Here is a 71,458-nt window from a genome sequence, read left to right on the forward strand (position 1 = left end):
ATTTGGAGATTGAGTTCCTCAATGCGATGTCACAACACGCACTACAGACGACAATGTCTGACCCTAATCTTTTAGGCCATCGCCCTTAAGGTGGGGATGCTCGTCAGCATTCAAGCGTGGCGGATCAGGGGAGGCCCACGCGTGCGAGGTGCGCAGGCTCCCAAGAGCATGCACGCACACACCAAGCGCCGTGCGCGTATGCAGGATGTGCAGATTGTGCGACATTGTCGAGGCGCTGAGCGCGAAGTCGTGCGGGTGAGCCGCGCGACCTCGTGTGTGCAGGGCACGGGACGTGAGGCATTACGCCGAGACAGTGCATGTGCATGGCACCCCAATGGGTAGCACTATGCATGCATCTCGCAACTTGAGGCACCAAACACGGCAGCGTCCAAGTAGACTGCACGATAGGTGTCAACGCGGGTGCTAATGGTGTGTGTGATCGCTAAGGCTGGGATGGTGTGTGTGATCACCGGCCCATGGGTGCATAGCGCCTAGCCCGGGGGCATGCGTGTAGTGGCGGGGCCAACGGGCGCGCACACGTAGAGTGACGGGCCTCAAGGCACAAGAGCAACACTACCAAGGCGTGATGTGCCTCGTCTCATTACTTAAGGGATAATAGGATTTGGAGTTTAAAATTACATCTACATATCTGAATCCTATTATCCCATATGGAAGAAAATAAAACTTTTGAAGCCTATATATAGATTGAAGTATTATTATAAATAAAAATTTTGGGTGTTGTTTACGTTTAAGATCTAAAGTCATATTCATTGTTGACTTTTTCTCCTGATACCGGATATCGATATATGTATATCGGAACCGATATCCGGATATCGACATATCCAAATACTTTTATCCCATATGGAAGAAAACAAAACTTTTGAAACGCATATATAATAAGAAGTATTACTATATTTAAAAAATTTAGGCGCTGTATACATTTAACGTCTAAATCAATGTTCACTTTGGCTTTTTTCTCTTGATACCAGATATTGATATCTGGATATCAGTTTCGATATCCGGATATCAGATTCCGGTATCCAGTATCCAAGATCCGTCGCGTCCCTAGCCCACTCGATATCTGTCCCGATATCTGTTTTAGATAGGAATATCGATATCCGTTCGATATCCGATATCCAGTATCAGAAACTGCCTTGCCATTTACCGGATATCAGATATCGCTTGTCCGATATCGGATATCAGACGGATATTGGACGGCCGATCACTACTCTATGTTGAAGTGTTTTCTGGTCCATTTGATCAAAAAATTGAGCTAGGCATTCTATTCCAATGAAATATAATTTAATCTAAAATGATTTTTATATATTTGTCAAGGTATACTTATGTTTGATTATGCATTTTTAAAAAGTACAGGTTTTTACAAATATTTTTAGGGATGATCTTATTCTCATGTTTGATAAAACTTTTTGATTTATATATATTTTTCGCAACTGGTTGTAATAGGTCTTCATCGAGAATGATTTCTTGGTTGTGGTGATGCTCAAGGTCCTACGGAAATAATACAATTCTGAGGGATTGTAAGTACAAAATTCTGTAATCCATTTAAAAATATCATGAGGACGTGTCATTAATAACATTTTTCTATGATTTGCATTTTTTATGAAATCCGGAAAAAAATAAAATGGAAAATTGAAAAGACCACCAAGAAAAGCAAAAGTAATTAATAAAAAAGGTAAGTTTGTGCTAATCATATATGTTGAAGCTTTTCGAAGATCTCCGAATTTATATCGGTGATTTTCATTTAAAATTTGCCCTGTTCTTGGATGAATATATTCAAAATAAGCTTTTCGAGTTTCAAAAATCAGAAATTTCTTGATATCGGGAGACATTTTAGATTAGATTAAAGTCTGTTGTTAATTTTGCATAATGGATCGAAGACTAGGCCATTTTTTAACCATTTGAAGATACATTGCTGATCCGTTGCGTTATACGATGGATTTAATAGCCGTATTCAATATTTTCTCTACTTCTAATTTTTTATTTGGCAGCAATGGCAGATTCATTTTCTTGTGCCGTGTTAGCACAATCTTAGATACCCAGGGTCAATGTTGTGACATCATATCACCAAAATACCATGAATTTAGGATTCCCTGACTCAACACAAAGAAAATCTTGGCCTGAAGAGAAAAACCTCCCCACTTCTGAGGATAGATGACCGAAACGTCATCCAAAAATTTCATAGTTATCGCCATTCTTATTCAGTTCAAAAGAGAGATGACAATGACTGGGACTTCTTCCCCAAGATTGACATCGTCATTGTGATCGTCAATCTAGAACTCCTACAGTCTTCTAGAAGAAGTCGCCGATTACACTAACTCAAAAGCAAACTAATGGCACACGTATAGCCACTAAATATGTGGCCCTAACGTGCCTAATGTGTTGACCTTCGTGCCCCTGCCGTCCAAGATTTTTCAAGGTACCAGTTATCGCCACATCTTCAAGCCACTAATTAAAATACTGCATGGAAGTGTCGCCTTTACACGAGACGCCAAACGTTGCGGCCGACGATAGGGGCGGCCAGAGTTGCGGTGGAGTCAACTTCAACTTTTCCTAGATTCATTCATTCAGATACCTCCCCAATAATCGTCCAGCGAGACCTTTTGCCTATCCTCTGGCCTTTCTCTGTTGAAAGATAGAAGGCAGCTGGATGGAGATCTTCTAGGAGATTTCTCTCAAGAGCGTTTCCTCCGAGAAGGCGGTGGCTATGGAGGAGAAAGATGCGTGCAAGTCGAATGGAAGCTCTAGTTGGAGAAATAATAGCTCAAGCAAGGTCTTCTCGCGATCCTCTACATCCATGGAAGATGAAGAGGCTCTCAAGTGGGCCGCCATTGAGAAGCTGCCAACCTTCAGCCGCGTCCGAAGAGGGATCGTTGCTGTGGAGGGAGGGAAGACGAAGGAGGTGGACCTCCATGTCATGACCGCGGAGGAGAGGCGGCTCGTTCTGAAGAGGCTCAGCGATCTCGCGGAGGACAACGAGAAGTTCTTATGGAAGCTCAAGAACCGTATGGACAGGTTAGATCCTCTCTCTTCTCTTTCTCAAACAGTCTCGAAGAATTGTCGAAGGCCGTCGAAACAGTTGAGCCCAAGTAATCCTTGCGCAGGGACCACGGTAATTTTCTCCGTTTTGTTCAAATTTTATTAGATGCTCTAAAGGGACATCCTCCCGTAAGTTATCCTTACAGGGGACATCCTATACTCCGCTGTATCGTTCCAATTTTATCAGATGTCCTCTTAGGGACCTCCTCTCCTTAGTGGCCCTTTCCCAGAGATCATTCTTACCTTCTGTGTGGTTACAATTTTATAGATGTCCTCTTAGGTTTGTTCTATCCTTAGTTATCCTTGCCCAGATATCATGTTTTTCTCTGTATCGTTCCAAAATTATCTGGAGTAGCTTCCATGATTTCCGCTATAGCTTTTAACGTATTGGTAGGCGCTCAAAACATTAGATAAAATTGAAGATCACCGCTCTTCTCTTTCTCAAGCACTGTCTGCCAATTGTTAAACGCAGCTGGAGTGATAAGTGATTGGCCAAAGCAGATAAGTTGCCCCCTTGCAATCAGCTATAGCTTTTAACACAATCTTAGGCACGCAAATATTGACAGAAGTCTGTGATCTCAATCTTGAATTCACCTTTGTTCTTGGTGAATGAAGGGTCGGGATCGAGAGCCCGACAATTGAAGTCCGCTATGAGAATTTGAGCGTTAGCTCGGAGGCCCGCGTTGGAGACAGCGGAGTGCCTACGGCCATCAACTTCTTCACCAACAAGATTGAGGTAAGACTCATGATACTCTTGTTTGAGGACCGGTATCAAACGAAACAGGACAGAAAAAAACAGAGATCCCCCGGCCTCTGATAGGAAAACGTATCAGAACCATTTTCCGCTTCCCATTTCATCATCAAAACCTCTCCCCGTTAGTCTATTTTCAGTTCGTCCCTTCGTCCGTTCCTCCAAGCCCATGGACAGGAACCGACGACTGTATAAAACACTACTCAAGAGTTGACTTAATTTGGTGTATGGGTTTCAGGGATTCTTGAACTTTCTCAGGATTGTGCCCAGCAGGAAACGGTCTGTGACGATCTTGCATGATCTCTGTGGGATAATTAAGCCGTCCAGGTGGGTTTCAAAAATCTGATAGGCCAGGCCCAAATAATGAACCCTGACAGCCTTTTCTTCATGCTGTATACAGGCTGACCTTGCTTCTTGGGCCCCCTGGCTCAGGTAAGACAACGCTTCTGCGCGCCTTTGCAGGAAAGCTGGATCCTAATCTCCAGGTCAATTTCAGCGCAACCTTTTTCTCTGGCAAGAAAAGACGGGAATTTTGATGGACGTCGTCCCTTATGAATTAGCAGGTTTCCGGAGAGGTCACCTACAACGGGCATAGTCTGAAAGAGTTTGTTCCCCAGAGAACTTCAGCTTACATAGGCCAGACCGATGTCCACATCGGCCAAATGACTGTGAGGGAGACGCTTCAGTTCTCCGCCAGATGTCAAGGATCCGGAAGCCGATATGGTCATCTCTCTCTCTCTCTCTCTCTCTCTCTCTCTCTCTCTCTCTCTCTCTCTCTCTCTCTCTCTCTCTCTCTCTCTCTCTCTCTATCTATCTATCTATCTATCTATCTATCTATCGATCTATTTATATATCTATCTATCCATCCATGCGTCCATCATCCATCTTAAGTCTACCGCCAATTCACAACAGACATGCTGATGGAGCTGTCGAGGAGAGAAAAGCAGCAGAATATCAAGCCAGACCCAGACATTGACCTGTTCATGAAGGTAGGATTTCCAACTCCTGAAGTACGTTTACGCTACGATTTGGGATATTCTAAGTGTTGGTGCTTCTCAGGCCTCGGCGCTAAAAGGACAACACGAGGTGGTCACCGATTACATTCTGAAGGTTCAACACCACACCTACTAAACCAGCAATTATTATGAAACGAAGGATCGCCAATTTTAGGCAGTTGTCTCATTGTTTCATCTTCTTCATCATGTTAGGTTTTAGGGCTGGAAACGTGCGCTGATACCTTGGTAGGGGATCAGATGATGAGAGGAATCTCCGGTGGAGAAAGAAAACGTGTGACCACTGGTGAGATACATCTGCCTCTATATATATACACTTTCTTTCTCTTTTTTGTTTCTCCTTTCTCTTTCCACGTCTGCCTCTCTTTCTCCCAATCCTCTCTCCCTTTTTCTTCTGTATGTCCGTCTCTCTCTCCTCCTCTTTCTTTCTCTCTTCATCTTTCTCTATCCGTCTCTCTATCTTGGCCTCTCTCTCTGCCTGCCTCTCTCTCCTCGCTCTCACTCGCTTAATCCTTTCTCATTTTCTAACTGCGTCTCTGTCTTGCTCTCTTTCTCTGCCTTCTTCACTCTCTCTCTCCCCCTCAGTTTATCCTTTTCTCTCGCCCTCTATATTTCTCTCTTTCTCTTTTTCTGTCTCTCTTTCTGCCTCCCTCTCTCTCTCTCTCTCTCTCTCTCTCTCTCTCTCTCTCTCTCTCTCTCTCTCTCTCTCTCTCTCTCTCTCTCTCTCTCTCTCTCTCTCTCTCTCTCTCTCTCTCTCTCTCTCTCTCTCTCTCTTTTTCTGGCTCACTCTCTCTCTCTCTTTCTGCCTCACTCTCTCTCCCTCTATCTCTCTTTCTGGCTCTCTCACCCTCTCCTTCTGCGATGGTGGGCCATTGAAATGGGTTTCTTCCATCAGGGGAGATGATCGTAGGACCGGCAAAGGCGCTGTTCATGGACGAGATATCAACAGGACTGGACAGCTCAACAACTTTTCAGATAGTGAACGCTCTACGACAGTCTGTCCAAATCCTCAACAGCACGGCTCTAATTGCTCTCCTCCAGCCAGCCCCGGAGACGTACGCTCTCTTCGACGAGATCATCCTTCTCTCCGAAGGTCAAATCGTTTACCAGGGCCCCTGCGACAACGTTGTCGAGTTTTTCGAGTCCATGGGCTTCAAATGCCCTGAAAGGAAAGGCGTTGCCGACTTCCTCCAAGAGGTGATAACTAAATATCCAAGAAGAAAAATGAAAATCACAAAAGAATGAAAATTCCATCGAGATTTACATTTTCTCTTGTTTAACGAAAATTTTGGCACAGGTGATGTCAAGAAAAGACCAGGAGCAGTACTGGGCGAGGCAAGACGAGCCTTACCACTTTGTATCAGTGAGAGAATTTGCGGAGGCATTTGAGGGGTTTCACGTTGGTCGTCGACTTAGGGAAGACCTACGGATTCCCTTTGACAGAGAAAGAAGTCATCCCGCTGCTCTCTCTACCTCGGACTATGGCATCGGCAAGAGGGAACTGTTGAAAGCTTGTTTGTCCAGGGAACTGCTGCTGATGCGGCGAAACTCGTTTGTTTACGTCTTCAAACTCATGCAGGTCTGGCCAACCTATACTCTCTCTCTCTCTCTCTCTCTCTCTCTCTCTCTCTCTCTCTCTCTCTCTCTCTCTCTCTCCCTCTCTCTCTCTCTCTCTCTCTCTCTCTCTCTCTCTCTCTCTCTCTCTCTCTCTCTCTCTCTCTCTCTCTCTCTCTCTCTCTTTCTCTCTCTCTCTCTCTCTCTCTTTCTCTCTCTCTCTCTCTCTCTCTCTCTCTCTCTATATATATATATATATATATATATATATATATATATATTATCTATCTCTCTCTATACATATATCTTTATCTTTGTTTATCTATCTACCTATCTATCTCTCTCTCTCTCTGTCTCATGTATATAATGTATACATGCATCATGATGTCTTCTGGACAGACATAATCATCATAAAATGTGATTTTACTCTCTCTCTCTATCTATCTTTATCTCCGTCTATCTATCTATCTCCCTCTATCTACATGTATATAACATATACATGCATCATGATGACTTCTGGACAGAAATAATCATCATAAAATATCATTTTACTCTTTCTCTCTCTCTTCATATCTATCTGTCTTTATCTTCGAATATCTATCCATCTCTCTCAGTCTACATGTGTATAACGCACACATGCATCATGAAGCCTTCAGGAAAGAAATAATCATCATTAAATGACATTTTACTCTTTCTCTCTTTGCTCACACGCACATATATACATATATGACCAAATATCTCAGATCATGCAGGTCAGCTGATAATCCCTAATACTGTTTTCTCGTTCTCTCTATATGTACATGTTTAAATATGATGTCATCTGGAAATAGAACTGTACATACACACTCACTCGCACACAGACATTGATTCTCATTTCACCTAACCTGTTCTTTTACTCTCACTTTTTCACTACTATATAACGTCATAGTGACTAAGAAAATCCTATGTATCTCATTATACACATACACTACTTATATGTGATGTCATACAGGTCAGTAAACATATCTTTCAAATCCCCCTCGCTCTCTGCCTTCATCGACATGATTAAGTCTCTCTTAATATGTACATATATAGCGTATGTGTGCGTGTGAAAACATATACGATGCCATTCAGGTTTGCAAACATACCCTTTTACTCCTCTCTATCCCATCTCATCTCATACATATATGTATACACACATATGTATATGATGAGATTTGGGCAGAGAAAATTGTTCATAAATGACGTAAGTTTACTCTCTATGTGAAGATATATGTATATGCATAATGTTATGTAGGTCAGCAAACGTAGCCTTTTATTCTCTCTATATCTATCTATCTATCAATACATCTCTATCTCTATCTCTCTATCTGCATATCAATCTATCTCTATCTCTATCTCTCTATCTATAAATCAATTTATCTCTATCTCTCTATCTCTCGATCAATCTATCTCTATCTTCTATCTATCTATCAATCTATCTTTATATATCTATCAATATATCTCTATCTCTATCTCTCTATCTATCTATCTTTCAATCTATCTCTATCTCTATCTCTCTATATACCTATCTATCTCTATCTCTATCAATCTATCTCTATCTCTATCTCTCTATCAATCTATCTGTCTATCTATATATCTATCTCTATCTCTGTCTTTATATATCTATCAATATATCTCTATCTCTATCTCTCTATATATATATCTTTCAATCTATCTCTATCTCTATCTCTTTATCTATCAATCTATCTTTATCTCTCTATCTATCTATCAATCTATCTCTATCTCTATCTCTCTATATATCTATCTTTCAATCTATCGCTATCTCTCTATCTATCTATCAATCTATCTCTATCGCTATCTCTATCTATCTATCAATCTATCTCTATCTCTCTATCTATCTTTATCTCTCTATCTATCTATCAATCTATCTCTATCGCTATCTCTATCTATCTATCAATCTATCTCTATCTCTATCTCTATCTCTATCTCTCTATCTATCTTTATCTCTCTATCTATCTATCAATCTATCTCTCTCTCTATCTCTATCTCTCTATCAAACTATCTCTGTCTCTATCTATCTCTATCTCTCTATTTTTCTATCTCTATCTATCAATCTATCTATTTATCAATAGATCTATCTGTCTCAATCTCTATCTCGATCTCTATCTCTATCTCTATCTCTATCTCTATTTGTATCTCTATCTCTATCTCTATCTCTATTTGTATCTCTATCTCTATCTCTATCTATCTATCTCTATCTATCTATCGATCTATCTCTCTATGTCTCTCTATCTCTCTCTATATCTATCTATGTATCGATATATATATATATATACATATATATATATATGTATTTCGCACACACATATATACATATATGATGCCATTTCAGTTGAATCCCTAATGATGTATTCCATTGTGACAGTTAACACTGATTGGAGTGGTGACCATGACGATGTTCTTGCGCACGAACATGCGAAAGAATGATGTCGAGGACGGAGGAATCTTCCTTGGGGCGCTCTACATTGGGCTTATGATCCATCTGTTTAACGGCTATGCAGAGCTTGCCATGAGCATTGCGAGGCTGCCCATCTTCTACAAGCAAAGAGATTTCCGTTTCTATCCGTCTTGGGCTTACGCTCTCCCAGCGTGGATCTTGAAGATCCCCATCTCAATTATCGAGTGTGCTCTTTGGACTTCACTCACTTACTACGTCATCGGCTACGACCCAAATATCCAGAGGAAAAAAATCCGTTTCTTTATTTTTAAGTTTCCTCCTATGAATAAATGCATTTTTTTTAGGATAATGAACTTGGGTTTGTTTTTTTTTTCCTTCAGGATGTTGAGACACTACGTACTTCTAGTTTTGCTAAGTCAGATGGCGTTTGCGCTGTTCCGATTCATTGCTGCTCTGGGCAGGAACATGGTCGTCGCCAGCACGTTTGGATCTTTTGCCCAGCTCATTCTTATAGTTCTGGGAGGGTTCGTCCTCTCCAGAGGCAAGTTCTTTCCGTTGAAACATGATAAAATGGTTAAAACCTTGGCTGAAGTTTATTGACATGATAAAATGGTTAAAACCTTGGCTGAAGTTTATTGACATGATAAAATGGCTAAAACCCTAACTGAAGTTTATTCACATGATAAAAGGGCTAAAACCCTAACTGAAGTTTATTCACATGATAAAATGGCCAAAGTCTTTGATTCTTTCGTTGCAGTGGATGTGAGGAAGTGGTGGATTTGGGCGTACTGGTCATCCCCTCTGATGTACGTCCAGAATGCTATCGCCGTCAATGAGTTCCTAGGGCACAGCTGGAGCCGAGTAAAACCCTAAACTCGTTTCCCCAAGTGTTACATTTTACCGCCCTACTTTACTCTTTAATATTAATTATTTCGTTTTCTTACATTCTTTTTTCATTTTCTTCTCTTTCTTACTTCTATTTAATGTATTTTTTTATTTGTTTCTCTCTTTATGTCAATTATATTACTCGCATTTCTACTTTTAATGATTTCTTATTTGTTTTTGTTTTCCTTTCTTCTCTTCTTGTTTTTTATGTATTTCTATTCTTTTATCTTATTTTATTTATATTTTTGGTATTATCCTTTCTTTTTTTCTTATTTTTCATTGAATTTTATTTTTAATTTTTCGCTGTTAATTTATTTATCTTAATATTAAAAAAAAACATTCCTCTTATTAATTCTCTATTTTCCTTTTGAGCTTTATTTTTATTTTCAATATTGTAATATTTATTATAATAGAGTTCTTGATATTATTTTTTATTTCTTAGATTCACATTTAAAAAAAAACTTATTTTCATCTCTTGTGTACAAATATATTTCTTTACACTTATTTTCGCTTTTTTTCTATTTTTTTCGTCATTAGTTTTTATTCCCCACCTTGAAGTCCGCTCGATTAAGTTTGTTTGCTTTACCTCTCTTTGTGGTTCCCAGGTTGTCAGCTTAGGAAACAATACAGATACTATTGGCGTTCAGATACTCAAGACACGAGGCCTCTTTTCGGACGCCTCCTGGTTTTGGATCGGTGTGCTGGCTCTGCTTGGTTATATAATCCTTCTCAACGGCATGTTTGCACTCGCTCTAGCCTACCTGAACCGTAAGTATGAACGAACACACGATTGCGATTCAGATTATCTTTTCAAAGAAGAGAAAAGAGCTTTCAATTCACCAACACTTGATGCAGCATTTGGGAAAGGGCAAGTCCTATCGGAAGAGACACTACGCGAGAAGGAGCTCAACAGAACGGGCGTCGTAAATGAGCTAAAAACAGTCTCACAAGGTAAGTTTTTCTTCAAAAAAAAAACACCTGACTATCCAAACGAATGCTTAACGTCGCGTGATTTTCAGAAACGCAGAGAAGAACGCGCGAGAAGGAGAAGAAGGGGATGGTTCTCCCGTTCACTCCCTACTCCATCGTCTTCGAGAACATCAAGTACTCCGTAGACATGCCGCCAGTGAGTTTCTGTTGATATTTGACGCCGTTTACAATTCAGAAAAGCTTGAAAGAAGGAGATATGATTTGTAGGAGATGAAGGCCGAAGGGGTGATAGAAGACAGGCTTCTCTTGCTCAACGATCTGAATGGCGCGTTCAGGCCGGGCGTTCTCACGGCGCTGATGGGCGTTAGCGGAGCGGGGAAGACGACGCTGTTGGACGTCCTTGCTGGGAGAAAGACGGGGGGATACATCGAAGGAAACATCAGAATCTCCGGTTTTCCTAAAAAACAGGAGACTTTTGCCAGAATTTCTGGCTACTGCGAGCAGAACGATATACACTCGCCTCATGTCACGGTCTACGAGTCTCTCCTCTTTTCTGCGTGGCTTAGGCTCCCATCTGACGTTAACGCAGAAACTAGAAAGGTTAGCCGACTGAGTACTTTTATGATATGAAAATTTCCCAAACTAATGTCTCAGTCTAAGAATTGTTATCGTTTTTTTTAACTTTCTTACTGGCAGATGTTTATAGAGGAGGTGATGGAGCTGGTGGAGTTGACCTTCCTAAGAGGGGCCATAGTGGGGCTGCCAGGGGTGAATGGGCTGTCCACGGAGCAGAGGAAGAGGCTGACCATTGCTGTTGAGCTTGTGGCCAACCCTTCTATTATCTTCATGGACGAACCCACTTCTGGGCTCGACGCGAGGGCCGCAGCTATAGTTATGAGGACAGTCAGGAATACTGTGGACACCGGCAGGACTGTCGTTTGCACCATACATCAGCCTGGAATTGACATTTTTGAGGCCTTTGATGAGGTTACAACATCCGTCCTTTTAGTCTTTCATTCATTTTTTTATTTTTAGTTATTTCTTATTAAGTCTGTCTTTTTACTTTTTGCATTTAAAAGTTTTCCGTTTTATTATTATCTATTTCCTTGTGCAGCTTCTGTATTCTTTGACTTTTGTTTTAACATTATGCTTTAACTTTAATGTTCATGTTTTATAATTTTCGTTCTATTTTTCTATTTTTCTATTTTCATTTTTCATTTTCATTTTTATTTTTTTATTTCTCATTTTTTCAATAGACTTTTAAATTTACTTTACATTCTTCATTATTTGACTATTAATTTTATAAATTTATTTCCATTTTTAATTATTTATTTTTTATTTTTATTTTTTTCACTTCTCATTTTCATTTTTCTTCAGCTTTCTCATTCATTTTCATGTTTTCCTTCTCTTTTTCCTTCATTTTTCATTTTTTCATTCTCTTTTTTAATTCATTTTCATTATTTCATTCATTTTTCATTTTTTCCTTCTCTTTTTCATTCAGTTTTCATTTTTTCTTTTCTTTTTTTTTTATTTTTCCCTTGAATTTTCATTACTTCTTGTTTTTCCTTTTCACTTTTCTTTTTTTTTTAATTGGCAAAAAACATGGTGCCGGGTACGTCCAACCCTAGGGTTGTGCTGTAGACCAATCCAGCCGTGCCCTGGTCGCCACCTAGGGGGTTTTATATATAAAGAGTATGTTTATCAGCGTTTATCGGTGTGGAGTGAGTGTAAATGTCCCAATTACACACGAAACCTACTTGGCCACAACCATGATGCAGTAAAAGAAACAATTTAGTAGTGGTACGTAGGCATTACGGGAGAGGGTCGCTCGATGCCCGCAACGTGCTGTTGCACCGTAGCGGTGATGGTGCACGGAGTGTACTTGATCCACTCGTCTTCATCAGGTGTTTGCATTGAGGTGCGCAGCGGGTACTACAATCAGGCAAGAGGGTGAGAGCTCCGCCTCTAGTGCTCCATGCGATACACCACTCGGGAGGACCATCTTTCAACATGGTGCAATGCGCGCGAAGAGCCGACAGGCCGAGGACCTCAACTCGATGACAACCTCGCGCCGCACGGGGGAGATCTTGCCAAGTAAGGAATAAGGAGGGAGGGGTATGAGAGCATACCGCATAGTTCGCAAGAGCGTCTGTCGTTTGGTTCCCCTCGTGCAACTGATGATGGATGATTGTCAAGTGGCACTGACACCTCATGATGACGTTTCATACGCTCTCAAGACGCCACTAGGAGCATGTACTCGCATGGAGCATATTGACTAAAAACTTTGAGTCTGATTCTATGAAGATATTGTGAAGTTTTCACTCATCGTAGAGGAGCAAGCCATACGTATCGCCATAGCCTCGACTACTGTGTTAGTTTGGACTCCATAAAAATAGTAAAAAGCAAAAAGGATACTCCATGTGCGGTCGCGAAGAATAAAGCCCCCACTAGTTGGGCCCAGGTTCCCTTTTGCTGCACCATCCACATTCAGCTTTATAATGTCGATTGGCGACAAGTGCGAATGGACAATTTATTGTCGAGTGGTGATGGGGATCAAGGTCACCAAAATGCCCCAGGTGCGAACAAGATCGCACATAAGGGCTGAACTACACCAAAGGGGTGGTATGAGGTGATGTGTGTGTTGTACCCATAATTTAACCCGTAGCATAATATTCAATGCTCACATGGGAGACCTTACAAAACGAGAAGAATTTCATCCTTTCCAGATCTCTCATAGTAGGTAGGATATGGTGACGTACAGGTAGGGCTCCGCTTAGAGCATGCTGACGAGATAAATATCTTTTCAAAGCACTTTAACATTGTTGGTTTACTGTGGGTGGGTAATAGTGGGCATCAATGGTATGTAAATTGGCACCAACAGTCTAGAGTAGTCTCACTATAGAAGAAAATTTGTTCCATAGTCTCAACCTAGGGAGAAAAGGGGCAGCAATGGCATCGCGAACTGAGTGAGTGACCGATATGGGTCACCTGATCGTCTGTTGTGAGGCCACGATGCATGAGTCTCCAAAGGAAGAATGAGACACGAGTAATGATCGCCGGATGCCAGATGTAGTGACCCCAGGTCTATGTATGGGATCTCTCTCAAAAATGATCCTAAGAGGACTGACAATAGAAATTCTCGTCGAGCGTGAGAGTCCAAATAGGGCGGTCCTGAGAGGTCCATGTAGCAGTAGCCAGTGCATGCAATAAGGTATCTAACGAAAGTCCATGTTGCTCCCATAGGTGTTGCATATTCCTTGTGAGCAACTGTGCCACATTCAACCGCAATCTATGATGGACGAAGTGAGGATGGCTGGCTAAGGGTGTGTCGGCGAGCCATGTATCATACCACGCACTAATCGTGCCTTGGCTGATGTGCCAATGAATCACATTGTGATGTAATATGCTGTCGGTTGGGATGGTACGACGCGTATTACACCACAAGAGTCGACGTATGCAACAAATTATCTAGAGGATATGGTGCAAGTTTTTGAGAATAACGACAGAATACGAAGAACGAACTAACAAAGTTTAACGAACAATTAAATTGGCAAAGTTTGATTAAGTCTAATTCGACTTCCCAATATCCCTTTGGACCAATTAGATGCGTAAGATGAGGAGAAAATTTAATTACCCATCAGCATCCCATTCCCCAAGTAAACGATTAGCGTTTTACCACAACGAGAAGTTCTATCTCTCACTAAGTTGAGTAAGTTCAGTTTGAGGAAGAGTTTCCTATCTCGCAAGGCACAGAAATTAACTCGACAAGTACTGAAAGGAAAATAATGATCTGCAACGAAGTGAAGATGATGTAACCTGGTGGGTGTGACACCCGGCGTTCGTAACGGACTCAAACAGTCGATCCAATCAGAGAGAGGCATGTCCGCTGGGCATGAAACTTGAACTGGGCACAGAGGTAGCAGGAAACCCGATCTTTCAAGCAGAGAGAGAAGGCAGGGGGTGCGCTGGTGCGATAGGAGAGACGCGCGGGCTGGCGATGGACCTGCACGGGCGCAGCAGTGCTCGCGCGGGTTGGCGGAGGCCGTGCGTGCACGCGAGTGCAGCAGAATAGTGCACGCAGAAAATGTGTCAGTGGCGATCGTGCGGAGGAGAGACAGCTGGGCGGACGGTGGAGAGGACCCGCAGGCGCCGCAATTCAATGGAGGGGAAAATTCTGGGGCATGAGAAACTCCAAGAATTTCCAAAGAATAGCAGGTATGGGCATGCTTTGGGTAGGAAGATCCAAGATTGAGAAGTTCTCGGACATTCTTACTCCAGACACCAAGCGTTTAACGAGCAGGGGGCATCCAATGTGCGACAGCGAGAGACGAGAGTCGATAGGCTGGCGATGTTGACTCGATCCGACGCAAATCAACCGGAGATGGCGGTGACAATGAAGAAGATGATCTCAAACCTCAGGTCTTCAAGAAGTGGCTGCCCTGCAGATTCTTGAAGCGAGGGTAGTCACGAACTGGCAATTCTAGATGACAAAATCGAACTAATCTATGGAGGAAGAGCGCTGGCGACAATCCATGGTAACACATCGTGGAAGAGGGGCCATGTTTTCCCACGTTCTAGCTATCAAGCTAACTAAGACTATCTGAGGATAAGAGAACTAGAAAAAAAAAACTTCAAATTCACTTTGATTCTCAAATTCCAATCTGTCTGTCCTCTTATTCATGCCGGCCTTTATATAGGGCCAAAGGCATGCTCAATTGAGCGTAACTGGAGGGAACCATCTCGAGACGAGTGGTTCTCTCAAAACGACGAAAAATAAAACGTGCAAAAAAGAATGAGGCCTAAAACACGATCGGCCTTGTCAGCAATTCATCGAAGAAATTACAAAAGAAAAAGAAAAAATGAAAACACTTGCAGCTCCATCCTCACGCGGAATACTTGAATGACGCGTCGCGGGCGTTGGTTAGAGATGGTCGGTGAGGTTGCTGGCGTCGTTCCGTGTTGATGGCGAGATGGTCCCCCATCACATTGGATATCTCTAGCCAATGTCGCCGCCAAGTCCGCCACCTTTTATGGCCCTCGATATTTGACTCTCTACAAGCTAACTCGCTGTACTTGGCTGAGATGAAACTCTCCAATGTCGTCCTTTTCACGTTTCACTTTCATTTCCTATTTTTTCCTTTTCATTTTTCCCTTGCATTTTTGTTATTCATTTTTCCTTATTTCCATTTGTTTGATTTTTTGATTATTTCCATTTTCATTTTTTTCATTTTTTTCATTTTTTTCATTTTTTTTCATTTTTTTCATTTTTTTCATTTTTTTCATTTTTTTCATTTTTTTCATTTTTTTCATTTTTTTCATTTTTTTCATTTTTTTCATTTTTTTCATTTTTTCATTTTTTTCATTTTTTATTTTTTTCATTTTTTTCATTTTTTCATTTTTTCATTTTTTCTTTTTTTCATTTTTTTCATTTTTTTCATTTTTTTCATTTTTTTCATTTTTTCATTTTTTTCATTTTCATTTTTTCATTTTCATTTTTTTTCATTTTTTTAATTTTTCGTTTTTTAAATTTTTCGTTTTTTAAATTTTTAGTTTCTATTTTCATTTTTTCATTGTTTCCTTTTCAGTTTTTATTTTTCATTTTCATTGTTTCATTTTCATTTTCTGTTTTCTATTTTATTTTTTTATTTTTTCAATATTATTTTTCCGTTTTTGAATTTTCATTTGATGGTTAGAATACTTTAATTTCAAAAAATTAATTCTTTTGATTTTCCCTTTCTATTTTTTAAAAAAAGAATTATTTATTTTAGTTTATTTTAATTTCCCCTATTTATTCAACCAACTGCAGCTCTTTTCATTGTAATACTGTCTTTTATATGCTAAGTGCTTGACCGCATTATCTTTTGGGGTGTAGTTGTTCCTTATGAAGAGAGGAGGAGAGGAGATTTACGTGGGTCCCCTCGGCAACGACTCCAACCATCTCATAAGCTACTTTCAGGTGGATTGTAGGCTCAAATCTAGAGTTAGTGTAACGGATACTTCTGAGTTCACTCTCTAACAATTACAATGGGCAAACAAACCTCCACGGCAGGGAATTGAAGGGATAAGGAAGATCACAGATGGGTACAATCCCGCTACTTGGATGTTGGAAATCACATCAAAGGACCAGGAAGATAAACTCGGAATCAATTTCACCGAAATATACAAGAATTCAAAGCTGTTTAGGTGAATGGGTTTTTCCTTGTTTTGGCCAAAGGATAAATCTTTCTACAAAACTCTCTGACCATCATAAAATGATATTTTTCAGGCAAAACATGGACTTGATCAGGGAGCTTAGCAAGCCTGCCCCGGGGGCAGAAGATGTTCATTTCCCAACGCAGCATTCTCAGTCCTTCATCACTCAGTGCATGGCCTGCTTGTGGAAGCAGCACAAGTCTTACTGGCGCAACCCTTCATACACGGCTGTGAGATTCTTCTTCTCCATGGTCACGGCTCTTCTGTTGGGGACAATCTTCTGGCGGCTTGGCCAAAGAAGGTACGCATGATTGAGACAAATAAGTATACACCCACCACATTATACGATAACAATTATCATAAACGCTAATGAAATGGTAGATAATAACAAACAGAACTACATTAATTGCATTAACCACTGTTATTGAGATCATAATTACTTCGTTATGGGTCATGTTTTCATTTTTCTGGTTGAATAACAGTGATCCGAAATGAAAGGCAAACTCAAGTGAGGTGTTGACGTTGATTAATTCTTTGTTGTTCGCAGATCAAATCGGCAAGATTTATTCAACGCACTGGGAGCTTTGTATTCTTCGGGGATGTTCATAGGAATACAGAATTCCCTCATGGTGCAGCCAGTGGTTGACATTGAACGAACAGTCTTCTACAGAGAGAGGGCGGCTGGGATGTATTCTGCATTGCCCTATGCTTTTGGACAGGTATTATTTCATAAAGTTAATCGACTTCGATTCTTGAATAATCCATACCAATTCTGGTTCTATTGTTACAAAGTATTCCCTTTTTCTGTGGAAAAGGCGCCAGTGGTAACACTCAATTCAATAAGTCTATTGGAATTGGCTTCGATTCATACCATAACATATGAACAGTAAGAACTTCAATTCTTATCGATACAGGAAACTCCTAGGGAAGAAATGGATTATGAAATGGGAAATAAAACTAATAGCCCCACACGAGGTTTATGGATAAGTGACTGTCTGATAATGACCAAGGAATATCCGTCTTTCTGCTAATCATGATCTTCAATAAAGACTTTCTATGATCCCGGTTGTTCAATAATTTGATAAACAGAGTCATTCTTTCAACATCATCAATCTCTTATCTTTCTCCTCTAGATTGCTCATTCAAACACATTTGCAGGTCATGATTGAGATCCCTTATGTGTTTTTCCAAGCTATATCAAGCGGGGTGATAATCTACAGCATGATTAATTTTCATTGGACAGCAGCCAAGTTCTTCTGGTTCATCTTTTTTCTGTTCACTACTTTCCTCTACTTTACATACTACGGCATGATGGCGGTGGGATTGACACCCAACAGCAACATTTCTGCTATTGTCTCTACTGCATTCTACGGCATATGGAACACATTTAGCGGCTTTGTCATTCCTCGCAGGGTGGGTCTCTATCTATAATTCTTCTACAGATTCAGGCCCTTAAAATGAAATCAAAAGGTTGATTGACACAATCACACCTTCTTTGAACTTGTTGCAGAGAATGCCTGTTTGGTGGAGATGGTATTATTGGGGATGCCCACTTGCATGGACTCTTTATGGGCTCATAGCTTCGCAGTTTGGTGGATATGAGGATGTGATGGAGGACACCGGTGAAACTGTGAAGGCCTACTTGAAGAGGTATTTTGGCTATGAAGAGGGTTTTGTGGGGGCCGCTGCGGGAGCAATGATTATGTTTGATGTCCTTTTTGGCTTTGTATTTGCCTTGTCCATCAAAATATTGAACTTCCAGAAAAGGTAGACTGTACCCGGATTCTTACAAACTGTCTATAAATTATTGTGTTTGAAATGAGGTGATAAATTATTGGTCAACTAATAATTATTGGTCTCCTTCTATACATCTACCATTTCTCTTTTAATGGTAAAACGCCTTTTAAAAATTTTGCGCACTTATCATGGCTATTATTTTCCTTTAATTGTGATGCTTAAAAAAAAAGGAAAAGCAAGAAATTATTTTGGTTCTATATCTCCCACTTCAGATTTCATGTATTATTTTTTATAGAAATAAATTCATAAAATGCATCTGAGATTCTTATAGTGATATATTTAATGTTTAGTACATCATAATGAGATCATAATATAATTATATCATATCTTTCAAAATATATTATAAATATTTCTTCTCATTAGAAATTTGAGATGGATATCAAAATACCCATATATAATAGCCCTATTCGGTCACACACATAAGATTAGTATGACAGATCTTGCAGCCATTTGTGTAGAGATATAAATCATAGATGGTAATCTTTAGGGACTTAATTTATCAAAGTCATTCGTATGAACCTCAAGATGGTACAATACCTGTCAGTTAGATCTTTTCATGTCCTATTTGTGTAAACCAAATATATTTTGTGGATGGAGGGCTGTGTTGACTGTGAAAATGAGTGTCAAATGATTTTATCGTCAATATGCCACCTTTCACCCCTCATATGAGGAGAGAAAGCTTATGGGAAAATATGGCATAAAAATATTGAATCAGTTACTTCAATTAATTTTCTAATGTATTAGTACTTAGTAGGATGACATATTAGGGTTTCACAATTGGCAACACCCTAAGTGATTATTGGAGTTCCGTGAAGATGAGAGATTATACATGAGGTCCAACTAGGTGCTCCACAGGCTAACAACTAAATCTATTACTTAGCTTTAAATCAATTGACAATCAAATATATTTTAGATATGTTTGATTAGATAAGTCTAGTGATAGAATGTTTTTGGACCATTTGAGATGTTAACTAGAGTAGTACACATGTCTAACCGGTCATACACAAAATGTTTATTCAATGTCCGACGATATACTTAAAGGATAAGGGCTTTAAGATAAACTTATTATTAAGTATGAATATGAAAGATGCATTGATCAAGTTACTTAAGCAAGACTTAATCGGGTGTCCATCCTTCTACTTCCTTCTCTCATTCGATGCTGCCCTTTCTTGGTGAGACTAGAACGACGATGACATCCTTCATGGATATTTGATGTGACAAGTGTGACCTATGGAGTAGAATACAATGGATATTTGATGTGTCAAGTACCACATAGATACGTTTAAGGCCTGGATACTTGTGCAACTTGTGAGGACTCATTTCAGGAACCAAAATAATAGCTGATTCAATTCCACACAAGGTGATTCTATCAGCATGTTGGTTTGTTTTAAAGTTATGTTAAAAGTCTGTTTTAATTTTATCAATCAAGGCAGTCAGAATTGAATGATATGACTATTTATACAATGGAAGAGTAGTCATTTCATACTTAAAAATTATGTGATGATACGTACTCCCCATATGAGCTTCCCATCATATGTATTTGTACAGTTTAGGAAGGTTCATCACATTCTTAGGAGACTCTTGGAAACACTGAACATATATTAGTTTCATCATTTCTTGTTTCCTGAATTCACTACTTTCAGACTTTACAGGCCCTATTTTGGAACACCTTTATTCATTTTTTCTAATCGTTATTATTATCTCATATATCATTAGGATTAGCAATCTGGGAAGTTTTTTACGAAGGATCAATACCATAGTTAAGTAAAATATTATTTATGTATTAAACGCAACATCCCTAAAATAGTTATTTCCTATTCATAGCATACTACATTATGCTATCTTGAATAGCACACTCCGAAATCATCTCTATAGTATGAATGCGAATAAATTACCTAAATATGATTCTATTGTAATCAGGGAGAGGTACATTTTTATATCTTCATGTTTATCACAAATGCACAAAATGAAGACAGAAATATACGGATACACATCAACACGTATAGTGTATTTTTCAATGCCTCACCTTTTCAATTTATCTCTCATACCAAATAATTTTGATTTTTTTATCAACTAATTCATCATAAGAATTGCATCTATTCATTATTAGATGGACTCATAAAAAAATTCTCATTTCTCAAAGCACAAACGTTGAACAACATCCTGTTATCAATATGGATGAAAAATGGCTCGATATAAGATTTTATTTGAAATATGAATGACACTGCATCTATCTTATATATTTTTCAAATGAAATATATTTTAAAACGAGGTATAAGTTTAGTGTAATCCGATGTTTCTAATGACGTGACCATTTCACGCACAAAAATATAGCATTCCTAAGATGAAAATTATATTATTATTTTTAGGTGCACTATTTTCGTTCATAATTATACCATAGCTTTCAAGTCTCAAGAGATGAATAAAAACTACAGGCGTTAAAATTTGGGGCTCTGAGTATCTAGATTTCTGAGCAATGAATCGAGAAATTCAATATAATGTCACTCAAATTTTTGCCTCAGCTAGTGCGCCAACGACGTAGTCGAGAAATACTTAAAACTAGATATTCAACTCAAAATTCTTATACAATGAGCGCGTCTCTACGACATTAAGGGTTATATTACTTGGGTGTTAGTGCGGGGAGAAATAATTATATGCCGAAGTCCTAACTAAACTAAAATATATTTAATCCATGTTATTTCTACGCTACGGTTCGAGAAATATGTTGGATACAAATATGCAATTAGTAATCTAGTGTCACGTACGAATGAGTATTTCAAGGCGTATTATAGAAATCCTGAGGGTTTCAATGCGGTGTTGTAATTGGAAAATTTCAGTAATGTCCCTCGACGAATGAAACCATCCCATATACTCAACGAATCGATACTTTTTCAATTTCTGATTAAATTTTCTATAGCAGAGCGAGATTCTCAGCCAGCACTCAGCATAGAGAATAGGAACAGTAAAATGGAATAGAATACCTTAATATCCCCACGTGCCGACGAAGGCCAATGCAGCATCGCCGACACGTGGGGATGGCAAGATGAGAAAGTTCAACTGAGCGACTGACAGAAAGATTACAGAAAGCGAGACAACGACGAATGGCGACTGAAAGTTAGACAGACAGGAGCAGAGGCAGGAGCTCATCTGCCTCTGCCTTTGACCGTGATTGGGGGTCTTAATAAGAAATGAAGAAAGAACACTTGATTAAAGGCAGATTAACGCCGGGGATTAGGAGAAGTTAAACAAGGATGCAAGGCCAGGATCTCGCCGATGAAAATTATAGAAATCCCAACTGATGATCGATAAATCATGAGAAAAGGGTTAAACAACGAGGAAGTGAGCGATCAAGAGATGTCGAATCGTGAGAAACTGCCTCTACTATCCATCGCAAAGAGTGAGGAATTAAGAAAAGAGCCATGTCATATCCATGCTATGAAATCGATTAACATAAGAGAATTTAACAGAACGGTGAACAAACGCACTACGATGAAAACAATGCGTTGAAAGCCTCAGGCTTCCTGTAATCTACAAGATCTACTCGAGAATTGCACAGAACCATGAACAGCTGCATTACAACGAAACAACGCGTAGAAAACCTCAGAATTTCTATAAAATGCAAGATATACGCGAGAATTTCACAGAACCATGAACAACTGCATTACAACGTAAACAACGCGTAGAAAACCTCAGAATTTCTATAAAATGCAAGATATACGCGAGAATTTCACAGAACCATGAACAACTGCATTACAACGAAAACAACGCGTAGAAAACCTCAGAATTTCTATAAAATGCAAGATATACACGAGAATTTCACAGAACGATGAGCAACTGCACTTCAATGAAAACAACGCGTTGAAACCCTCAGAACTTCTATAATATGCAAGATCTACACGAGAATTTCACAGAACCGTGAGCAAATGCATTACAATGAAAATGACTCGTTGAAAACCTCAGGATTTATAAAATATGCAACATCAACACGAAAATGTCACAGAACCACAAGTAAACGCATGACAATGAAAACAACGCCTTGAAAACCTCAGGACTTCTCTAATTAACAAGATCTACACGAATATTACACAGAACCTTGAGCATGAAAACTAACGCCTTGAAACCCTCAGGATTTGTATAATATGCAACACTTTCACGAGAATTTCAAATGCATTCTTTTTCTAAAAGGATCTACAGGAGAATGTCTATAATAGCGACGAACAGGCGCGGAATCTCGAGTAACAGATTACCTGCGCCTGGCATTCAAAAGCCACAGCGGCCAGTGAAAAGAGGAACGCTTTGCCGCGCCCGTGAACAATAATTCCCACCGTTTGAATTGAAGTTAATATCGCGGCCCCCATTTATATAGTATCCCGGAGTAAATAAAGTAATAAATAAATAAATAAAGGAAAAACGCGTGACCACATCCAGCAGGGGGGAATCCGAAACCGATAGGGAGAGGTCACGTGAACAACGGCGCGGGGCCCGCCAAAGTGGCCCCCACCACGTGCGCGGCAGTTGACAAATTAATCCTCAAAACTAGGTTTCGCGTATTCTAGTCCCTGCAAGTCTCTGTTCCCCAGCAAGCGGAGAAAGGAGACCCGCTTTAATGGCACCGACAGAACCAGAAGATCAAAACTAAGAAATATTCCGGAAAAATTCAAGATCCAGAGCAATGTCCACAAAAACAAGTATGAATTGGAAGAGAAATCGCAAGAACAGGATGATGTTCATAGTTTGATAATTTAATGATCTATACATTCAGATAACTGAACTAGTAAGCAGTACCTTGGGAGTCTTCGTCTGTCTCTTGAGCAATTTGTTCACATTGTACTAGTAAGGAACGAAGCCTCCTTTCCAATTGCAGTGTCTGTAACGCAGGGGAAATTGAAGAAGAACCTTCCTCCGCCAACATCGCAGGGGAAAATGCTGGAAACTCTGAAATAATCAATAGAAAGGAGGCGGCGGCGGAGACGCATAGGGGATGCCGAAGATGGGGGGCAATGGAGCTTCGTCCTCCGGCGGCGGAGCCGCTGGAGTGTCACACCCGGCAGGAGGCGGCGGTGGCAGAGGCGGAGGGGGCTCCACGCATGGCGGAGGGCTTGGCGGCGGTTCCATACAGGGTGGTGGGGGCGGCGGAGATGGCGGGTTAGTGTGATGGGGCGGCGGTGGCGGGTAATTGAGATGTGGCGGCGGCGGTGAATTGTGGTGGGGTGGTGGCGGCGGCGGTGGCGGGCTTGTCGGAGGAGGGGGGGGCGATCGAATGCAGACAGTGGGCGGTGGAGGGGACGGGGATGGCGGCGGTGGTGGTGGTGGTGGTGGTGGTGGCGGGGGTGGGGGCGGCGGAGGAGGTGACGGCGGCGGCGGAGACGGTGGCGGTGGCGAGGGTGGAGGTGGTGGTGGCGGTGATGGCGGGGGTGGAGACGGCGGCGGCGGCGGCGGTGGTGATGGCGGCGGTGGCGGAGGCGGAGATGGTGGTGGTGGTGACGGCGGTGGCGGAGATGGTGGTGGCGGTGGTGGCGGCGAAGAAGGGAGATATGGCGATGGCGGAGGAAGGGCAGACGGCGGCGACGGCAGCGGCGGTCTGGGCGGAGACGGCACGAAGGGAGTGCACCGGAAGGCGGCGCAGTCGACGGGGCGAGAGAGGAAGCTCCGGCACTGCGCCGCCGACCTCTGCACGGGGCGGGCGCGGAGGCAATTCCGGCGGTCATCGAAATTCCTCAGCCGGAAGCACGAGGGAGGCTCGCCGGAGAAGAAATTGTAGGACACGGACAAGTTGAGCAGGCGGGGGAGCTCGCAGACGGCCTCCGGAATCCGACCCGAGAGCCTGTTATGCGCGACGTTGAGCTGCTCCACCTTCCTGAGCCGGCCCAAGCTGGCCGGAAGCGGCCCGACCAGCTCGTTGAAGCTCACGTCCAGCACGGTGAGCTCTCCCAGCAGGGAAATCTCCTCCGGGAAGCAAGATCGGAGGCCGTTGTTCATGAAGATGGCCTCGTTGAGCGTGCGGGACATGTTGCCTATGCTGGCGGGGAGGCAGCCGCCGAAGCCGTTGTGCGCGAGGACGATGACGGAGACGGGGGAGTTGCCGAGATTGTCGGGCAGCGCGGAGGAGAAGCGGTTGTGGTTGAGGAAGATGGCGTCGAGATCCTTGTCGAAGAGCTCTCTGGGCACCCGGCCTTCGAACTCGTTGAAGCGGAGGTCGAGGAACTTGAGCGAGGGGAGGCGGAGCACGACCCGGGGGAACCTCCCCGCGAAGCGGTTGTTGCTGAGGTCGAGCTCGAAGAGCAGCTTCAGGTTCTCGAACCGGCGGGGGAGGGTGCCGCAGAAGCGGTTGCTGTTGATGTGGAACAGGGCGAGATCGGCGAGGAGGCCGAGCTCTTCGGGGAGGTAGCCCGCGATGTCGCCGTGGTTGAGGTCGATGCCGGCCACCACGGTCGTGTTGGGGTCGCCCGGGCGCGGCGCGCAGAACACGCCGGTGTAGCCGCAGACGTCGGCGCCGGCCCAGTCGCCGGTCAGGTTGAAGGGGTCGGAGAGGATGGCCTTCTTCCAGGCCTGGAGCGCAATGTATGCCGATCTCAGCCGTCGGTTGGGGAATCTGAGGCTGGGATCCACCGCCACGGCCTCGCCGCGGTCGCCGAACTCGTCCCGGTAGTAGAGGAGCTGCCGGTGACGGATGACGCCGGCTTCCCCGTCGGAGATCCCCACGCTCTTGAACTCCGCCGACGCCGAGCTCCCCAGAAGAAGAACCACCAACGCGATGACGATGACGACGGACATCGTCCACGGCGGCGGCCGCTGCTGCTTCCTCTTCCCCTTCATCTCACCCTTCCCTCTCTCTCTCTCTGCGTAACAGTGGAGAGAGAATGCGAGCGATTTCGATCGCCCCCGCCTGTCTTAAAGAAGGGGGAGGGTAGAGAGAGAGATGCGCTCCAGCGGAAGACCGGGTAACTTACAGTGTGGGGGTGGAAATACCGAAAGTGCCCCCCGGAGTTAAGAACGACGGGTGGCGGAGTGCCGTGCCTCGGAAGACTCGGCACGGGGGTGCGCGGTACAATAATGAAGTGGCGAGGGTAAATCAGTTTCTTTTACTTTTGGGCGGGGGGGATGCGGAAAGACGTCGTCTCACGAGGAAACGGCCATGTCGGATCCTTATCGGGATGACGTGACCGTCAAGCGAAGGGGGACCGGTAATTGGACTCTGACGTCAGCGGTCCTGCCAGCTAGGCGTGGGCCCCGCGCCACGGCTGGCGCGTGAGCCGAAAGGCGCCAGCTGGTGCCAGCTACTGGGCCTTATTGGGCTTTTTTTTTGTTCATAAGCAGGAACGATTTTTTATATAAAATAATTGCACTAGTTCTTCGCCGTTTGCCTCGTCCTTTTTTTTTTAAACATCTGCAAAATCAAGGAAAATTCTTTTAAAAAAAAAAAAGATGATTTCACCATATTAATTAAAATTCAGGATTAGTTAAAGATTCTGACTTGAGCGGAGACGCGTGATGTGGATTTCCTGAAGCTCGCGCCTGATGCAGAGCCATTCGCCGAGCAGAGCCATCAGCAGTAGGCACGTGCCGTTGACGACCCACCACGTGACCGTGGACGGCCACCCGCCATAAATGATGGTAATAATGAGGTGGATGATGAACAAAGTCGCCGAGAAATCAAGACATTTCTTGGCCCTCTCCACTAAATGCAGTAAAAATCCAGCGCTGCCCACGAGAAAAATCAGCAAAATTAATCCAATGGGAAATATTTATTTTACCCAGTTAGAGATGAAATTACCACTAGCAGTCGATAGAATTATCAAGCTTTGCCAAATCATCTCTCAAATACAAAAAACTAACATGATCTGCTGATTAAAATAACTCACCTTATGTTGGTAAAGACAAATAAAACTCACTTCTTCTGGCAAGTGTAAAGCATACATGCACCAATATCAGTATTATCATTCCTGCGCAGAGTTGTGGCAGCATTATAATGGCAGGGGGAACCACCACCGGTGGCTGCCACGTCAACTTGCTGTCCAAGTCAACCGCCACCTCAGTATGTAGTCTGATCGATTATCCTTATCAGTTTTTTGCCAAGTCAGCTCTGCCACGTCTCCCTCAATATCCATGTCAGCTTCTCCATACAAGCATGAAAGCCACATCAGTTGCCAATTCACCATTCCAGAGTTGACCGCGCTCCGCCCGAGCTTCTGTTACCACTTATCTCCCATTACATGTTGAGAACAATTTACGGGTTGACTATATACTGATTGTCCAAGTCAACCGCCAAGTTAGTACATGGTCTAATCAATTATCCTTGTCTGCTCTTTGCCTTGTCAGCTATGCCGCGTCTCCCTTGTTCTCGCTGTCAGCTTCTCCATACACACATGAGCGCCACATCAGCTGCCAAGTCATCATCCCAAAGCTGACCCAGCTGTGCCCGAGTCGACCGCATTGACTAGATACTGATTTTCCAAGTTAACCACCACGCCACTCTGTGGTCTAATCAATTATCATCGTTTGCTCTTTGCTTTGTCAGCTCTGCCACATCTCCCTTATTATCCTCGTCAGCTTCCCCATACACGCGTGAGAGCCACATCAGCTACCACGTCACTATCCCAATCAGATCGGGTTGACTGCATACTCATAATTCTGCTGAATCCTTCTCTGAACGGAAAGATAAAAAATTCTGCTGCTGGCCACGAGCTCGCGGCTGGATTTATAAGCTTCTGGTGATGTTTCTTCTACATCCACGCTAAGCAGGGCAGCACAGCACGCTGCTAACTGTTCTTGTGACCACAGCAATTATCTTCGTCATCAAATGACTCATGTTTTTTTTTAAAGAAAGATAGTAAGGATCACACAAAATCGGTGACCCTCCCATCTAATGACTCATGTTACCGCAAAATGTATACTGTTAAGTTCCTACTTATGACTTACTATGGAAAGAGAAGGCATTAGCATAACCAGCCACGTGCAAATTGGAATGAATAAAGGTGGAGAGCGAAGGCTATAAATTGGAGGGGTTGGGTAGCCCAAGGGGGGATTCTTTTCTTCAAGACTGTATGTTACAGCCCTGGAGCTCGAGATCCACAGCTCACAGGACGGGGTGGCTAATCCAGCTTGTTGATATGATCCACACCTGCGTTTATGTTCGGAGGAAGGCACGACACCGGCCCAGCCCGGTAACGTCGGCCCAACTCATGGCCGATCCCATTTAAGGCTCCACTTGTGAGAGCAGAAGCAGGAAGAACCAATTGCGAGCCCTCTCTCTCCCTTCTCTCCTCCTAGCTTCTCCACTTCTCTCTTGCCCTATTCCTCCCCGTAACATCTTCTCGTTCTCTCCGGTGGGTGTCGCCAGCCTGCTCGTGGACGCTCTCCCTCTCGGCGATCCTTCTCTTCTCTTCCCTTACCATTCCCGTCTTCTCTCACCCCCATGAATTTCCCCCACCTTCTCTACTCTCGTTTAGACATCAATCTTGAGATATCAATTGCATTGAAAATTTGGACGAATTACATTGGAAGTTACGGTCTCCGATCGGGATCGTAACACTTGTCTTCGACATATTTCTCTTGCATACTTTGGGAGACGGACTGATCTGGTCTTTCCTTCTAAATTGGTGTCATACTAACCCCTCCGGTTATCTTGCAGAACTTTTACAATCAGATCCTTTTTAGATCGGTAACTTGGACTGCATTTCTATATTCAGCATTTCTCATTGATATCTCCATACTTCAACTGTGTTCGGTCCTGATCTTAGTCAACGATCGTGACACAGACCACCATCTGCTCATATGACAGGCGTAAACATCTTTCTCAATTGATGGCTCAATCCGAAGCGGTCCAGTTAAGGTACAACATGTACACTATCGATTGAGGGAGGTGTTCAACGTGGTCCAGGACAAGGTAAAGCAATTTTTCTTCTTCTATTTTTCTTATCTGTCTATCCGTTTTACAACTTTCCTGCCTTCTATTCATCTTCTTTGTAAATCCTCCAAATACCCAGTGGAATTCATACATCAGCATGAGAGGGAGAGTTTTTTTTGAAAGAAAGAGGGTAGATCACCTGATAACGGTGATCAACCCAATCAGAGGGAAAGTTAGAACACTTGAAGAACCCTAATGATACTAGATTTGGCAAATTTTCGTTTCTCTACCCTACTCTTGTCTTCCAGGGCAGCGGAGCTTTTCTCTCCTTGCCTCATCTTCTCTACTTCTATCTGGATATTTTCTTCATCTTGAATTCAACACCGTTATAGGATAACTTAGGGTTTAGTTTCTGTCAAGCACCATGATTCTATGTGAGGAAAAATAATGGGTAATGGGAATCGAGATGAAATCTGCGTCCCCCATATTGTAACAATAGATAAAAGTTGCCTCAGCTAGTTGTTGGGATTAAATGGTCGACTAAAACTTCGACAAAACATCCAACAGTTTGAGACAGAGAGACATTCCAGCAATGATGAAGTCAAATAGCATATCAATTTTATAATGCTAAGAAAATATCGAGAAAGATACGGTAGAGAAATGAAAAAAACATTAAAATTACACAAGTCAAACAATCTTAGAGTTCAATCTTCCCACAGAGCATAAAGAGAATCGAACCAAAATGATGTAATTCTTTCATTTACAATAAGCTTACCCAGCAAGGGAGCTCAGGAAGAACGAAACAATGGCACACCAACCCGTCAAAGTCGAAGGAGAGAGCGTGACGAAGTCAAAGAAATAAACCAAGCTCATCCGCGACACCCGGCTTCCCACGAGCACGAACATGAACAAGCCCAGAGTTAGATAGAAGAGACACTGGAGGCAGACAATCTGGGAAACAATAAGCCAAGGGTCCCAAACAACGGCCCCATAGAACATAGCTTCAATTGTCAGTAATTGCAACCGAGAAAGAACCAGAAATCCCTCCCAATCACCGAATTTCGCTCGATGGCAGTTCTAGAAAGAGCTCAGCATAACGATCCGATGACTATTTTCCATGGCGGCGCTGGAAGCCGAAACGTAAGCTCATCCAGAGATCTCCTTCACCATGAGCTGAAGAAGCGAGTGATGGATCGATCATGATTCATGAACACAGGGAATGAATTTCAGAGCCAAACCAAATAAGTTTCCAGATCAAAACATAATCAGAACAGAACGAAATGAGGGAGAAGTAAAATTCAAATCGGAAACCCTAGAAAGGCAGAACTGCGGATTGCAATTCGGGATCCCCGAAATCCCAACCAATTGCGCAATGCGAGAAGTATACTCACCATGAAGTTAATTTCTGATCTCACGACAGCTCCGACGAGAACGTTTACAGTTCGATCCCAGCGTCTACAATTCTGTTCTGCCGACGGAAGAACTTTGGGTCAATTCCAATTTATACTACTACTTATTTGGGCAGACTAAGAAAATAAAATTTCATAGTTTGGGCAGACTAAGAAAGAGCAAATTGAATTAGGATTCAACCATTAAAAGAATTATGAGAGCATGTTGAATCTTCAACTCGGCATGATTTCATGTAATATCAGTTTCATGTTATATGAGTCTTATGTTGTTACCACGAGGGGAGGACAAGCTCTGGTCTCGGTCCAGTTTTAGCAAAAACCTAAACCTAGACCTGAAGTTCAGTCTGCTCTCAAGTCTACGAGTTGCACCAAATGAGTGAAGTATCAATGTAACATACAATCTTTAAAATTACTAATAATCCTAGGATTAGGGAGTAGTTCATCGAAATATAAAAACAAATTTTGTCCAAGGAAATCATGATTAGATAGCAAAACAATGTGACATACTAAAAAGGATAGGCTTTTCTCATAGGCATCTTTGAAAGCTGCATTGTGAATATAAGCTTCAGTTTAATTAAAAAAGGACGAAGGGTATTCCTATGATTTAATATATCGTGGGTCGTATAAAATATTTGATGATCTGAGTCATGGTGTGCTAGTTGTTTTGAATCTGGGACCAATAGGTATAATTAATCCATAAAAATATTTTCCTTTCAACCTTTCAACCAGTCTGATAAAACTCAAGCAGTCCCTTGAAAACTAATCTTGAATATGGAACTTCGAATATTAAGAATTTCTTGTTATTTTTTCTGGTGAGTGATACTATGTTAGGTTACAAATTTTACTGTTTCATAAAATTAGTTCCTGGTCTTTCCTACCATCCAACCCAAAGAATCATTGGGATTCGTATTTACATTTTAATGATCAATTGTAGCAAAGGAAAAATATGTATTGAATACAATGCTGCGATGTATAACGTAAAATGATTTAGTTAGTGGCTAAACGAATGTTCAAAGTACCTAAAGCCCTAAATGATCTGATCAACCATAACTTATAAGTTGTATTTTTATGTGCAAAAACCCATGGCCAACCATATCAACAAACCTATAAGTCTTAGGAATTATAATACAATAAATAATTGATTTGGGATGAAATGGATGGGCTTAGAACCTTCATTCATACGAGCATATTTAACCTTAGTTTTGATGATTCTTATGATTTTATTCTAATAATAAAGTTTCAAACATGTGAGCTTGTGATTTATCATTGATGAAATATTTACAATCATCGTAATTGGTTTCAGTATTCAAAGAATAGTAAATAACCATGTTTGTGACTTAGTGCTCACTCAAAACATAGTATTTTATTTTTCATATTTTAAAGGTAACTTTTTTATTTTTTTGTTCATATTTTAAAGGTAAGTTTCATTTAGTGCACACATCCTTATTTTAATTTTATAAAGTTATTATAAAACAATTTTTTTCTCAGAGAATTTGATAAATACCAAATACAAATTGCAAGGATGAGTTATTTTCATATATTTTTACTTTAGCCGGTAATGAAATAAAATGAAACTTCTGCTCTGAAATATATTTACTTTATATTTAAGGAAGAAACAGGAAGTATGAAATTTAATCTTAAAAAGGGGGAACTTGATCAAATATCAGAAGCGATGTTGAAGGCCAGTAAGATGGTCATAATTTCCCAAATTTTGTTCTATTGGAGAATGTATGACGACTTTGCATCTGCCCAAAGTATCATTACAAAGACTATCTTGTCTTATCGGCTCCCTTCTTCATGTCTCTTGAATGGAGACAGTTTTTCTTCTCTTTCTTGATAAGAGGAATCCACCATCAATAATACTGAGGAGAACTAATTTTCAAGGAAAACCCATATAGGTAGGAGATAAATTAGCAAGAACATTCATTCCTAAAAACTGTGTTATTAAAAAACGTAATACAAAGTTTAAATATGTACATTAGCAAGAACATTCACTATGAAGATAAAATCAAGAATTTGAATGCTTCCTGATTAATTTTGATCATTTTTTTGATAATGTTATATTTAATTATGTTCCTCATCTCAAATGTACATATTTAAACTTTCCAAACTAAGTTGACTTAAAGAAATAATGTAGTGTGTATCAATAATAATAAGAAGAGAAGAAAATAATGAATAACATACGTGGGGGAGATTTCCAGAATGTATAATGATTTTTTATTAATTAAAATATATTTAATTTTTAGTATCACAGTATAACAACAAATGATAAAAAAATGCATCCTAAATTCTACAATACGCGTGGAGGGGATAAGCAGTTCTAGAGATTTTGAGCTGAAATAAGATTCATTAAATTCCATATTTCCTCAAATTAATATCCATAATACTTTAAATGTTACATTACCATATCAGAATATTAGAGGGTAGTGTTTCATATATAAATTTAAAATTCAAAATCAGACAATTCAAAGTCATTCTTACAGAATGCTTGGTTGTTAGACTGAACTGAGATTCTATTTATTATAGATAGAATTGCAAGAAATACAGATTGAAGGGGCATGGATCATATTTCGGTCTGTGTTTTACATAAAAGGAATATAAATTGTATTACTTTGAAAGTGATTAGAGGGTACTAAAATAAACTTGTGGGTTTTTCTGAGAGAATAGATCAGATTGTGATATCCAGGAATTACTTAAGGTATTTTGAATTATTTTTAGAGAGAATGGTATCACATAATATATTATCCAAAATTGGATGAAAGTAAAAGATATAGTATTTTTTTTATTTTAGCTTATTCATTGAGATATGAACTTATTAGCCTAGAATATTGTTTAAACTTTAGTGAGGGTGAGGATGTCACGACTAGGGATTGACCATTATAAAATTGTAGAATAACCTAAACCCATTAAAAATGTTAATAAATTCATTATACATTCTACCTTAGTCTTTACAACCATACATTTATCTCGGATCTAAAATAATATATTGTGTCTATTATTTCGTATATGTAAGGGCTTTAATATATATAAATCAATGAACTAATGTTTTTCTAAAATTTTTATCTTTACCTAAATCTGATCCAATGTTAACCTTAGCTCAAATTAAGAAGTCATTTTTCTAATTTTTCATTCTTCATAGAGTCCTCGTCATACTACTAAAGCTTTTTACAAAATAGGGTCAAACATAGTGAATATATCCACCAAATGAGTGGTCTTGTCCTGTAATTAGAAGCATTAAAAATATATCTACTCGGTACTAAGTTAAGGTATCAATTAGACTATTGCTTATTGCAATAGATAAACTACTTCTCCTTGGCAAGTAGAAATTTTGCCATTAAACAATATCCGCGTTTTTGATACGCACACATATGTCCACACATATATGACATATTTCAGTCGCGCCTGACTCATCATAATCTGCATCTTTCTTTGGCTTCCTTCCGAATAAGAGCTCGCTTACACTAAGTATACCATTAGTGGGAACTTTGCTTTCTGGTTGCGAAGTGTCTCTGTTCTTTTCACTTCTTATTACTCTTTTCGTTTACTTTTTCTAACATTTCAAGTACCAACTAATTCATTCAGGCGAGACATCTTACAATGTCATGATCCGCCCATTCCTATGGCCATTCCTTCAATACTTCTGGCTCTTGGGAGTCTCTTTGTTGGATACATGGCCAAAGTGTGACCCGTTAGCCCATAAGCCAGTGTTGTGACGAAGTGGCTGTTGCTCAACCGATACAATCATACCAGGTGTCTTTTTGGCTATTATCCAAGAGGGTTTTGAGGTTTCCGATTTAAGGAAATCGATCAAACTACTCGCTTTACTTTGTAACCTACAGCTCACATAGTTCGCCTCTCTTTCTCAATTCCAATCGTTCAATGACTACGCATATAAAGGCAGCCGTTAGGCTGGGTTAACTTTCTTTCGTATTACTCACATCATGAATTCAAACCAATTGACTTTGTAATCTTCGTACAGTACGTAGATCGTGTGTCAAACTAATAATAGATAGGACGAGCGAGGGTCCCACCCACTCCCTCGCTCCATTCACTTCCGTGGGAATGCTTGGGCGAATGGCCTCCCCTTCACAAAAGTGACTTTGTAACCTGAAGCTTCGAGTAATTTTTACACTATTAGAATTAGAAGACGAATGAGATCAGAAACCCTCTTGGATAATAGACGAACAATTGATTTTTTCCTAAAAACCCATCTACTCGTGAGAACGTAAAAACCCATAAATAAATAATGTATACCCCTAAGTCTATTGGTGGGATGCTTAGACTATTTAGAAAAAGATGTATATTTAAGAGGGTGAGGTAAAGCAGAATTCAGAGCAAAGAGGTCCTAGGGTGATAGGAATAAAAATAAAAAAAAAAAAAGGATGAAAGGCATATACGATTATTGATAACATATCATTACAAGGTGGCTTCGCCGATTGAGAACTCCTCAGTCTTTAGAGGCATCGCCGATTGAGATCACCTCAGTCATTGGAGGCTTCACCGATTGAGAAATCCTCTTCTCAGTACTTGGAGGCTTCGCCAATTGAGAAAAATCCTAAGCTTAGTACTTGGAGGCTTCGACGATTGAGAACTCCTCAGCTCAGGTCAGTCCTATGAGGCTTCACTGATTGTGAAGACCTTGGAGGCTTCGCCGATTGAGAACACCTCAATCATTAGAGGCATCGCCGATTGAGAACACCTTAGTGAGGCTCCGCCGATTGAGAACACCTTAGTGAGGCTTCGCCAATTGAGAACACCTCGAGCTCATTTACTCGGGGTTAAGCAATTGGCGATTGAGAACTCATCATTCTTTAGAACTCCTCAGACTGATGATTTCTCAACCGGTGAAGCCTCCAATGACTGAGGTGATCTCAATCAGCGATGCCTCTAAAGACTGAGGAGTTCTCAATCGGCAAAGCCTCCTTGACTGAGGAATATAAAGCTTTATGAGGTCATATTGATTGGTTAAAAGGGTTGAAAGAAAATGTTGTTCTGGGGGGAAAAATAAAATCTTTAGATAAAAACGTTGAGAAGTCAAATAAAGGAGTTCTGAAGGTGACGTATTGTGTATGACGCATACGCCGCTGCCGGGTGGAGCTAAGACTCCACGTGGGGCCTTACCGGTTGTAAGTCCCTATGCCTAGTAGGTTAAACTATTTAAGAGCGTTGTTTCTTTAAATATCCCCTGCAAAGGGGATGAACGATAACTTTTGGCCTTATGAAGTGTGGAATGTTCTTTTCTTCCTTCTAGCATTCCCTTTCTTCCTTCTAGCATTTCCTTCTAGCATTTCTTCTTTCATTTCACTCTTCCAAACCTCCGCCCTTCGGCTTCAATGAATGACCTTCTACGAAGACGTCTGGCCAGACGTGGGCTCCTGATTCCCCTAAAGTACATGATTCTTTCTGGGATATCCTTCTAGAGGTGTCATTCCTGCTCGGAGGTATCGTGCTAATGTACAGTCCTTTCTTTGTTTACATTAGAAGGTTATCCAACATTCTAAAAGAAATGTTTCTACTTAAGATAATCAATTTTCAATTCCCTGCCGAGTCAGATATTTTTTGCTTGAGAGCATTAAGAGCTGAAGAGCACTTGCCCATGGGGAGCTTTTTTTTGTGAAGCCTGCCTATAGAGAGAGGTGAAAGTGGGAAATCGCTTCTAATGAGTTCCCCAACTTAGTCCTTCTGGCGTGGCACTGCTAGATGCTTATGATCCATAGAAATAGGAGGTTCAGAGAGCACTTTTTTGTTTCATCGTTCCTTAGGAACCAAAAAATGGTTCCCTTTTTGTGTGAATTCCCTCTAGGCTAATATGAAGCGCATGGATACAAGTTATGCCTTGGAATGAAAGGCAATTCCGAATCATCTTTTTCTATGAACAAGGAAGCTATAAGTAATGCAAGAATGAATCTCATGGAGAGTTTGATCCTGGCTCAGGATGAACGCTTGCGGCATGCTTAACACATGCAAGTCGGATGGGAAGTGGTGTTTCCAGTGGCGGAAGGGTGAGTAACGTGTAAGAACCTGCCCTTGGAGGGGAACAACTGGAAACAGTTGCTAATACCCCATAGGTTGAGGAGCAAAAGGATTAGATATCAGGTTCAGAATGAAGTAATAGGCTTAACTTAGTATCGAGTTAGTACCCACCGGTCAGATTGATTTCTTGCTTCTGAGAAATCAGAACCTCTTATGCGGCATCTTTTGAACTGAATCCAAGTGCTGGACTGTCTCTTGATCCAAACCCAATCCCCACTGAGAATGATCAGGCCCATAACACAACCCACGGATCCAGTTATTGAAAAACAGGCCCAATCTGTTTGTCCGATATCAATTCATGCTTGGGCCAGCTTTACCCATCCAGGAAGTCCTCTCCGATCTCAGGATTCGAACTAAGGCCAAGGAACCCATTACCTCGTTGAGTGCCCACACCCAAAATCCACTTTGGTTTTTCAGCCGTCTGGATCCTGTCAAGCTTCATCCTCGCGGCTGGTCCAGGCCATGGTCCGTGCGTGCATCCCATAATCCTCCTCAAACCAGTTCAGATCGAGAAATATATAACCAGTAGTATAACTGTTGTGTTTTTTGCAGCTTTCGTTGTTGCTGGAACTATGTGGTATGGTTCAACAACTACGCCGATTGAATTGTTTAGACCTACTCATTATCAGTGGGATTAGGGCTTTTTTCATCAAGAAATGTATCGAAGAGTTAGTGTTGGCTTAGCCGAATATCTGAGATTTTCTTACTTCTATAGAAAGTTCTGGCTTTTACGCCCAATCATTCAGAAGAAATTTGACGGCTTTTTTTGCCACAGCTTGGTGTGGCGAATCTCATCCCCGTTATCTAAAGACAACTTACCATTCTCGCTCAGTGTTTGCAACAGCTGGTTACGAAGTAAACGAAGCAAAGCCTATTGCTTCATGCTGAAACTGATATTTGATTTGATGGAATGACTATTGCTTATTGCTTCATGCTGATAAAAAATACTAAGTAGATGCAACAATTACCGAACATTTGGTTAATATATTTGTTAATAAAATAATGAGGCTCCAAGTGGAAAATAGAGGTCTTATAAATAATAGGAATTACTCTCAACTTCATATGCAAAAAGTGAGAATAAATATCGAGTCTACCCACTTATATAATACCTATTATTAGGTCGTACTGAGTAGACTATAATATCCGTATCTGTCCTAACTTAGTTTCTTGTTTGGAAGACTTATTAGCCATCCCAATACACCATTTTAATCAGGATATTTTATTCATATTACACTACTTTTATCGGTATTCATAGAAATCCATATACTTTATGTATTTTTATCAGTAGTCAAATGACTCGTGTGAGTGACTATATAAAGGTCATCTACCCATCTAGTTAATGAATACATTGGACTAACAACTATTTATCGGATATGCTAGCTAACTAAAAATATCTAGGATATAGATTCATAGATTAGTTCAATCCAAACTCTAGATCAAGTTGCCAGTGTACGGTGCTGAGTTACACTCTATCTTCTAGAAGGTAACAAAGGAGCACATCATCTCTTTCATTGATCATAATTGCAATCAAGTTCCTTCCACATATGACCCCTCTTCCATAAAAAACCAATAGAATGATGTAAGGCATGGTCAAATGTAATACTCTAATTGGTCATCAGAGTTAGGACTCGTGCCTTGGAAAATCACCAAAAAGCTCATAGAATCTCCTTCATTGAATCTATATCTTCTCGTATCAAGGGTAGACAATCCCATCTTGAACCCACAATCACCTCTCTTGGAATTCTTGGTTCAACTAGGCTAAAAATATTTAGAATTCCATCATTAGATACTTGTAGTTCATACTCAAAATACAATTGACCAGCCACAAGATCTCCCTAGTTTCTCAAGTCAAAGGACCCCTTACACAACAATAACTTGAAGTAACACGTTAGAAATGTGGGTACAAAACCATCTAAAGATTCATGTCAATAAATTCAGTAAACTCTTTACCTAAGGAGTACCAAATATCTCTCCTTAATCCCTACGTCATAATATGAGGAGTATATTATGACCAAGAATATTGAAAACATATATTTAAGAACCGTTATTTGTCATAGTATGATCTCATCATAGTTTAGTCATCATTGCACATATCCTTAGACTTGATTTTAGACATCACACATGAAAAATAATTAATTAATAGGATTCATATTAATAACTTCTGAAAAATATGTGGGAGATATGGTTAGTTTGTAGACCATATAATTCCATTATTTATTTAGATTTCATCAATTCCCTTTTATGCACCCAAAATAAATTATAAATAAACATAGAGGTTTGACAAGGTAAAAAATGATTGGAGTCTAATTGTGCTAGAATGATATATATTATGCATTTGGTTTTCAAAAAAAATAAGTTGCCTTCTTATTAAAATCGTAAATCCACACTTTATCCTATTCTTGAACCTTTCAGATTCTAGAATTATTATTTTTTACTGAAGTTATTGTCTCTTTTAGAATTCTGGATTGGATAAATTTCATTCATGGCCTTCTCCTATTTAATTTTAATGAGAATTTCTCACAAAACCCCTAAGCTTTAAGTATATCTTGCAACATCTAAAAGACCCACTAGGTCTATGTATCATTCTAGATAATGAGTTCAATCAACCATTAAAATTTACCAGCCAATCTAATTAAACATCTACGCCATCATATAGATTAATTAAGCAAGAGTCAATTACATAGAACTGATAGGTTGAGCTTCTACTCCATGGGACGCTAGGTTATACCTCGTATCCCAGACAAAAAAAATAAGTGTAATGAATGTTGGGTTCTAGAAACCTTGATTTGGATGAAAAAAATTAAAAATTATATGTAGCATAAGACTTTAACTAATCAGAACAACATCAACAAAATCATAAAATGAATCCCCCTGTTACTGATTGCAACCTCTAGAAGTATCCACGCAGTCCTCGTTATGTTGAATCTCCCTCTTTATGTTGATCAGCTCTGTTCAACCTTTGTTATTGTAGTTACATTGTCTCGATCGCATTGGGAATGGAGAGGACCAATGGGGAGAAGGGAGAAGAAGGGGAAGGCCCCCAAAACATTCTTGCCTAGGTAAATTTTGTTTAGCGTATTCCCCTATAAATACCAAGTGGGTATTTTTCATAAAACTCCAATAACTTATTTCTTTTAACGTTTTAAAGACCATTTCCATATGGCCCTCTATGCCCATGTATCAGTCTAGTTAATGACTCCATTTTCCCAATAACCTTTATTGGAATTTCAAATTAAATAACTATGTCATCATATAGATTAATTAGCGTAAGATCAATCTAACCTAATCAATAGGTCGAGTCTCTAGCCCATGGGGTGCTGAGCTACACCTCATGCTCATAACGATACAAAGGAGTGTGTAACTCCTCACTCACGGAACCCATCTGTCATTGGGTACCATGTATGTATAGTCTCTCATAATTGTCATATAAATTCTAGTAAACAATTAAGGCTTGATTTTGGTTAAGAATGTACAATGTTTAATTAATAAAATATTATTAAAAATATGAGACAATAAAAATTATAAATTAAATAATACAAATTTAAAATAATTGATAGTGTGTATTATAAGATGAATTAAATGCAAAAAATTTATGAAAATTTAAATATAAAACATATTATGACTATGTTATCAGTAAAGCCCAAAAGTTGAAGTTTTTTCAGATAATACCATGAAAATAAAATTTTACATAGTTGGATCTTTCTTATGCTATAAATACATATATGATATTAAATAGTAAGATGTTTTATAATTAGGTTTAAGTATCGTTTTATATTTAGTCATGTATGGTCCTTTCAAAATTTTAACAAATTTACTTCAATGAAATAAAAAATTTAAAATCTAAAATGAAACAATAAATATAAATTAATCAACCCTGAAAAATTCAAGACAGAATCCCTTATCTTGAGTGAATTTTTTTTTTTTGGGCAAAAAACACGGTGCTGGGTACGGCCAACCTGACAGTTGTGCCCGTAGACCGATCCATCCGTGCCCTAGATGCCACCTAGGGGGATTTTATATATAAGTGGAGTGTTTATAAGTGTTTATAGGCGTGGAACGAGCATAAATATCCCAATTACACTCGGATCCCACTCGTCCACGCCAATGTTCAGAAAAAAGAAAAGATACATATGTGATACCTTGCAGGTGCTCAGAGAAGTGTTCGTGTCGACGTCCCACCGGAGCCCCCCGCGAGTAGTTTTGGAGATGTCCTCACCTCCGTCAAGTGGTATCGATGAAGTGCGTGGCGGGGTCTTCAGCCGAGGTGGGCGCAGGCCATCCCTCTAGCTCCAGTGTTCCACACAATCCTCCATTCACGCGGGCCTGCCGTCGCGAGTGAAATTGAATGCAAGTACACGAAGCAGGAGAAGCATAAAATATAGAGAGCTTATATAAAGATAGGGATCCTACCTTATATTCACCAAGTGAGGGCATTCGAGATCAAGAATTCATATAATAAAAAATAAAGTGGGAAATGAACACTATATAAACCCTGAAATGTTTACCTCAAGACCGCAAAACAGTAAGTTATACACCCCATAATTCTTCATAAAAAACTCAGTGATATTTTTTATCTTTTAATACACCACTTAGGATTATGTCATTTAATTTATCAGAAGTGACATAGTTTGGAATGTAAAATATTATTAGGTTTATTCACATTTAAAATGTATCTTAAGTTATTAACATAATTAACATTACATAATACAGATGTGATGAAGGATTAAACCCAAATGCAGATATATTCTTTATTCACTTTTAGGTGGGATTAAAATAACATGATGTGTAGGCGAATGTAAAAGATTAAAATATGCAATGTATAAATATTTTTTATGATAGCTATATCTTGTCAAATTAAATTCTTTAAATGATAAATAGTGTGAATTTTGTTCAAATTCACTACTACGACAACTATAACTGAATCGAAATTTATATTTTTGAAGAAATTTGAATGGCAAAGGCATACTTTTTACGAAGAATAGGCTCATCATAACTGAGAGACTAAGACCCCCATAATTCAATACTTCTTACTTATCTCACTCAAAATTCATTCACATAAGAATAAAATAAATCAATAACATTAATCAAGAGAATAAAAAATGTTTAACTCACCTTTGCCAATATATGGGTGAATTTTTAAATAAGGATTGTGTTGGGTTTAATTATCTAAGAATATGCCTAAAAAAACAACACAACCAAACCATCATGTTATTATTTTAATCCAGTGGCCCAGTTCAAGTATTGAAATAAATATTATGCCGTCCTGACCCATGGTTTCAGTATTTGTGCTCCCCTTTGCCCTAGTAAACCAAAGTTTTGTGTCATTTAAACTGATAATGAAATGGGTCTCCAAATGGGTTGAAACTCCAACACAACATTGATATTTCCAAAAAATTGAAGCATTTTAGTAATATTATAGAATGAGAAAATATTTGTGTGTCAATACATTAGAATGGCCTTAGCATAAATTACGTATTGGAAGTAATGAAAATACTTAGAATCAGAATGACACAGAAATTAATGAATAAAAGATCTTAAGGGAGTAAACTAATAAACAAAAATTAGGCAATTTGGACTCAGTTATGACTCCAAAGGTTCATTCAGAACAAAAACAATTACTCCAAGTTGGAAGGAAATGAGTGAGTGCATCCAATGTAATGCGGGAATGGTTCATCTATATGATCATACTATATATTAGACTCGAGTAGGTTGTCTTAAATATGGATTATAAATTTGGATTACTAATCTTATAATATAGGTACACGACCTACTAATTCAGAAGATAGTATGGAAAGTGTAGAGGTAATAATATAAACAAATAGGGGTCAAAGCTTAGAACATAAAATCAAAAACACAAATGATGTACTAATATGCAGGCCCAAGATCTCTATAGTTTGTTTACAACCAAATTCACCTTTTATTTTTCTAGAAAAAAAAAACTGTCATCACTTCTGTCCACGAAATTTGGAACACCTACTGATCCAATTAAATCAAATGACTAATGCGGAAGGCAATGCAAAAAAATGCTCACTAAATAATATCATTCAACTAATAGGCACACAACTAGCATTTAAATGGATTTGTTGTCATCCCCACAAATTGATAACATGTGAATTTAACTTATTTCATATGAAATGAATATAAATATGCATATTATTTAGTTTAATATGGAGGTTATCATACCATGTTTATATAAAATTCATGACTTTCCCTTATTTTTATGTGTCCATGTGATCTCCTAAAACGTAGTCACATTGGCATGAACTTTTTAACACATATCACATGTGTTAAACGTGTGAAAATCATTAGAAATCAGTGGCATGATGGGTGACTCTGTGATTTGATTCTTTTATGACTGCACATAGACATAGAGAACAAGAAGGGATTGGACTCAGATTTCATGCTGTGATTCAATCAAATAGAGAAACTCAATAATTGTGTGGCAAAGGAGCATGCCAATCATAACTACTGTAGACGTGGAGCTTGAGGCCAATATGTTAAATTGTGGAATGGAATGGATAGTTATTTTCCCAAGTCACATTAAAGGAGGGAATATTTGTCCTTATTTTTTCACCTTCTCACACTGAAATCTCTATATTAGGAGAGGTGATGGATTGTAAAAATGATACTATGTCAGCATTGGTTGGTCAGCAGGACAGAAGGTGGCTTGAGATCAACTCTATGTTTCTGTTCTGATTCTTATAGTATTTCTTCTCACTTTCTTTTATTTTCACTTGTCGATTGCAAAACCTAGGTCTGGATAGAATGTACAAGTGGTTGTGATATTGAGAATGTTGGGTTCGATGCCCTGGTTCGTCCATAGAAAACATGTTCCATGAATGTGAAAGCGTAGTCGATCGATTCACAATCATTCTTTAAAACAAAATATTGAGTGTACCTTTTGGGGAACTTATTCCACCCTTCACATGCTCACTTTGAGATCGTTTTGAAGCCGTTCACGTGTCCGATCTCTAAAAGTATCCACGCGATCACTCCGCACTTGGATCTCCACCTCTTCTTGTTCAACTCTCCTTGGAGACTCTCTCCTTGATTGATGTAGAGAATAAAGATAGGAGGGGGCTCTCACATCAGGCTTGCATGGGTGCTTAAAATGAGACCCCTTTCCCTCTTTATATTTTACTTAAGGCTTTTCTCAAAAAACTCTCCGAAGTAAAATATATCCACCAATGCCCTTATGACCTTGTGCGTGTGACCCTCTAGGCCCATGTATCGTTCTAGTTAATAACTTTAATGGCCCCATAACATTTATTGACCAACCTTATTAATTAACTATATCAACATATAGATTAATTAAATAATTATCAATTTAACCCAATCGATAGGTTAAGCTTCCAAGCCGTGGGGTGCCAAGCTACACTTCATGCTCTAGAAGATACCGAGTAGTCTTAAACTCTCTCATGGAACCTTTACCGTCATTGGTTACCGTATATGTATAATCCATCATCCGCGCAAGACGCTCGAACGACTTAGGGTATGGTTTATCGTCAAACCCTAATCCGTCATTCGATTAGTACTAATGCGTAACGGGGATCATTGGAGAACACCTTCTCCATCCTCACTACTCTGGCCAGGGATTTTTCTACATCGTCTTCCTCAAGTCAATCTCCTCTTATATCGTGGGCGAATGATCCCATCTTGACCACTCAATCATCTCCATAACTTATTTGAATCCTACGATTAGAGGCTCGTAAGTCATAGTCAAAATGTAGTCGTCCACTTACGAGATGTCCTTAGTGTCTCAGGTCAGTGGATCACTTATACAACTGTGACTTGAATCAACCTGATTGACGTTTAGGTTTAATACCATTCAGGGATTCGTACAGATCAATTAGTGAACTCTTTTTCCAAAGAGCACCCACCATCTGTCCTGAGTGTCGCCGCACTAATAGCGACAAGATCAGCTATACTTATCGTATAAGTAGGATCAGCTAATGTTATTCTATCCGAATAATTCGATGTCCGTCTTGACTATCCATCGAATAGGAATATTTAGAATACATGTTTAAAGACTAGTGATCACTGTATTATGATCTCATTATAATTCACTAAGTCATTACACGTTTTCATGGACTTCATTATAAACATCACACGGAATAATAATGAACGCAAATATTTTATTCAATGAACTTAAAAAAACATGGAAGTGTGATTGGCTTTACGGCCACATAATATCCATCAGAGAATGCTTCTAGATTGGAATATATCACACAAAATCCAACAACTACAGAATAAGTCTTTGATAGGGTTTGACAAATGCCATACATCACTCCTCCCATCAGGAATGATGGAAGAATGAGGAGAAACTTGATGGGAGAGGAGATGGCTTAGGAGGGTGTCACAATGACCAATGATGAGACAAAATTGTGGGTGGGACATGATGTGAGGGGTGACAAAGGACTCTGATGGGTGACATGACAGGACAACATATCTAGTGATGGAGGAAAAAAGCTCTTTCCCTTGCTGCCTATATCTCCCTCTCTCTCTCTCTCTCTCTCTCTCTCTCTCTCTCTCTCTCTCTCTCTCTCTCTCTCTCTCTCTCTCTCTCTCTCTCTCTCTCTCTCTCTCTCTCTCTCTCTCTCTCTCTCTCTCTCTCTCTCTCTCTCTCTCTCTCTCTCTCTCTCTCTCTCTCTCTCTCTCTCTCTCTCTCTCTCACTCTCTCTCTCCATGTTTATTTTTCACTCTCACACAGTACCTCCCTCTCTCCACCTTGGTTGAGAGAATAAGAACTAGAGACTGAGAAGGGGGGGGCATGAGATGGTGGTAGTGACAAGGATGGACGGGGTGATGAAATGGAGCACAAGATATACACCCATCTAAGACGTGATGTTGCGCAGGGCCAACAAACTTATAGATTATTGACACAAGGAAACCTAGAGAAGGCCAATTAGAGATCATCCATTACATTTTTAAGAGCATCCATATGGTTCCAAATGGAATCATCTCCAGTTAGGCCTACTATTTCTGGTCCTACTCTGTACCTTAACGCTGTCATCAATTAAATTTTGTGGTTAAAAAATGGATAGACGGATGGGACAAATGGGTTGAACATAAAAATGGATGGAAAAAAACAGGACAGACGGACAGACCAACTGACACACAGAGAAATGGATAAATGGATGGATGGATGCAGGAAGGGAGGGAGGGAGGGAGGAATGCATGGATGGACGGATGGATAGATGTATAGAAGGGGGGAGGGATGGAGGGATGCATGGATGGACGAATGGATAGACGTATGGATGGATGGATGGAGGAAGGGATGGAGAGACAGAGGAACGGACACACTGAGGGGTGGACAGATGGATGGATGGACGGATTGACCAAATAATCCGAGGCTTCAAAGTTGCGAAGAGCTTTTTCTAGGACAATAAACTATGGACAAGTTTAGCCCACTAGAGTTGGAATGCTCGGGCCACATGATGAAAGTTTGATAAAACAAGACTAGAGGTGGTCATAACGGAGATTAATTGCATCAAAGTCAATCCCAAACAAACATCTAAAATCTGCGGCACCAACAAGCTATACTGGAAAGCTTCTCCAGATGATCAAAGCGGATAACCCCCGCAAAGCTTTATTATACATAAGGTCAGCGTCTTCCCTGGACTAGACTCGTCAACGAGGAGGCAAATTGAAATATTACCTTGTAGAACGGTAAGAATTTAAGAAGTTAGATAGATATTCCTTGTCTCGCAAAGGCAATCCCTTGATACGTAGAATTCCCAAGTTAAGAAAGGTCTAATTTTGGCGATTATCGGGTGGATGGCCTCAATAGAAGTGTCCCCAGCTCCTAATATTTACGGAAGTGAGAAAAAAGTTTCTTCTTGCATGGTTGGGGAACCATATGAGGATTGTTGAAGATATGTGAGATTAGAGGAGTTTCAAAGGTTAAGTGCGCTTTAGAGAAGAAGCTACAAGATGGGTACACAATGATTGATGTAGGTGGCTAGAGGAGCCCGAGGTTCTTGAACGGCCCCCAATCACGGCTGTCCACGACAAGACAAGCTCCCCGGTTTGTGTTTGGAAAAAAAATGAACCACACGACGAAGATAAAATACTCCAATGATCAGAGCTGATAAGCCTGAGAATAATCATCAATTACAAGGTTAGTATATACCCGTCCTGAAATAAACATAAGGATGAGGCCCTAAGTATGATATTGTAAAGGATGTGGTAAAAAATATAGATAGGTTAGATTCGGTATTTGACAGATAGCTCATATGTAGTTAGATTGATTTATATAGACATATATTTCGATGGAATGATTGGGTGATTTAATCGTCAGAGGGTCCCAGAGAGCGGAAAAGCGCGAGACTGCGCGTGAGGATTGATTTTTTTATTCTTCATTTATTTGTTACGTAGAGACCAATTTATCAATCCAGTCTCTCTGAGGGACATGGGAGTGGAGAAGACATGACGTGTTACCCAACTGATCCCAATTTCGCGCAAGGTTGGTTTACAGATAACAAAGGAAACGGGACGGAATCCTATCCGTCATCAGTTACCTGTCTTGACCTCGGAACAAAAACTGAACGAACCCCCGTCCCGTTGGCCCCCCCGCCCTTATCTACTCCATTCTGCTATTAAACTTCTCGCTGTCCAACCCGTCTGATGGAACGGAATAAAACGGATAGCCTGTGAAGGATAGTTAAATGGTGGTCCCGTTCAGTCACGTCCCGTGTCTCATCCGTCCCCAAATCTTAGTATCGTGAACGAAGTTTAATATGGAGAGCGATATGGCCTGGACACGAGTCGAAATAACTAAAGAGAGATCGCCCTCGTTGCATCTTCCACTGATGCCACGTATTAGGACGTTTCTTTGATGCCGTCACCTGTTTAATAAAGACCCATTTCCCCATCAATAATCATTCAAGTTTCGCCAACCCTTAACATGGGGAGAGCTGCAAGTAACTCGTACCATTAATTCTAACCGTTAATTTGGCGACTTGGAACCGAACCCCTGCCGCTTTTCATTTCTTCACATCAATTTTTTGTTAGCTCACGCATCAACAGCAGATGAAAAGATAGTTGTTCTAAGAAAACAAGTCAAATTTGCAGATGAAACGAATCACTGATACAGAATAACCCCGATGAGGTGCAACGAACCCCGGGAAACGTTGATCTTTGGATCAGATTGTGCACATGAGAGAGGGTGTACGTTTAAGTTTCCTACTTCCACGCCGTGCAGATGCCGTAAACCATCTAACCTACGAAACAGGGGGGCCATTCAAGGACACCGTTAACGGAGGAAGTATCGAGACAAGACGAAAAATGTCTCCGCAAAAAGGACTTAACAGAGAGGTAGAGGGGATCTTTCCAGCATTTATTTTGCTGGACGGTTGTTGATGAAGGGAAGGCTAATTTTACAATGGCAGGGGCTGAATTAGTGTCATTTTTATCTGCTGTAGCTTCTAGCACAAAGTTGTTGAGCGCTTGATTTTGGAAGTTTTCCCGGAAAATGGGATGTAAGAGGGAAGTATCGGGGATCTTTCTTGCATTGATTTTGAGTATGGATGGAAGTTCATAGAGGGAAGGCTAAGCTTCCTAGCGTCTTCTTTATCAGCTATTTGCATTTTTGCAAATATCTTTTTGCAAAGCTTTTTGATTTGGACAATTGTCAAGCGTTTGATTTGGAGGTCTTGTCGGCAAAACGGATTTAAGAGAGAGAGATGGATCTTTCCTAAATTAATTTTCACGATGGCTGGTGGTTCGTATAGGGAAGATTAAGCTTCCTGCGACAGGTATCGCTCAATAACTGTGGCCGTGCCATCAGCTATCGCTTTTAGCACAACTGGCAAGAAGAAACGAGAGTTTTTAGCACAGTTCTTCCATCTATTTTGTCAATGCGGTGTTGTTCATGGAGGAAAGTCTAAGCTTTCTGCCCTCGAGGTTGACGTAGTGCCCTCGGAATCATCTATTGCTTTTGGCACAGTCGGTAAACGCTTGATCTTAGCAGTTAGAAAAGCAGAGAGTAGAGAAAAAAGTAAACGCCGCCATGAGCGGCGCAGAGGATATCAGATCGACGGCAACAGTGGCCTTCGGTAGCAACAGACATGGAAGTTCTGGATGGGGGAACAACAACACGAGCAAGGTCTTCTCGCGGTCTTCACGGTCCATAGAAGAGGACGAAGCCCTCAAGTGGGCAGCCATTGAAAAGTTGCCCACCTTCACCCGTGTCCGGCGAGGAATCCTCACGCTACAAGGGCAGAAGCCGAAGGAGGTAGATATTCAAAGCCTCGGCCAAGAAGAGAGGAGGCTCCTTCTCCAAAGACTAAGTCATCTCGCGGAGGACAACGAGAAATTCTTATGGAAGCTGAAGAACCGCATGGACCGGTAACATCTGGCCTCAAAGTCTTATAATTCAAGCTGAGATTCATTTGTTTTTTTCCTGGATTAAGGGTTGGGATCGAGAGCCCAACAATCGAAGTTCGTTACGAGAATCTGAGCCTTCAAACGGAGACCCATATCGGAAAAGGAGGCGTCCCAACGAATATCAAATTCTTCACCAGTCAGATAGAGGCAAGGGTTTAGCAGAGGGCAGTAATAATTCTTAAGTCATGTTTCTTTGGGTTTTGAGTTTTGAGAGCCGTTGCAGGGCTTCCTCAACTTTCTACGGGTTTGGCCCAGCCGGAAGAGGTCGATAACCATCCTCCATGATCTCAACGGAATCATCAAGCCATCCAGGTGGAATAGTAACTTCTTTAACGTTGCTCGTTGCATCCTTGGCCCACATTGAATAACGTAGAAGTACCCTAATCATGCTTCAATTGGCAGATTGACCCTTTTGCTGGGTCCACCTGGATCTGGGAAGACGAGCTTCTTACTCGCCTTGGCAGGGAAGTTGGACCCAAAGCTCAAGGTTAATCACTTGAATCCGGGTTTTCCCTCACTTGATAGTTTCTTGGGTAGACGATTAGGGTTACACGAATAATTCTATTCTGATGACTTTGTAACAGGCGAGCGGCACAGTCACTTATAATGGCCATGGAATGCACGAGTTCGTCCCCCAAAGGACGTCCGCTTACATTGGCCAGAATGATGTCCATACGGGGCAGATGACCGTCAGAGAAACTCTGCAGTTTTCAGCGAGGTGCCAAGGATCCAGGACACGTTATGGTGATCCCTCGCTCCCTCTCTCTCTCCGTCTATCTATCTCTCGGTCTTTCTACCTCTCTCTCCCCCCTTTCTCTGTCTGTCTGTCTGTCTGTCTGTCTGTCTGTCTCTCTCTCTCTCTCTCTCTCTCTCTCTCTCTCTCTCTCTCTCTCTCTCTCTCTCTCTCTCTCTCTCTCTCTCTCTCTCTCTCTCTCTCTCTCTCTCTCTCTCTCTCTCTCTCTCTCTCTCTCTCTCTCTCTCTCTCTCTCTCTCTCTCTCTCTCTCTCTCTCTCTCTCTCTCCCTCTCCCTCTCTCCCTCTCTCTCTCTCTCTCTCTCTCTCTCTCTCTCTCTCTCTCTCTCTCTCTCTCTCTCTCTCTCTCTCTCTCTCTCCCTCTCTCTCTCTCTCTCTCTCTCTCTCTCCCTCTCTCTCTCTCCCTCTCCCTCTCTCCCCCCCTCTTTATTTCTGTCTCTCTCACTCGTTCTCTCTCTGTCTCCCCCTCCCTCTTTCCTTCTGTCTCTTTCTTCTCTGTCTCTCCACCCCCCTCTTTCTTTCTCTGTCTCTCTCCTCCTCTTTCTCTCTCTGTGTCTCTCCCCCCTCTTTTTGTCTCTATCTTGGTCTCTACCTCTCTGTCTCCCCCCGCTCTCTCTTTCTGTCTGTTCTCTCTCTCTTTCTGTCTATCTCCTTCTCTCTCTGTCTCTCTCTTTTTGTCTATCTCTCTCTCTGTCTATCTCTCTCTCCCTCTCCCTCTCTCTCCCTCTCCCTCTCTCTCCCTCTCTCTCTCTCTATCTCTCTCTCCCTCTCTCTCTGTCTATCTCTCTCTCCCTCTCTCCCTCCCTCTCTCTCTCCCTCTCTTCCTCTCTCCCTCTCTCCCTCTCTCTCTGTCTATTCTCACCCTCTGTCTATCTCTCACTCTCCCTCTCACCCTCTGTTTATCTCTCTCTCTCCCTCTCTCTCTGTCTATCTCTCTCTCTCCCTCTCTCTCTGTCTATCTCTCTCTCCCTCTCTCTCTATCTAAATATCTATCTCTTTCTATCTATCTATTTGTCTCTCTTTCTGTCTATCTATGTGTCCCTCTATCTATCTATCTATCTATCTATCTATCTATCTCTCTATCTCTCGATCTATCTATCTATCAATCTATCTATTTGTCTCTCCCTCTATCTCTCTATCTATCTGGGCCTTGACTTTGGGCAACTGCAGAGATGCTCATGGAGCTGTCGCGGAGGGAGAGAGAGCAGAACGTCAAGCCAGACCCTGATATTGACCTATACATGAAGGTCAACATTTCAATAGATTTTTTAACCATAGTGGTTTTTCAATATACTCTGCCGAAGTGGGGGACCTGAACCCTGTCTTTGTCAGGCGTCGGCGCTAAAGGGACAAGAGGAAGTGATCACCGACTACATCATTAAGGTGAACATCTTCCCTTGAAACTTAACATGATTTATCTCAGATCTTACCACAAAAGTTCGATAAGACACGGATATTATTTCCCAAAAAACCAAAGTAATAATCCTAAATAATAATCCTTGTCGTTGGCAGCTTCTGGGCCTGGAGATGTGCGCAGACGCATTGATTGGAGATCAGATGGTGAGGGGCATTTCCGGAGGAGAGAGAAAGCGCGTCACCACAGGTTGACAGTTCTTCCTATATAGTATATAGATACCGGACGGATGACGGTTAGGGACAAACGGAACGGGGGTGAATGGACCATCCGTCCACTCTTCCGTCAGAGGGCTTGTCCAAGGAGTTGAACTGAAGCGATGACAGGACGGACGGATGACGAACAGAGCCAAGTAGGAAAGAACAGGAGCCTGTGTGGATTTTGGTTTTTTCCGTTCCGTTGCCCCCGGATGATTGATGACGGATTGGATTATGTCTCGTCCCCATGCTTGGATTCTATCCAAAAGACTGGATGGAACAGATGACGGAATGGACCAGGGACGGTTGTAAAAACGTTGGGGACGGCCAGATCATGCAGCAGTCATCTCATCTCTCTCAATTATCTATCTTTTTGAGAGGTACCCACAAGGGGTTTGGGAAAGTCAGAAATTCCACAGTAAAACTTTGTGTGAACTACACTCACCCCACCACATGACGGGACGGAAGGTGCAAATACATTGGTTCTATTCCCGTTGAGAGGTCAACACCGATGACTGATGACGGATAATGGACAGGCTGTCATTTATCCTTGAGACTTTAGTTTCTAGCACAAACACCTACTTTCTCTCCCTACCCGTCCAATTGACTCTCACCCCATGACACAACGGAGCCGAAGGTGCAAAGTGATTGGTTCCCTTTCTGTTGATGTCAGGACAGATGAATGATGATGGGTAATTAGACATGGTCGTTCTGTTCTTTTTGTGCAAATTTGTGGGAATTGTTCGTTCTGTTCGGTTTTCTGAACAGAACAAAAACAAATTCCAACAGAACATCACACAGACCTGTGTGCGGTTCTTTTGTTCGCTTTGTGCAAATTTTGTTTTAGTTTTGTGCCAATGTGCGAATTTGTGTGAATGTGTGAATTTTGTTCATTTTTGGAAAAAAAAGAATAGAACAAAGAACAAGGCCCTGTGCAGTTCTTTTGTGAGTTTAAAACGAACAGAACATAAAAACCATGTCTATGGGTAATGGACAGGCCGTCATCTGTCCTCGAGACTTTAGTTCCTAGCACAAACAAACACTTTCTCTCTCTACCCATCCAATTCACTCTCACCCCATGACAGAACGGAACAGAAGGTGCAAAGTCATTGGTTCCTTTCCAGTTGAGGTCAGGACGGATGACTGATGGCAGTAACGGGTGTACCGTCTTCCATCCTCAAGACTGAAGTTCCTGCCACAAACACCCTCTTTCTCTATCCATCTGTCCGACCAAAAGAGTCTCAACCATGACAGCACAGAATGGAAGGCATGAAGGCATAGGTTCTGTTCCCCATTTAGAGGTCAGGACGGATGACTGATGACGGGTAAGGGGGACCATCATTGAGACTTTAGTTCCTATCACACACACACACTTTCTCTCTCTACCTCTCCAATTGACTCTCACTCCATGACAAAACGGAACGGAAGGCCCGAATTCCCCTTCAGAGGTCAGGACAAATGACTGATGACGGGTAACACAAACAAATGACTGATGACTGATGACGGGTAACGGGCCGTCCGTCATCCATTCTCTAGACTTTAGTTTCTAACACAAACACAAGTTCTCTCTCCACCTCTCCAATTGACTCTCACCTCATGACAAAAGGGAAGAGAAGGCGCAAAGCCGTTGCTTCCCCTCCTGTTCAGAGGTCAGGACGGATGACTGATGACCGTCATCCATCCTCTAGACTTTAGTTCCCAGCACAAACACAAACACAATGGCGTTGGTTCCCTTGCCGTTCAGAGGTCCGGATGGGCCGTCGTCCGTCCACAAACACAGTTTCTCTCTCTACATATCCGATTGACTAGTTTTAATTACCAGGGGAGATGATCGTGGGGCCGGCCAGGGCGCTGTTCATGGACGAGATCTCAACGGGGCTGGACAGCTCGACGACGTTCCAGATAGTGAACGCTCTTCGACAGTCGGTGCACATTCTCAACAGCACGGCGGTCATCGCTCTCCTCCAGCCTGCGCCGGAGACGTACGCCCTCTTCGACGACATAATTCTCATCTCAGAAGGCCAAATCGTTTACCAGGGCCCTCGCGAAGCCGTCGTCGACTTCTTCGCCTCCAAGGGCTTCAAATGCCCTGACCGAAAAGGCGTCGCCGACTTCCTCCAAGAGGTAACCTTCCACACCGCCATCCACCCTTTCTTTTCTTGAATGACGATGAATATTTCTTCGTCATTCATCGTTATCTTTGTAGATGTTAACCATGCAGATTTCTCTCCACGTTAGCTGTCTTGTCAACATCTATTTGCACCGAAACCCATGTTGAATTTGGATGAAAACTTGAAACTGCATCAGCGTCATCCTTTTTTGTCTACCACGTGTGATGCTAGTCATGGTGTAAATGAGTCTGCAACTCGGAGCTTTGTCTGCAGCCAAGTCAGCGATAAGAAGCACAACTTGGACCAATAGGATTCAATTTTAAGATTATCTACGAAAAATTGAACGCACCCCTTATACTATTTATGCGATTAGGATTCAATATAATGTCACAAATAGGTAGGATTTCGTCGAGCTGTAGCCATCTTAGTTTGTTACAAAAGCTAGGATTAAGGTTTACTGCATTATACGATAGAGTTATATACATGCAACTCTTAATGGTAGATTATCTCCTATTTAGGTTTAACCCCGACCGTCTATCTTTAATCTTATCTATGTGTAATGTAACCTTATATTGAATCTTAGCCGAGAATCATATGCGGAGTACAAGGGGTGTTTGTTCAATTATAGACATTGTAGTATGTTATAACGGCTTGGATTAAGACACAACCACATTACTACTTTATGGTAATATAAAAACAAGTCTTACTGTTAGATTATCTCTTATCTCGGTCTAATCCTGACCGTCTATCTTTAATCTTATCAATGTGTAATCTTATAATGTTCAATTCTTACTAGCTAATCTTAAAGTCAAATCAAAGGGATGACGACGAGAAACGGTCCTGATTGGGTCTTCTTATCGTCATCCTCTGCTTTTTATAATGATGGAAATCTCGTCATTGTCAAGCATAGTACTGCCTAAGACGAATGACTGGGACGATCTTGAGCAGGTGACGTCAAGGAAAGATCAAGAACAGTACTGGGCGAGGCAAGACGAGGCGTACCGCTTCGTATCAATCAAGGAATTCGCGGAGGGCTTCGATAGCTTCCACGTAGGCCGCCAACTGAAGGAGGAGCTGCGGACGCCGTTCGATCGAGAAAGAAGTCACCCTTCCGCGCTCTCAACCTCCACGTACGGTGTATCGAAGATCGAACTCCTTAAAGCGTGCGCTTCTGCGGAATTACTTTTAATGCGACGAAATTGGTTCGTCTACGTCTTCAAACTGTTGCAGGTGAGGCCATGACTTTGCGGTTGTTTATGTAAATATCTTTCTTAGATAAATTGTTATCTAATTTTTGTGTCCCAATATTTGATAGTTCTGTGAATACTGATAAGATATCGCACCCCATTTGTTGATTTCTTTTTTATGGTGTTTTGTTTTTTAAATTAGATTAAACTATTTTTTTTAAAACTGTTCTTTGTCAGGGATGTTTTTTTTATGGGTTGCATTGTTAGTAGATTAGGTTCAACCAACGTAATGCAAGAGAATTAACAAAGAACTATTTTCATTGTTAGAGATTTCTTTTTATGGGTTTTTTATTTTTGAAAGATCAAAGTTTAACCACAACAAACCGAGGAGTCATGAGGGAACTCACTTCTTTAGTAGGGAATAGGGATTTTTTATGTGGGAATTTTAGTTTAACCGGATTAAATTAACAAAAAAAATCAACACTCGCAAAAAGGGCGAGTATTAGAAAATAACTATGCTCTTTGTCACGGATTTCTTTAACAGACATTATTATTATTTTAAACAGATTCAAGAAATAAAGAGAAATAGATGTTCCAAGGTTTTGCGATGAGATGTTTGACTTGTTGGTTAAAACCCGCAGCTTATGTTCGTTGCGTTGGTGATAATGACTCTGTTTCTTCGGACGAATATGCCGAGGAGAAACATAGAAGACGGGGGTATTTTTCTGGGAGTGCTCTACATTGCACTCATGACCCACATGTACAATGGCTATGCGGAGCTTGCAATGAGCCTCATGAGGCTGCCCGTCTTCTATAAACAGAGGGACTTTCGCTTCTATCCAGCGTGGGCATACGCGTTGCCTGCATGGATTCTTCGCATCCCCGTCTCACTCGTTGAATGCGCTCTTTGGACAGGTCTCACTTACTACGTCATCGGCCTCGACCCAAACATACAAAGGTCGGATATGTGAACATAGACGTGCATCTATATCTCCTATATTTCTATCGTAGTACGTTACTGTGATTGTTGATTTGGTCAGCTTTCTTCTAGAGTCTTCTAGATTATTCCGCTTTACAATCTCTGTCGGATACGTATTTTGGACTCCTTCAGGCAAGATCCCTAACGGTGATCTTCTGTAAGTGTATATCCATTTCTATCTCTGTCTCTATCTCTATCTCTATCTCTATCTCTGTCTCTGTCTCTATCTCAGTCTCTATCTCCGTCTCTATCTCTGTCTCTATCTCCATCTCTATCTCTGTCTCTATCTCAGTCTCTATCTCTGTCTCTATCTCTGTCTCTATCTCTGTCTCTATCTCTATCTCTGTCTCTATCTCCATCTCTATCTCTGTCTCTATCCATATATCTGTCTCTATATCTATTTCGTTGTGGTAAGAGGTTCTAGTGAGCATTGGGTACATCAAAATTCTTCCGGAGTCTCCTAGTTTTATTATGGATTCGAGTTGACTCGTTTAAATACATCTACTCACTTAAACTCTTTGTCGAATACATACTTTGGACTCCTTCAAGCTATACGGTTATCTCCTTCTCTGTCTCTATCTCTATGGTAATAGGTTATTGTGAGTGTTGACTTCTCAAATTTCTTCTTGAGTCTTCCAGAAATTTTAGGATTCTTCTGGACTCTTCTAAATTCTTCGACTTTTATAATTTTTTAGAATCTTCGTCAGATGCATGTTTTGGACTCCAAGTCAAAATCCTTAACAGCTATTTATTTCTCTGTAAATATAAGTGGGTGCTGTCTTGGTCAACTTTCTTCTAGGGTATGTTAGAAATGCTCTACATTTTTCTTCACTCTTTTTAGAGTCTTCTAGACTCTACTAGAATCTTCCGCACTGCTTTATACTCTATTTCTTTGTCAATATAGAAAGCATTATAAACATGATCCAGAATACCTTCCTTCATGCAGGATGTTTAGACACTATGTGCTGCTGGTATTGCTTAGTCAGATGGCGTTTGCACTCTTCCGGCTGATTGCCGCTTTGGGAAGAAACATGGTGATCGCCAGCACGTTTGGAAACATGGCTCAGCTCGTGCTCGTAGTTCTCGGGGGTTTCATCATCTCCAGAGGTGACTCCCCCTCTCATAAAAGAGTGATAAACCTCGGTAAAAAAATAACCTGGTTTCGCATTTATTTACTCTCTTTTTGCGCAGAGGATATAAAAAGCTGGTGGATTTGGGTATACTGGGCGTCACCTATGATGTACGCACAGAACGCCATCGTTGTAAACGAGTTCTTAGGACACAGCTGGAGTCAAGTGAGTCATAGCTGGCCTTAATCCAACCGTTATCTTCAAAATATACTTTTGAACATCAGAAAGAAAATTTGTGTAATCTTGTCTGAACAGAAGAGTATGATTTAGGTGTAGATTTGCATGGTTCGCTTATTTGCCTAAAAATGTTCTAATCTGGCAAAAGAAAGAAGATAATCATTAAAGAATATCTTATGGTTCTGCTATAAACTTCACGACAATGTCGAATCATACTTTGCTCTTTATTTTCAGGTTGTCGACCTCCTAGTGACGAAGGAGACTCTAGGTGTTCTGGTGCTGAAAACGAGAGGTTTCTTCTACCATGCATCCTGGTATTGGATTGGCGTGGGTGCTATGATCGGCTACATTTGCCTCTTTAATATTTTGTTTATGCTGGCCCTGGATTATCTTGATCGTAAGGACAAGCTCCTCAATTCTTCATTTTCCTTTTATTTCTAGCCGGAGGGTTAACTCATTTTTTTTCCGGCTTATATTTGTTGCAGCTTTCCAGGAGAGTCAGATACTCTCTGAGGAGACGTTAAGAGAGAAAGAGTTCAACAGGACCGGAGCTCATCAAGAGCTGTCATCCATTTCCAACGGTCTGCAGCGTATGAACTCTTTATAAGTCATAAAAGCAGCTCTTGAACTCTATAATGATAATCCTTGTCTTAAATTGATGAACAGCAGAATCAGGAAAACGAGATGAATCCAAATCCAGGAGAGGGATGGTTCTACCTTTCACTCCCTATTCCATCGTCTTTGAAAGTATCAAGTACTCCGTGGACATGCCGCCAGTGAGTTTAAACACTTGCCCAAGATATTTCCAAGGTCCGAATATATCAGATGAAGCTTCGCTTTTGTAGGAAATGAAGGCCGAGGGGGTGATAGAAGGCAGGCTTCTCTTGCTCAACGATCTGAATGGCACGTTCAGGCCGGGCGTTCTCACGGCGCTGATGGGCGTTAGCGGAGCGGGGAAGACGACGCTGTTGGACGTCCTTGCTGGGAGAAAGACGGGGGGATACATCGAAGGAAACATCAAAATCTCCGGTTATCCTAAAAAACAGGAGACTTTTGCCAGAATTTCTGGCTACTGCGAGCAGAACGATATACACTCGCCTCATGTCACGGTCTACGAGTCTCTCCTCTTTTCTGCGTGGCTTAGGCTCCCATCTGACGTTAACGCAGAAACTAGAAAGGTTAGCCGACTGAGTACTTTTATGATATGAAAATTTCCCAAACTAATGTCTCAGTCTAAGAATTGTTATCGTTTTTTTTAACTTTCTTACTGGCAGATGTTTATAGAGGAGGTGATGGAGCTGGTGGAGTTGACCTTCCTAAGAGGGGCCATAGTGGGGCTGCCAGCGGTGAATGGGCTGTCCACGGAGCAGAGGAAGAGGCTGACCATTGCTGTTGAGCTTGTGGCCAACCCTTCTATTATCTTCATGGACGAACCCACTTCTGGGCTCGACGCGAGGGCCGCAGCTATAGTTATGCGAACAGTCAGGAATACTGTGGACACCGGCAGGACTGTCGTTTGCACCATCCATCAGCCTGGAATTGACATTTTTGAGGCCTTTGACGAGGTTACAACATCCATTTTTTCTTTTTCTAGTTTTTTTTTTTCTATTGTTTTCTATTTATTTTTTTTATCTTTATTTGTTTTTATTTATCCTTTTAATATATTTATTCGTTTCCTTTTTTCTTTTTTTTTCTTTTTTCCTCTTTTCCTGTTTTTGTCAACGATCTACTGAATATTTTTTATTGTCGCCCAATAACATTGTCTTTTACTTACTGTCTGACCTTGCTTAATTTTGGGCTGCAGCTATTCCTCATGAAGAGAGGGGGAGAGGAGATATACGTGGGTCCAGTGGGACACCAGTCCAGCCAGCTCATCCGCTACTTCGAGGTCTGTATTTAAACCTAATGCTTCATTGTCATTTGAATGCCAACTCACAGAGTCAAGTGTAAACTTAGGGGATCAACGGGATCAAGAAGATACCAAAAGGATATAATCCTGCTACATGGATGCTGGAGATCAGCGCCAGCGAGCAGGAGGAGTCTCTTGGAATTAACTTCACCGAGATCTACAAGAATTCGGAGTTATTCAGGTAAAACTGTTCGTTAAATTCTGAACATGGGTAACATTAATGATCCTTAATGATCATTCATAAATTCTGCATTTATACGTTCATGATCTTCGCAGGACGAACTTAGGCTTGGTAAGAAATCTGAGTCAACCGGCCCCGGGGGCTAAAGATATCTACTTTCACACGCAGCACTCTCAGCCTTTCTTTACCCAATGCATTGCTTGCTTCTGGAAGCAAAATAAATCGTATTGGAGGAACACACATTACTCCGCCATAAGGATTTTATTCACCTTGATCTCTGCTTTGCTGTTTGGGACAATATTCTGGGATCTTGGTCAAAGAAGGTATCCACAGTTCCCAAAACTCTGTCGTTAGATATATCTTAGCCAAGGTCAAGCAGGAAGGGAACAAAGTCTACGTAGGATTTTGCATTGATCGTTACTTTTGCACGCGTCTTTGTATATATTTATAAATCATACATATATACATGCATACACGTTTTTCTAAAGATGCACTGATACTTCAAACGTAATGAGACGGCTTCAACTGACAGATATATACATCCATCCATCCATTAATGATTTTAGCATCCAATCTATCAAAAACAAGAAAAGGGTCAAATGGAAGCGCTGAATGATTTTTTTGTCGATATAATTTTTTGACGATTGAACTGGTTTTACGATTGACACCATTTCACATACTGATGTTTCCTTATGGTAGATCTACAAGCCAAGACCTTTTCAATGCTTTGGGTGCTCTCTATGCTTCTGTGTTGTTCATTGGAATACAGAATTCTTTGATGGTTCAGCCGGTGGTCGACATAGAACGAACAGTGTTTTACAGAGAGAAAGCCGCCGGGTTGTACTCTGCGATGCCTTACGCCTTTGGACAGGTAACTTAATCAAACCTTCGCTTGGTGAGCTCATCCTTTGCTAAGACCTTCATTCTTCCTTCTTTTAAGTTAACCATTCATTCACCATCTCCAGGTAGGCATCGAGATACCTTACGTCATGTTCCAAACCCTCTTGTGTGGGGTTGTTGTCTACGCCATGATCAATTTCCATTGGACTGTGACCAAGTTCTTCTGGTTCATCTTCTTCTTTTTCACCTCCAACCTGTACTTCACGTTATATGGAATGATGGCAGTGGCCTTAACTCCCAACAGCCACATCTCAACCATCGTCGCCGCCGCTTTCTACAACCTTTGGAACTCTTTCAGCGGTTTTGTCATTCCAAGAAATGTGAGTGCTTTAAACTTGGTCACGAAGTAAACTTAACTATCATCTAGTATTGAATTGATTAGGATGAATCAGTTAAGTCAGGGGATATAGAGAACATACCCGAGTCCATAGGAGTGGATAGATCTTGATGGGTAGTCTTTTGAGTCAACAGGTTGGAACATGTTTAAACTCTTATGAGTAACGGGGGTTCTCACCTTTCCTAAGTCATCCCATCGTTTTAATTATAAGAGATTTAGCTTCTACTCATAATTGAAATTTGTAGATCTAATTCAACTTAACTGAATCAATTTTGGGTATTTGTATGAGAGCTTATAATCTATAAGAATACATATTATTGTCCACTATTGAAATTAAAAGTCTAAACAGATCCACCTGCAACAGTCAGAGGTTCATCAGTTAAGTTTGTCGGTAGGTTCTCTGAGTCTTCTAAACCTTCACAAGTGCTTGGCTCTATCGATGTACTCAGTTTGATTGCTGATGTTGCAGCGAATGCCAGTGTGGTGGAGATGGTACTTCTGGGCATGTCCAGTATCCTGGACTCTGTACGGGTTGATTGCCTCTCAGTTTGGCAGATATGAAGACGTCATGGAGGACACTGGGGAGACCGTGAAGGAGTTTTTAAGGAGGTATTTTGGATACCAAGAAGACTTTGTGGGTACTGCCGCTGCCGTATCTGTTGGCTTCTGCATTCTTTTCACATTTGTCTTTGCATTCGGCATTAAAATGTTTAACTTCCAGAAGAGGTAGTGGGAGGACAGAACCTGCCTAAACAACCTCTCCATAAGCAAATTTTCAGGTACACCGCTCTAGCCAAAATGAAAAATTCTTACTCTGTAATCATTCAGTTGGTCGACGAAAGGGTCAGTCAGCGGTTTAACCTTCATTTTTTAATTGTAATAACGATAACCCCTTTTATGATGCTACGTCAAAAATTTACTAAAGATGTGTTAGCTCCAATGCCAAAACCCATTTCTTGTTTTTTGAGAGTCGCTGTGAATTAATTCTGGTGGTGAGAAATGTAACAAAAATGCCATCGACGAGTAATGGCCATTGATGAAGGTTGACTATTCCATTAGATCCTGTCCAACGTGTTACAACTACCTGCTTATTTCATTCGGATTTTATTTCTATAAAGTAAAAGCTAGCATTTGGGTAACTTGATTACAAAGAATTTTAAGGAATGATATGTTCAATTGATATAATCATGTCCGCCCACCGTAATTTAACTATTGCCAAAAGTTATTTCCATTCAACCCGGAGAACTGGTAATCCCAAGCCTGCGGAAAATTGTCTTGCCATTGAACATAAGTACTTTCAAATTTTCATATTTTACAGTATATAAAAATTATTGAGTTTATATTTTACGTGATGGATGGCTGCACGCAAAGCTTATTTTTTAGGCCTTTAAATTTTATTTTTAATAGGAGTGTGGAAAGAAAAAGAAATCGCCACGATAAGTACTATAAATCACTATTGGAGATTTAGGGGATTCATTAGTATGAGCTTAAATAAATATATGCATGATATCGAGATTGATCTCTACATATACAAGAGTTTGATATCAAAAGTAATTTTAGTATTTATTAAACTATAATTTTTAAGATGATTTACAGCAACTCATATATTTTCAAAGAACACAGACATGAAGAAAGAGTAGATAATGATGACCAATTGGAGAAGTAGTTTTAGATGAGAAAAACGAACTATTTCATATTTTTAATGATATACTTGGCCTTCAGTGTAGAGGCCTTAGAAGTTTCATTCTGTATTGAAAACATTTTAAATAGATGTATACTCAATGATGATATTAAGTAAATGAAATAAAAAATGAGTAAAAATATGAGAATTCTACATATTTTTAATAATGTCGATGAATCCTGTATTTGATGCAGAAAGCTTTGAAATTACAGTTATTGATTGAAAAAAATAATAGCTCAGAGATTTCATTTCAGAGTCAATAAGAGAGTCAAGCTTTTTTTCATAAGTAACTCAAATATCTCCAATTACAGTGTCTAACATGAAGTTCCATTAGCATACTTTGGTTCACCAAAAGATAAAAAGAATCTCCTTATTAAGCATATTAACTTGAGATATGATTCTTTATCAAACCATCAAATGTATTTACTCAATATTACACTCCAAAAAATCTGCAAGAACATATGTCCATGTTTTTTTCCTATTTAAATTTTTTCAAAATCAATTTATCTTGAAGGTAACCCCAAAAAGTACCACAGATTTGAGCACAAACCAGTAATTGTGATATTAATTATCTAACTAATTTTTATTTTATTTCTCATATTTTTATCTCTAAAAAAAAATTATTAAGGAGAATAATGACTAAATCATATGTGTAAGACTGGCTATGTCATTTGAATGACATGATGAAGTCACTTTAATATAAAAATTAACCTCTCATATAACAAATATTCATTTTGTGAGACTTTCAGGAGTGATAACAGACATTTAAATATCATGCTTTTATGAATCATTATCATCATTTATATGCTTATATATTCAAGATATTTAATTTATCATTATTTATTGATGGAGGAACATCCAGCTGATCGCATCCAGACTCGTCGTCAGCCCCTACGTGGAGCCGAGCTGACGTGAAGAACCAACACTCCCAATATCAGGCTTGAAGCGACATTTGCGTGGTCTTGGAGCGTGCCGACCCGTCTTTGTGTTCATTTCTTTTCGTTGTCGTTGGATTGTTGGAGGCCCCTCTTGCGTGAGTACCGGCCTCCTGCGTGTGTTTTCATTTTTTAATTGTGATTTAGATATCATCTTTGGGGGGGGAGGAAATCCATATGGGGCTACTTCTCCCCCTAAAGATCCCTTTTAAGGGGCAAACCTATTGGGCCTCCCCTTAAAAGGGTGCCCAATTGGGCCTCCCACAACTGCCACTTCCTCTCTATAAGGAGGAAGGGTGGACGTGGGAGGCTTAAGGCTTGAACAATTGTGAAGACCCACTTCTATTCCTAGTAGCAGTTATTTTTTTGTTGTGCTTGTTTTTTTCTGAAGAAAGAAGAATCAACGAAGTAGAAGAGGAAGAAGATTATCACGGTAAATCAAAAGGTATTGTTGTTGATCAAAGGAAGCTTGTTGTTTGTTGAGGAGTAATATTATGCTCGGCATTATTGTGGGGTTGCCTTCTGAACTTCTGTCGACCTTCCTCTTGGAGCAATTGGCATGGATTTTCTGATGGAAATATATGTGGCCGGCAAGCCAATCACACATTCCACATCTTGTTCTATGTTCATTAATAGAACATATTCATTATAGTGCATGGGTGATACTTATAATGAAGTCCATGAGATCATGATCGGACTTAGTGAATTATGATGAGATCCTAATACGGAGATCGTTAGTCTTTAAGCATTGTTCTAAACATTCCTATTAAAAGGATGCGCGAGAAGGACATTGAAGTATCCGGATAGAATAGCACTATCTACCCTCACTCATATAATGAGTATGGCCATTCCCGTAGCCATTAGTGTGGAGACACTAAGGATAGATAATGGGTGCTCTTTAGTGGAAAGAGTTCACTGAATTGATCCATACGAATCCCAGAATGGTATTATACCAACTGTCAATCAGGTTGATTCACGTCACGCTTGTGTAAGTGGTCCTTAGACCTGAGACACCAAAGACGTCTTGTGGACGGACAGTTATACTTTGGCTATGGCCAACGAGTCTCTAATCATGGGATTCTAAACTGTCTTAGTTCGGGTACATCAAGAAGTTCACGAAGATGATTGAGTGGTCAAGATGGGATCGTCCACCCTCGGTATAAGAGGTGACAGCTCAAGGAAGATGATGCGATGAAGCCCTTGGCCAAGGCAGTGAAATATCAGAGAAGAGTTCTCAGATGATTTTCAAATGCATCTAGACTACCTCGGATGATCGATTAGGGTTTGACAGTTGACCATACCCTAAGTCATCCAAGGAGCGTCAAGTGGATGAGGCATTATACTTATATGGTAACTGATGACGAACAGGTTCCGTGTGTGAGTTAATATACACTCCTTTGTATCTTCTAGAACACGAGGTGTAGCTTGGCACCCCACATGTTGGAGACTCGACCTATAGATTGGGTTAAATCCATCCGACATTATTTAATTTATACGTTGATATAGTTAATTAATTTGGAAGGCCAATAAAGGTTATTGGGCCACTGGAGTCGTTAACTAGACTGATACATGGGCCTAGAGGGTCAAACGCAAATGGTCTTTTGGACTTCGGAAGATATACTAATGTTTTGGGAGTTTTTTATGAAAAATACCCACCTAATATAAATAGGGGAAGGCCCTGAACGAAATTCACCAAGGCCAGAATTGTTGAGGGCCCTTTCCCCTTCTTCTCCACTCTCCCCACACCCCTTCTCCATCCCCGATGCGATCGGGACGACGTAATGACGACGACCGAGATTGAATGGGGCTCGTCAACGTGAAGGAGGAGACTCGACATGCCGAGGATTGTGTGGATACGTCTAGAGGCTGCGCACTTGAGCAGCTCGACTTGTCTCACTCTTGGATCCAAGAAATCACGGATACGATCCGTGCAAAGGTACGTTGTTTCAATGTTTTTGTTGATGTCGTTCGATTCGTTCAAGTCTTCCGCTGCGAATCGTTTCATCCATGTCAAGGCCTCTAGAACCCAAAATTTTCTCCATCGTGAAAACTGGGGATAACCTTGCAACGACACCAGAAATTGATCTCCATTTGTTGCTTAGCAATGTGAATGTTCCCTTTTCTGATAAGATTGTCGAAGGGGTTGTACCGACGACGGCCACGCCTGATGAATCCAATACCTTCATAGAAGCCTGAAGCTTATCAATGCAAAATTTGTGAATAGGGTGTGCATTGAAGCATGAACGGATCTTGACTTGATCGTCGTGCATCCAAATCACGACAATCACCTTGCTTGGAAAATCTTTTTTCCATACCCTTGAATGGTCGATTTGGTATTCGGCTTCCATCGTTGTTGTGCGATGACTTGTTTGCTCAATTCAGAATGTCGCGGCCATCGTTCTAGGCGACGATCAGGAAGACCCCACTGGATCTTTCGACCACCGTTTTCCCATCTCACTCTTACTGCAACATCCAATTCTGGCTGAGAATCGACGCTGATCAGCTAAGACCCCCTCGGTCAGTTCTCGCCCATTGTGCTGAATCAATCTCTATTACGTTCGTCAACCTGCACGATCACTGTTGAGACGTCAACAGCCCAATGAAAATTGACAAGTGAACACCCTCTGTGGACGACTCCTTCTGAGTTCACCAAAGAGATTCTTGTGAACCAGCTACAGGTTATGCATTTTCCCTTATCCCTTTTATTTGCAGTGCTGATTATTTCTTCCAGTATTGATTTCAAATGTTCCGCTGCCTAGAGAGAGTTGGATTGTGAATTTAGGTTAGCCACCGGTTATTGTGTTGGTTAATTCCCTTTGACGGTACTTGATCAGTTCATTCTCGTCGACGATGTGGACATTCACAGACTGTGACGTTCCCTACCTCGTCGGCCTTGAGCTGAACACCAGGAATAGTGGGAGCTTGGTCGTCTCAAAAACCCGCCACGTGCCGATCAACTCGGCTGCTACTCCTGTCATCCGTCAACTGACGTTCTTCTCGCTAATATTTTCTTTAGAAAAATCATTTGCATTATCCCTTGACATTGACATCGCATTTAGTGATTACCCTCTCGATGTAACATGAAGCGTCTATTACGACCGTCGTGTTACATCATTTATACTTACTCCAGTTATCCATGCATAAACATATTAATTATTTTATTATATCTCTTGAAGATAATTGAATGAAAATATTGTTTAAGAAAATGACGCTCAAGACTGTTCTTGAAATTCCCTTGCCTATTAATTCTTCTAGATTTAGGGGGGGTTTCTTGAATTTTGGGATTTACTTTACAAATTAATGTTTTATTTAAGTCATAGTTTATTTTGAAATTTTATCTTTATTTATTTCAGGAGTATTGGGATCATCAGATCCATATATGATATTTGAAGCAGGCTACTCAATGAGGGTCAAATGAACTCAGTCATTGGGCTGTAAGCACAAGAGGAAAGCAGGCTTGAGAGATGCACAAATCAGCTGATAAGCTGGGCCAAATGTATAGATCATGTTAATTCAACCCTAGTTGAGTCTCCTGGATTTAATAGAAGGTTAGGTCACTGATGATTATAGGCCAGGTTGCCTATCATGATCACAAGGGATCTGGGTTTGTATCGAATCAAAGATTGAATGTTTTGAGAGATTTGAAAGCAATTCTTTAAAAAAAACATCAAACATTTTGATCAAACAAGATTTTTGGTCGAGCTTGGTCTCAATTTTTTTATTGATTCAATTTGTTTGGTCGGATCTGATCAAACATTTATTTGAACTGTTCTCACTCCTGTCTATCTAGTTTTCTATCTTGTTATCATCACTCCCTTATTGATCTCAATCATTCTTTGAATATTCTCGTTATCACTATCGACTATCAATGATAATCATCTTAATTTTATAAATTTTGTCACCCTCTCACCTTATATTTTTTTCTCATCCCTCGACCCCATATTTTATATGCATCTCATCATATCTCATGAATCGGAATTTAAAGAGTATTAAATTCTCAATTACCATCCCTTGTGGGTACAATTCGTGTTGATCACTATGTAAATTACTTAAGTGAGTACAGGTTTATTTTTGTTTATAACTCAAAAATACCACGATGAGTCAAAACACTAAAATTGAGTTTATCGCACATCACCTACGTAGTTGTTTCATAGAAATATTCAGTACCATCGTTTTATAATTTTCCAGGAACTAAAATACTTCCATATGGAATTATTATTTTTAAGTTCTATGCATGAACACGTAGAAGAATGAATTTTATGGTGTGCCTCATTATCATACTTTCTAAGTTAAAATCATTCCATTAAGTTTAGTTCCTCGATATGGGATCAATATACATGGTGATTTACGAAATACAGAATGACCAACAGATTTTCAGCAATGACCAGCATGTGACATTCTACATATTCATATGCAGTACCTTAAGTGTGTTACAGAACTCAGCATGTTGATCATAACATAATCATGCATTAGGTATTGAAGCTTGAGTTGAATAGTCTCTTTAATGACACATTATTCATATTTAAATATTGATTATTACTCAGTGGGGTTACCAGCTTCATGTTTGCCTGCATTAACTAGCTAATTTATATAAACCTGGCCTCTCACATTTTTATCAGTATATTCAATATATCATTAAACCTAGTCACGAGTGAACAATTAGAATTTAATGATTGATGAAGCAAATAGTACAATATAATCAGGATATTGAAAGGTCATCATAAGACAAGACACTAGATTACGCTATGGGCTTGAAATTGTGTATTTAGAATTGTTTGGGTAATGCTTCCACATTAGGGTAAAAAATTGTGTAAAATGAGCATTGGTTTTACCCATAAATTAATAATGAAGTCTGTAGTCTGTTATTAGAAAAGTCGCCACACTCCCATTTATTTATAGTCTCGATTGCTTAGAGAAAATTTTGCCATCTCACATAATGCAATGCATTTATAACATGATAAATCATGTCATACGATGAATAACTTCAACCAAAACTTATCCGCATTTGAGATTGTTTATGATACCATGCCAATAAACGATCATTAGCTATCATTTAGAGTGTCATATAATGACGATTAGACATAATTATAATTATAAATTTTCATTTTTTAGATAATTTCGAAATCAAATTATTTTTCTAAAAAATGGGCCCAATGAGAATTTCTTTTTCTAGAAGATTGCAGGATCTTAAATTTCAATGACTGAGATATACAAATGTGCAGTTCAATGATATGCCCAGTAACATAAACCACTCCATGTGATCTATATAGGCTAATGAAATCAAGTGCTGCACTCTGAAACCATGTTGGGGAGATCTGCATTCCATGTTCCACTAAGACACTAATGATAATGATATCAACATTGATGTGGGCTTCTAAGATGCATCAATCCAAGTGATGTGCATCTATAGACAATGTTGAGAAGGAAAAATCTCAGAAACCATAAATAATGTTGCTTAATTGGAAAAAAAACTACATGGAAGACTTTCACAGCAAGTGGATGCTACTGAAAAGAGAAGAATAATTTACCAGGATATCCGAGGAAGACGAGCAGCCATCACGGGGTGACGGCGGCGGCAGACGGGGACGGGCCGCCGGAGCTGCCTTTGGCGGTGGCGCTGATCTCTTGGAGCATCCTCACCACCTCTTCCATGGGGGGCCTGGCATCTGGCACAGTGGAAACACAAGCAAGTGCAACCTGCAGCACCTGCACCATCTCCTCCTCTGTGTTCCCATACTTGACAAGGTCTGCGTCGAACACCTCGCCGGTCCACTCCTCCCGCACCATCGACTGCACCCACCGTGGCAAGTCCGTCGCCTCTGCAGCCGGCGACTTGCCTGTGAGCAGCTCCAGCAGGAGCACGCCGAAGCCGTAGACGTCGGACTTGAAGCTGGGCTTCCTCGTCTCCACCATCTCCGGCGACCGGTAGCCGACGACGCGGCCGGCGACGGCGGATGGTCCGAGCAGCGGCGCCACGCCGAAGTCTGACACGGCTGCTGCGTGTGGGTCTGGGAGCAGGAGCACGTTGGAGGCCTTGATGTTTCCATGGACGAGCTTGGCGGTGCTGTGCAAGTGCAACAGGCCTTGCGCGGCTGCCACGGCGATCCTCAGCCGATTATCCCAGTCCAGTGTCGCCGTCCCCCGGCTACCTACAGGAGGAGGAAGAAGTAATTCTGTTATATTAGCAGGAGACGTCCTTATGAGGAATCTCAAAAAGTTCAATGAATCTGGTTCTTCTATCTAACAATTTTCCTTCGAGATGAAAGATACTTGTCAAATTAGTGTCATATATTGCAATAGGTTAAGTAAAGAAACGTGATGCTAATCATCAACTTAGGCGCGACGCGCAAAGGAGTGGGAGCAAACGAAGAAAGGCACGAGGAGTGGGAGCGAAAGACTACAATACAAGTCATGAGTGATAGCGAATCAGGCACTGCTTGCCATAATAATAACTAAAACATCGGTGGAAGAAACCCGTTTGATGCATAGGTAGATATATGCATAGACAGATAGACGCATAAATAAAGATAGATAGAGGATAATGCATGGTGAGATAGATACATGACTTTAGAGAGAGATATAGCAAGACAGACAGAAAGATAGAGAGGGAGACAGGAGATAGGAGAGATAGATATATAGATAGACAGAGTGATACATAAACAGATAGACGCATAAATAGAGAGACGATATTACATAGAGAGATGATAATACATGGAGAGATAGGCAAATAAATAAAGAGAGATATAGAGATAGGCATTGAGATACATAAGCGAGAGATATAAAGACAGAAAAACAAGAGAAGGGCATACAGATATAAAGAAAGACGGAGAGAAATAAACAAAGATAAATAGAGAGAGATATAATGATATATAGAAAGACATAGAGATAGATATACATAAACAAATAGAGGGATAGAGATAGAGAGAGAAAAAACACATAAATAGATAGGGCGATATCGAGAGAGAAGGATAGAAAGATAGATAGAGATGAAGAGAGTAGAGAGAGGGTACCGTGGAGGAGGGCGGAGAGGCTGCCGGCAGGGACATAGTCGGAGAGGAGGAGCTTCTCATCCTTGGAGAAGTAAAACGCACGAAGAGGGACAACGTTGGGGTGCTTCACCTGGCCAAGAACAGCCGCATGGGCTTCAAATTCCTTCTTCCCCACGCCCACCTCCCTCAATCTCTTCACCACCACCGTCGTCCCGTCCTCCAGCACCGCCTTGTACGACGTCCCGGCCCCGCCCTTCCCCAGCACCTCCGCCGACGCCCTCAGCAAGTCCTCCAGATCAAACGCGCAGCTCCAATTCTCAAACATCACCAGCTTGCTCTGCTCCCCCGCCGCCCCCGTCGCCGCCTTCGACGACGAGCCCGCCTCAATTCCCCCCGCCGCCGCCTCCGCCGCCGCCGCCCCGGCCTTCCCCGCCTCGCCCCGCCTCCGCTGCCGCCCCACCCACATCCCCAGCAGCAGCAGGACCAGCAGCAGAGCCGCCCCGCCGCACCCGGCGGCGATGGCGACGACCGCCGCCTTCGATATCCCCTTCCTCTTCGGAGAATTCCCCGCCGCCGCGCACGGCGGGAGCGGCCCGCCGCATAATTCTCGGTTCCCGGCGAAGGAGGAGGCCGGAAACCGCGCCAGGGCGGCGGGGACGGCGCCGGAGAGCTCGTTGAAGGACACGTTGAGCGCGGTCAAGCCGGGGATGTCGACGGCGAGGCGGCCGGAGAGGCGGTTCCTCTCGAGGAACAGCCCCGTGAGGGAATTGAGCTTGTTGATCTCCGGGGGGATCTCGCCGGAGAGGTTGTTGTTCGAGAGATCGAGGCGGATCAAGCGGGAGAGAGCCGACATTGAAGGGGGAACTCCGCCGGAGAAGGCGTTCCCTTGGAGGTAGAGCGCGCGGAGGAAGGCGAGGTTGGCGAGATCGGCGGGGATGGGGCCGGAGAGGCGATTTCCTCGCAGCGACAGGACGCGCAAGCCGGAGATGTTGGAGATCGTATTGGGGGGGATTCTGCCCATCAATCCCTTCGCCGGGAGGCGGAGAGCGACCACGGAGCTCTGGTTCGCGTCGCAGGTCACGCCTCGCCAGTCGCAGGTAGAAGACGACGAGCTCCACCGCACCCTCGCCAATGGCGGCATCTTGCTCATGAACGCCGCCAGCGCCGCCCTGTCCGCCGCCGGCTCCGCCGCAGCGCCGCCCGCCCACACCACCAACCACAGCACCGCCGCCGCCATCGCCGCCGCCATCGCCGCCGCCATCGCCGCCGCTTCTACATTCCGAGGAAGAAGAAGATGAAGAGAGTGGCGATCTGTTTTTAGGGAAACGGACGGTCGGGATTGAGTGCTTGAGTTGGCGCTGCGGAAATGGACGGTGGGGATCTCGGATCTTGTTCCTCGTGACCGAGTGAAGCTTGGGTACTGTGAATTTGGGGGGGGGGGGTCCACGTCAGTTACTGTTCCACGCGACGGGCGTTCCTGGCCGTCCGATCTCTATTTCATCTCTTTATTGTTTGTATTTATTTCATCACTAGGTCATTTATTTATCTCTTTATTGTTTGTACTCTCTCCAACGCCCACCATATTTATTTCGTCAATCTTACTCTTTCGTCAATGTAACTATGTTTATCTCTATTCATCCTTGTCACGTGCTTCTCATCCTTCTCTCTCCCTATAGATTTTGTTCCTTCTCGTTTATGTAATCATTTGTCTCACGTGCTTGTCATTCGTCTCTCACTCCAAGATTTGGTTTCTCCTCATTAATATAATAGTTTATCTTCTAATTTATCTCTCTTCTTCTTTGTGCTTTCTCTCTCTCTTTTTCTACCATATGCTTGGGCAATTATACTTTAACAGTTGACTTATTTCAAGTAATTGAAATAAATTTCCCAAAATAAAAAATGCACGCTCTTTAGTTTTTAGCGAACAGTCAACTCGTATGAATGAGACTCGTCCAACGATAGGGGATTGTACAAAGTCATTTCTGTCATCAGTTGTCTGTCTAAGGTGATGGTTGTAGATAAGGGAAATAAGGTGATGGTTGTAGATAAGGGAAATAAAATCCCAATCTGTCATCCATCGCACCGTATTAATGGGTCTATGACCGTGCAAAGTCATTTCCATCATTAGTCATCAGTCATCTTCTGACGAAGGCTGGAAAATGACAGACAGACAATGACAGAAATAATGTCATGAAATTCATCACAGTACATACATCTGTCTCAAAAAGTAATGTTGTCTGTGGACCCATAGTTAGAGATGTTGGACGAGAACGGATGACGTTTT

General features: G+C 41.2%; 5 protein-coding genes across 9 annotated transcripts; 2 read left to right on the plus strand and 3 right to left on the minus strand.

Moving 5' to 3' along the window:
• Nucleotides 1-2,668: 2,668 nt before the first annotated feature.
• Nucleotides 2,669-18,664, plus strand: LOC144700522 (ABC transporter G family member 39-like). The gene is given in 24 exon segments (XM_078571929.1): nucleotides 2,669-3,033; nucleotides 3,673-3,793; nucleotides 4,047-4,135; nucleotides 4,209-4,293; nucleotides 4,372-4,531; nucleotides 4,721-4,797; nucleotides 4,868-4,918; nucleotides 5,017-5,107; nucleotides 5,717-6,018; nucleotides 6,119-6,400; nucleotides 8,783-9,097; nucleotides 9,194-9,356; nucleotides 9,573-9,676; nucleotides 10,306-10,468; nucleotides 10,556-10,651; nucleotides 10,720-10,826; nucleotides 10,898-11,230; nucleotides 11,327-11,617; nucleotides 16,503-16,586; nucleotides 16,680-16,813; nucleotides 16,896-17,123; nucleotides 17,370-17,541; nucleotides 17,981-18,235; nucleotides 18,333-18,664. Coding segments are annotated over 24 exon segments (4,329 nt in total). The 3' UTR covers nucleotides 18,594-18,664.
• Nucleotides 18,665-23,292: 4,628 nt separating this feature from the next.
• LOC144700523 (leucine-rich repeat extensin-like protein 4) lies at nucleotides 23,293-25,448 on the minus strand. The gene has a single exon (XM_078571930.1). The coding sequence runs from the start codon at nucleotides 25,433-25,435 to the stop codon at nucleotides 23,564-23,566; it is 1,872 nt and encodes a 623-aa protein (XP_078428056.1). The 5' UTR covers nucleotides 25,436-25,448; the 3' UTR covers nucleotides 23,293-23,563.
• Nucleotides 25,449-25,489: 41 nt separating this feature from the next.
• LOC144700524 (structural molecules protein) lies at nucleotides 25,490-29,996 on the minus strand. Its single transcript, XM_078571931.1, has 4 exons — nucleotides 29,858-29,996; nucleotides 29,242-29,639; nucleotides 26,094-26,320; nucleotides 25,490-26,006 (listed from the first exon to the last, which is right to left on the minus strand). The coding sequence occupies exons 2-4, from the start codon at nucleotides 29,463-29,465 to the stop codon at nucleotides 25,999-26,001; spliced, it is 459 nt and encodes a 152-aa protein (XP_078428057.1). The 5' UTR covers nucleotides 29,466-29,639; nucleotides 29,858-29,996; the 3' UTR covers nucleotides 25,490-25,998.
• A 17,106-nt stretch (nucleotides 29,997-47,102) lies between these two features.
• On the plus strand, nucleotides 47,103-60,493 carry LOC144700525 (ABC transporter G family member 39-like). 5 transcript variants are annotated; one of them, XM_078571934.1, is made up of 24 exons: nucleotides 47,108-48,256; nucleotides 48,322-48,442; nucleotides 48,519-48,607; nucleotides 48,698-48,782; nucleotides 48,880-49,039; nucleotides 50,218-50,294; nucleotides 50,380-50,430; nucleotides 50,560-50,650; nucleotides 52,481-52,782; nucleotides 53,718-53,999; nucleotides 54,598-54,914; nucleotides 55,882-56,042; nucleotides 56,127-56,230; nucleotides 56,477-56,639; nucleotides 56,728-56,832; nucleotides 56,912-57,018; nucleotides 57,088-57,420; nucleotides 57,517-57,807; nucleotides 58,047-58,130; nucleotides 58,199-58,332; nucleotides 58,428-58,655; nucleotides 59,032-59,203; nucleotides 59,298-59,552; nucleotides 60,039-60,493. In XM_078571934.1, exons 1-24 carry the CDS (start codon nucleotides 47,919-47,921, stop codon nucleotides 60,297-60,299), a joined length of 4,311 nt encoding a protein of 1,436 aa, XP_078428060.1. In that variant the 5' UTR covers nucleotides 47,108-47,918; the 3' UTR covers nucleotides 60,300-60,493. The 5 variants fall into 5 exon arrangements, with proteins under 5 accessions (XP_078428058.1, XP_078428060.1, XP_078428059.1 ...); XM_078571933.1 differs by having other exon boundaries at nucleotides 47,109-48,256; nucleotides 56,909-57,018; XM_078571936.1 differs by having other exon boundaries at nucleotides 47,109-48,256; nucleotides 56,728-56,823.
• A 7,122-nt stretch (nucleotides 60,494-67,615) lies between these two features.
• Nucleotides 67,616-70,438, minus strand: LOC144700527 (putative inactive receptor kinase At2g26730). The gene is made up of 2 exons (XM_078571937.1): nucleotides 69,196-70,438; nucleotides 67,616-68,334 (listed from the first exon to the last, which is right to left on the minus strand). The coding sequence occupies exons 1-2, from the start codon at nucleotides 70,433-70,435 to the stop codon at nucleotides 67,742-67,744; spliced, it is 1,833 nt and encodes a 610-aa protein (XP_078428063.1). The 5' UTR covers nucleotides 70,436-70,438; the 3' UTR covers nucleotides 67,616-67,741.
• Between the last annotated feature and the right edge of the window lie 1,020 nt (nucleotides 70,439-71,458).

Source organism: Wolffia australiana, chromosome 3, assembly GCF_029677425.1.
Source record: "Wolffia australiana isolate 7733 chromosome 3, ASM2967742v1".
Lineage (NCBI taxonomy): Eukaryota > Viridiplantae > Streptophyta > Magnoliopsida > Alismatales > Araceae > Wolffia > Wolffia australiana.

Coding starts and splice junctions, on each gene's coding strand:
- LOC144700523 (XM_078571930.1), bottom strand. CDS start 25,435: ATGAAGGGGAAGAGGAAGCAGCAGCGGCCGCCGCCGTGGACGATGTCC.
- LOC144700524 (XM_078571931.1), bottom strand. CDS start 29,465: ATGTTCTATGGGGCCGTTGTTTGGGACCCTTGGCTTATTGTTTCCCAG. Junction 26,321..29,241: donor TTCCTGAGCTCCCTTGCTGG/GTAAGCTTATTG, acceptor TCTCGTGGGCAG/CGCTGGATTTTTACTGCATT.
- LOC144700525 (XM_078571932.1), top strand. CDS start 47,919: ATGAGCGGCGCAGAGGATATCAGATCGACGGCAACAGTGGCCTTCGGT. Junction 50,651..52,480: donor GAGAAAGCGCGTCACCACAG/GTTGACAGTTCT, acceptor TTTAATTACCAG/GGGAGATGATCGTGGGGCCG. Junction 58,131..58,198: donor AGCTCATCCGCTACTTCGAG/GTCTGTATTTAA, acceptor GTGTAAACTTAG/GGGATCAACGGGATCAAGAA.
- LOC144700527 (XM_078571937.1), bottom strand. CDS start 70,435: ATGGCGGCGGCGATGGCGGCGGCGATGGCGGCGGCGGTGCTGTGGTTG. Junction 68,335..69,195: donor CCTCTCCGCCCTCCTCCACG/GTACCCTCTCTC, acceptor CTCCTCCTGTAG/GTAGCCGGGGGACGGCGACA.